This window comes from Phyllobates terribilis, unplaced genomic scaffold (genome assembly GCF_046119375.1).
Source record: "Phyllobates terribilis strain yellow unplaced genomic scaffold, ASM4611937v1 Scaffold_11__3_contigs__length_659146591, whole genome shotgun sequence".
Classification (NCBI taxonomy): domain Eukaryota; kingdom Metazoa; phylum Chordata; class Amphibia; order Anura; family Dendrobatidae; genus Phyllobates; species Phyllobates terribilis.
The window spans coordinates 153,627,419-153,699,507 of NW_027362771.1; the positions used below are offsets into that span (position 1 = coordinate 153,627,419).

A 72,089-nucleotide genomic window follows, 5' to 3' on the forward strand; every position below is an offset into this window, starting at 1 on the left:
AGGGAAGACGGGCAGGTAGTCACAGCAAGTGACAGGGACAGTCTCTGGGAAAACGGGCAGGTGGTCACGGCAAGTGACCGGGACAGTCTCTGGGTAAACGGGCAGGTGGTCACGGCAAGTGACCGGGACAGTCTCTGGGTAAACGGGCAGGTGGTCACGGCAAGTGACCGGGACAGTCTCTGGGTAAACGGGCAGGTGGTCACGGCAAGTGACCGGGACAGTCTCTTGACAGGCGGGTGGTCACGGCAAGTGACGGCAGAGCCTCCAGGTAGGCAAGCAGGCTGGTAGCAGGTGGACGCTCCCAGGTGAGCGGGCAAGAGTCTCTGGACAGGCAGGTGGTCACAGCACGTGACGGCGGAGCCTCCAGGTAGGCTAGCAGACAGGTAGAAGGTGAGCGCTCCCAGGTGAGCGGGCAAGAGTCTCTGGACAGGCTGGTGGTCACAGCACGTGATGGCGGAGCCTCCAGGTAGGCTAGCAGGCAGGTAGCAGATGTGCGCTCCCAGGTGAGCGGGCAGACGGATCCATAGACAGACTGGCAGGGCTGGTAGGCAGACTGTCGGACCGCAGGAATAGTAGCAGGTTGACACGAGACAGGCAGGTATCAGACAGGAAACTGGCAGGAAACTGGCAGGTAACTGGCAGGTAACTGGAAACGGGACCTGAGGGCTGAAGCAGAGTGATGAACTGTGCTACAACATTGCTCGGGCACCTCCATTTTGGAGGAGGTGCCTTATATATGGTGAAGTCCTCCGGCCATTGGCCGGGGACTCCTTAGGACGGCGCGCGCGGCCCCTTTAAGAGAGGGGGAGCGCGCGCGCCCTAAGCACCGTGGCCGGGAAGGAGCGCGCGCTGCTAGCAGAGCAGGAGGAAGACGCCGGGCACGGAGCGGAGAGGTGAGGGGAACAGCGTCCCTGCCTAGCAGGAGGCAGGGACGCCGACGCTACATCCGGCATGAAAATCATGTTTTTCTTGAACGATACCCACTTCTTCCTGTACCACTGCTTGAAGAAGTTGTCTTCCAGAAACTGGCAGTAGGTCTGGGAGTTGAGCTTCACTCCATCCTCAACCTGAAAAGGTCCCACAAGTTCATCTTTGATGATACCAGTCCATACCAGTACCCCACCTCCACCTTGCTGGCGTCTGAGTCAGAGTGGAGCTCTCTGCCCTGAACAGATCCAGCCTCTGGCCCATCCATCTGGCCCATCAAGAGTCACTCTCATTTTATCAGTCTATAAAACCTTTGCAAAATCAGTCTTAAGATATTTCTTGGACCATTCTTGACATTTTATCTTATGTTTCTTGTTCAAAGGTGGTCGTTTTTTCAGCCTTCCTTACCTTGGCCATGTCCCTGAGTATCGCACACCTTGTGCTTTTTGATACTCCAGTAATGTTGCAGCTCTGACATATAGCAAAACTGGTGGCGAATGGCATCTTGGCAGCTCCACGCTTGATTTTCCTCAATTCATGGGCAGTTATTTTGCGCCTTTTTTGGCCAACATGCTTCTTGCGACCCTGTTGGCTATTTGCCATGAAACGCTTGATTGTTCGGTGATCACGCTTCAAAAGTTTGGAAATTTCAAGACTGTTGCATCCCTCTGCAAGACATCTCACAATTTTGGACTTTTCAGAGCCCGTCAAATCTCTCTTCTGACCCATTTTGCCAAAGGAAAGTAAGTTGCCAAATAATTAAGCACACCTTATATATGGTGTTGATGTCATTAGTCAACACCCCTCCTCATTACAGAATGCACATCCCCAGATTTACTTAATTGGTAGTTGGCTCTCAAGCCTATGCAGCTTGGAGTAGGACAACATGTATAAAAAATATCATGTGATCAAAATACTAATTTGCCTAATAATTCGGCACACAGTGTATGATTCTATGAAGATAAGATGCTTCGGAATTGTTATTTCATGGGCAATACAAGTACTTACTAAACAGACTTGCCAAGACAACTGAAAGGTCTCCAAGATAAGAGCTTACACAGGAGACTGGAGTTCAGAGTTTCCCTTTAATTACTGAGATCTCTGACAACTGCTTATGATGTTCAGAGTGTTGTACCTTGCTCTCAGGCTGCTGTGGTGGGAATGGTGTATATTCTTTCTTGATCCTTTTTTTCTTCTGCTCTTTCCTCTTGCTCATATTCCTGTTCTTGAACTTAGGCAGAAACCAATCCCAGCCTTTAGTTCTCAATTCTGAGTCTTTAGCTAACTTTCATTTGATCATTAAAGCCTGAAGACATGACATAAGGTGAATTATCTTCGCTGAAGAATACCAGCAAATTGTTTTTGTGTTAAAGAGGTTGTCCCATCTCAAATATTATTAACCCAAAGGCTCAGAGTCGTATAAAATAAACTAAGTTTTTATTTACCCTTCCTGAGTCCAGCACTGCCCTTAGCTACTGATCCATTCTTTGCTGACAGGCTGAAGCAGTGAAGTTACATTGACAGCGCTGCAGCCAATCACTAAGCACAGTGATGGTAGGTGGAAAGACCTGTCAAGTTCATCAATTGGCTGCAGATGTGGCATCACCACTGCCGTCTGCCATCACTGAGCTCAGCGCTGTCGACATGACGTCACTACGTCCACCTAACAAACAATGGTCGAAGCAGCAGCTGAGAGGCATCGCTGGTCCTGGAAAGAATGAGTAAAGGCACAGTTTATTTTATGTCTGAAACAATGTGCTAATAATAATTGAAATAGGACAATCCCTTTAACTGATACATAGCAAGACCTAGTTCAATGTGACCAAGCATACCACACAAAATTGCAACAGAAGTAACTGCTAATTTATCAGAGGGCTCATGTCGCACATTTAGTATAGAGAACAGCTGTTTTCATTATTTCAACCATATTAAACGGAAACCTGTCACCAGAATCATGCGGCCTGAACCAAAGTTAGCATTAATCTGACACTAGCTGTGCTATTGCAGCCATGTATGTTTTACTCTGAAAAGCTGCAGAGTTTCAGAGCAAAACCACCAAAAGCCAGCTAAAACTATGTGTATTGGCTGACTAGTCAGAGGCAAGTACCTGGCTGACTTCTCCCTTCTCCAATCCCTTTGAGTGACAGGTTTCTACCTATGTAAACAGATAGGGAGAGAGCTGTCAGTCAACTGGACAGGGGTCCGGAGACCCCATCCGGAATCAGTCTGGATGTGATTCCTCCTGCCCTTGGTTCCAGCAGCATGAATTTGATGACAAGTTCCGATTAAATAGGACACAATCATGAGAGTCACATTTCCATTTGCAATGTAGTGGAATACAATCTTCTGCTCCGGTTATCAGCCACTTCAATAAGGGAACAGGCTGACAGTACTGTTATCTACAAGGATTAATGACAACATGAAAAGGACAATGCAAACCAGAAATGACAAAATCAATTCAATCCAATTTGTGTACAAATTTTAAGAATTAGCAAATTTTAACAATTTGTGATTCAGTTTGTGAGAATCACCAAAAACGGTTGCCGCTATTTTTAAAAATTGCATCACCAGGAAGGCTCATGTGACCTCAGTAGTGGCTGGGCTAGTTTCCCCATAATGTCCGTTAGCCATCACATCAAATGGCATAGTGTAGCCAATTAAGAGAGATGATCATAGCCTGCATAAAGCAGACGCAGTGACTACAGCAGCCATTTTGGGGTTAATTTGGATAGTGAGAGGACATCACAGCTTAGCAATAGACATATAGAAAAAGCCATAAAACTGAAGAAACATTACAGAGAGTGAGTATGACGGCACACCACTGAAAAACCAATACCATCCATTTAAGCCTAGCCATTAGTGATGAGTGAGCGTGCTCGTCACCGCTCGATACTCAATCGAGCATTGGGGGTGTTCGGGCACACTCGGTACTCGATTGAGTTTCCTGGGTGCTCGAACACATGCTCGAGTCCCCGTTCTGCATGTTTCGCAGCTGTTTTTCAGCCACTAAACATGCGGGGATAGCGTGCCAACCACGGTAATGCCGTAGTCATGTTGGCTACTGGCATTACTGTGATTGGCCGGCCGCATCACGTCACCAGGTCTATATAAGACCCAGTGACTCGATGCTCGCCACACTGTACCCCGAAAACAGAGCAGGGAGAGTTGCTAGAGAAGGGAAAATTTGCATTACAGGTCTATAGTCAGGGTTTATAGCCTCACAGTCCTTACTGCTGAAACCTATAACCAAAAGTCATTTTCAGGGCTGAATCTATTCTATTCAATAAAACTATCGCTGTTAGCTATATTTAGTGTAGGGATAGCTACTGGAGAAGGGATAGTGGTACATTACAGGCCTATTGTCAGGGTTTATAGCCTTAAAGTCCTTGCTGCAGAAACCTAAAACCAACAGTCTTTATCAGGCCTACATTTATTCTATTCTAGTCCCTGTTAATACCACTCTTAGCTGCATACCTAATTTAACATGCGCAAGGCGTGCGTTAAGGGACGAGGAAGTGCTGATGGTACACATAGAGGCCATGGCCCAGGTGAAACTGTGCCTGCTGAGGGAACACAACAAACACGCTCATCCACGAGACCTAGCTTCCTGTACCACTATGCAGGGGGGCACAAGACACCACTCTTGAAGCTAGAACAGTGTGAACAGGTGGTCGGTTGAATAGCAAATAATGCTTCCAGTATGTTTCTCAGTACTACCCTAATTTCCACATGGTCCAGTCTCACTAGCCAAGAGCATGGCACACATAATCCTCACCATGATCCTCCTTCCTCCCACCATGGCGACCCGCAGGAGACATGTGATACCACACGTGAATACTCTGAGAAGCTCTTAAAATTTACATTTATTGTTTCTGGCCTCTCGCCCTGCACGTTTCAAAAGGGACACGAGGAGCTTGTGAGTAGTGATGCCCAAATATTTGAGCAGCCACAATCAGTACAAGATGACGGGGGAAATGGCATCTAGTGTCTCAAAAAATTAAATGATGAGACAAAGTTGCCAACTAGTGATGTTGTTAAGTCAACAAGTCAGGAGGACCAAAGTGTGGAAGTGGAATACGAGGTGGTGGACGATTAAGTCACCGACCCAGCCAAATGCCTGGGTCCACAATCATTGTCTGCGGGTAACACCACAGCCTCATCCGCTGTGCTATGTGCTTTCCAATCCCCTGTCCAGGTCACAGGCGCTGATGCCTCCTGCCCTGCACCTGTCATTGGACATTCGCAAGCACCATCAGCAACCACATCCTCTTCCTCGTCCCAGTGCAATGTTCAGCTGTCCCTACCCCAGGCCCCCAGGCCTTGAAACACAAGCGGATATACACAGCCACCCACTCACAGGCCAAAAACACTAGATGGCCACATTTCTAGACTGCTTGCCCTGGAAATTTTGCAGTTTAGGCTTGTGGACACGGAGGCTTTCCGCAACCACATGGCAACAGCTGTCCCTCAGTACTTGGTCTCCAGACACCACTATTTCTCCCGTTGTGCCGTTCCCACCTTACACAAGCACGTGTCCCATAACATCTCCTGTACCCTTACCAACGCAGTTACTGGGAAGGTACACTTAACCAGGACACGTGGACAATTGCTGGTGGCCATGGATGCTACAATTCCCTCAAAGCACACTGGGTGAACCTTGTGGAGGCCTGGACCAAGTCAGACCCTGGGACGGCACATGTGCTACCAACGCCTAGAATTGTGGGACCTAGTTCTATCAGGGTTTCCCCCACCTCCATCACCAGTTCCTGTACCCCCTCCTCCTCATTCTCCATCTCCGAATTGCCGTCCATATCAGTCACAAGCACTGCAGCACTGCATCAGTGAAGCGGCAACAGGCTCTGCTGAATCTTATTTTTTTAGGTGACAAACAGCACACCGCCGCAGAGTTGTTGAAAGGTCTAACATCAGACCGATCTGTGTCTCTCTCCGCTGAACCTACAACCAGTCATGGTCATGTGTGGTAATGAGTAATGACCTTAGCCTGGTGGCAGCTCTTAAGCTTGGCAAGCTTGCACACGTACCATGCCTGGCCCACGTACTCAACTTAGTAGTTCAGCGCTTTCTGAAAACCTACCCAGATTTGCCTGAGTTACATAATTTTTACAGGATGCGTATGAGACCTATCTCTTCTCTTACATATATATACACAAGTGCTTCTCACAAAATTAGAATATCATCAGAAAGTTAATTTATTTCAGTTCTTCAATATAAAAAGTGAAACTCGTATATTAAAGTCATTACAAACAGAGTGATCTATTTCAAGTATTTATTTCTGTTAATGTTGATGATTATGGCTTACAGCTAATGAAGACACAAAAGTCATTATCTCAGTAAATTAGAATACTTTATAACAGCTTGAAAAATGTTTTTAAAATCCAAAATGTTGGCCTACTGAGATGTATGTTCAGTAAATGCACTCAATACTTGGTGGGGGCTCCTTTTGCATCAATTACTCCATCAATGCGGCGTGGCATGGAGGAGATCAGCCTGTGGCACTGCTGAGGCGTTATGGAAGCCCAGGTTGCTTTGATAGCAGTCTTCAACTCGTCTGCATTGTTGGGTCTGGTGTCTCTCATCTTCCTCTTGACAATACCAGGTCAGGCGAGTTTTCTGGCCAATCAAGCACAGTGATACTGCTCTTTTTAAATCAGGTATTGGTACTTTTGGCAGCGTGGACAGGTGCCAAGTCCTGCTGGAGAATGAAATTTCCATCTCCAAAAAGCTTGTTAGCAGAGGGAAGCTTGAAGTGCTCTAACATTTTCTGGTAGATGGCTGCACTGACTTTGGTCTTGATAAAACACAGTGGACCTACACCAGCAGATGACATGGCTCCCCAAACCATCACTGATTGTGGAAACTTCACACTAGACCTCAAGCAGCTTGGATTGTATGCCTCTCCACTCTTCCTCCAGACTTTGGGACCTTGATTTCCAAATGAAATGAAAAATTCACTTTCAGCTGAAAACAACACCTTGGACCACTAAGCAACAGTCCAGGTCTTTTCTCCTTGGCCCAGGTAAGACGCTTCTAGCTTTGTCTATTGGTCATGAGTGGCATGACAGAAGGAATGCGACACTTGTAGCCCATGTCCTGGATACGTCTGTGTGTGGTGGCTCTTGAAGCAATGACTCCAGCAGCAGACCACTCCTTGTGAATCTCCCACAAATTTTGAATAGTCTTTTCTTAAAGGGAATCTGTCATCCCCCTGGGCGATATCAGACCTGTACTATGGCCATACAGGTGATAGAAAAGTAAATCTATACTTACCTGTATGGCCCATACCAGAAGTTTGATTGCAGAGAAATCTGGTTTTATAAAGTCTGTTTTCCAGAGGTTTGGCGTCCGGGGGACGCCAAGCAAACCCCTCCTATCTACTTACTATTCCTCTAAATCGCTGACTCTGTGCTAAATTACAATATCCCCCCCCCCCTCCCCTGCATGTCACAGGGCCCTGTGACGTGCCCTGCTCTGCCTCCCCTCCCGCACATGCGCAAAGCACCACTCCCATGGAGCGCGCTTTGTTTCCCTCCACCCCCGTTTGGCTGCGTACTGCCAGCTGAGCGGAAGTCTCAGTGACTCACCGTCGCATGCGCAATACAAGACTGTGGCACAGTATGCAGCCAAACGGGGCTGGAGGGAAACAAAGCGAGCTCCATGGGAGCGGTGCTTTGCGCATGCGTGGGAGGGGAGGCAGAGCAGGACACGTCACAGGGCTCTGTGACATGCAGGGGAGGGGGGGAATATGGTAATTTAGCACAGAGGCGGCGATTTAGGGGAATAGTAAGCAGATAGGAGGGAAACTGACGTTATAAAACCAGACATCTCTGCAATCAGACCTCTGCTATGGGCCATACAGGTAAGTATAGATTTACTTTTCAATCACCTGTATGCCCATAGTAGAGGTCTGATATCGCCCAGGGGGGTGACAGATTCCATTTAACAATCCTTTCAAGGCTGGGGTTATCCCGGTTGCTTGTGCACCTTTTTCTACCACATTTTTTCTTCCACTCAACCTTCCATTAATATGCTGGGATACTACACTCTGTGAACAGCCAGCTTCTTTAGTAATGACCTTTTGTGGCTTAACCTCCTTGTGGAGTGTGTCAATGACTGCCTTCTGGACATCTGTCAAGTCAGCTGTCTTCCCGATGATTGTGGAGCCTACTGAAACAGACTAAGGGACCTTTTTAAATGCTTTGGAAGCCTTTGCGGGTGTTTTTTGGTAATTATTTTAATTTACTGAGCTAATGACTTTTATGTTTTCATTGGCTGTAAGCCATAATTATCAACATTAACAGAAATAAACGCTTGAAATAGATCACTCTGTTTGTAATGACTATAATATATGAGTTTCACTTTTTGTATTGAAGAACTGAAATAAATTAACTTTTTGATGATATTCTAATTTTGTGAGAAGCACTTGTATGTATATCCCCCAGGGGTAAATGCACTTAGTGCATAGGCTTTACTAATCTAGGAGTCCCACGCCTTCTAAATGGTAAAAAAAATGTTTTCTGAGTCCCTCCTGTATGTGTCTTCTAGGGTTCATTGGAGTGCCTCCTTCTAATTTTTGGCAGCCCTTGCACTTAGGCTTCATGGAGTATAGGAGTCCCACTACCTAACAATTTTAATAGAATGTGTATGAGGCCCTCCTTTATGTCTAATACAGGTGTATAGGAGTCCCTCTTTCTTATAATTTTTGGTAGTTCTTAATAGGGAAAATAACTTTTCTTTTTAGGTTGCAGCAGCAGTAGACCTTTTGAAGGACTTTAAGACAATCAATCCTGTCTATATGCCTCTAATTCTAAACTACCCCTCCTAGATTAAGTCTCCCTATTGTTACACACACGCCGCTAGGTTCAGAGAGGGGTGAGACAGGTTACATGAATTCTTTGGAATCCTGGGGGAACCGTTATGTAGCACCCTGAGGATTCGGCTGCTACAGGGGTATTGCACCTCAACCCAGAGGTGTGATATTCCACTCCCGGGTAAGGATGGAGTGTGGAACTGAGCTCAGTTAGCTGCATGCACTACACACATCCCATTTCTGGGGAACAGACCGATGGTACTCCCACTAGAGAAATGTGCAGGTACGACAGTGTCTGTTCCTGGCTGGAGTGGGAGGGGGGTGGAACATCCCAGTAGTGTAGGGGCAGATAGGGGGAGCAGCCTGGGTAAAGCTAGGAGCTCATTGGGTGCTGGTCACCTGAGCTCACACATAGAGGGAGTATTTAAGGTGGGCACCATCTTAGATCAGGGTCAGTCTGTGAGACGTCAGTCAGTCAGCCACAGTCAGTCAGTCAGACAGTCTGTCTGAGAGCCTGAGAAGCAGAGCAGAGGAGAAGAGAGAGAGACCCAGAGGCGCAGAGGGGACCCCAAGAGCCCATAAGAGAGCTAATAGGGTGAAGGGTCGGCAATAGGGTACCGGATCCCAAGCTGGCAGAGGCTACAGCACACCTTAGCCAGGAACCGGAGGTCGTGGGCAGGATCTGCCACGATCACCCACTAAATCCACCCGGAAGGCAGACCAAGAATAGGGTCAGGGAGCCCAGAGGAGGCTTGACCAACAAGAGGCCCGAGGGAGCCGGACTTAGGTGGATCCCTGGTGGGAACGGCCAGAAGAAGGGAGAGACAGAAAGGAGCTCAGGACCACACTCCGGAGTTGCCTGGGAGTTGACCGAGTCCAGGATCTGGTGGACGCAGCACGGCTTGGGTGGTCACTGCTGTACACAGTGACCCGAGCAACACCAGTAAGTAAAACCCTGGAACTGCATTTTATGCCTCTGAGTCTCCTTGCTGCACCTTCACAACCACCATCCTCCACGGCTGACCCCCTGAGGCTATACCCCTCCCGTTGGGGGTTATACTACCTAAGCTGCACTCACATCATCAGCCTCAGTGGATCCTGCTGCAGCGGCGGCCGTATTGACCGCAAATCAACGGGTGGCGTAGTCGACACAAAAGAACATCTAGTAACATCATAAGGACTGCCACACACTGAGCTTGACACCCTGGGAACGGACCGGGTCACAGCCACTCGGAGACTACAACCCCCATCTGATCCGGCTCCGGGTATCCCCCAAACAACACTGGCCCAGGGGGCGCGTCAACTTTGGCGTAGTCGGCAGGATTACGTGCCCGCAACAACCGGGTACTGCGTGCCTGAAGAAAAGTACACCGTTACCTCAAAAAGAAGTCTCCTGCCGGTTCCGGAGGGTCCCCGCCATCGGACCCCATCACAGGTCGTTTCCCGCCGGTTGTCCGCCATTTGCAGCTTTTTCCCGCCATCCATGGAGTTTCCCGCCACTGGGAGACGATTCCCGCCATTTCTGAAGATTTCCCGCCTTGGAAGAGCGGACGCCATTATGGGCGTGCCAGAGGGTGGCAAGAGGCCACCTCCCATCGTGGGCCAGGTCGAAGAATGGCGCCAAAAGCGGAAACCGCGCCCACCAACAGAGACTGTGATGCTGGAAGTGTCCATCAGCGTAAGAGAACTGCCCCTGGAACTGACAATCACAAAGTTGCCCCGGGACCACCCTCAATGTGGGCGGAGACAGAAGAAGAGAACAAAGATGGGTGTCGCCTGGAGCAGTCTGGAGAGAGCGCACCCGGAGACAAGACGTCTGGAAGAGAGTCCAGAGAGAGCCTACCCGGAGATGGAGGGAGAGTCAGGCAGCACCGACCCAGTGGTCAGGAGCCTGTTGCAGGTCGCCACTCCAGAAGGCCTGCTGGAGATCCTAGCACAGCTCCCCCGAGACCGGGAGTGTGCACAGACCGCGCTGGAGGGCCTCGCACGGAGGATGGCCCGGGTGCAGCGGGAGACGTTGGCGGAGTGGAGCCGAGAGATGGCCCAGCAGACCGGCACCCGTCAGCGGAGCACGCCACCTGAGACGAGGAGACAGACCGCCTCTGAGGATGGCGCAGGAGGAATGAAGGCAGGAGACGGCGCAGAGAAGGGAGCTGAACGGACGGAGGCAGGTAAAGGGGACGTCTCTACCCCGAGCCGGGAAACCGCGTGCCTGCCCCAGCTCCCCGTCGCAGAGCCCGAAGTTCCCCCTGCCGTGCCCGTCGCTGCATCGTCACCGCCGCCGACTAGGCCTCAACCGGAAACCGCGGCCGCGACCCCTGTGACGTCACACGCCTCGACCTCGAGCGTGGCCAAGCAGGAGATACCACCGGCCTGGTCGCAAGGCCTAGTACCTCCGGGCGCCGCAATACCAACAGCGCCCCCTACCTCCGCGGAGCCACCGGCCTGGCCGCAGGGCCGAGTAACCACGGGCGCCGCCGTTCTTACGGTGCCCTTTGCCTTTAGGGTGCCCCAAGCCTGGTCGCAAGGCCTGGTCGACCCGGGCGCAGCTACCATCAACGTGCCCTCAACATCTAGAGTGCCGCACCTGGGTGAAGACCTGTTCGCCCAGCATACGTGCCCGGATGGGCAGCCCTTTATATGGCCCCAGGAGTATATTCAGCTGGAACTCCAGAGAGCAAGGCCCATGTGCGAACCCCTGATTCCGGCTCCGAAGCCAGTAAAGAGGACCTCGCCCCCGCTGGAGGAGGCACAGTTTGAGTGGGACCCCACCGGAGAAGACCTCATGGGGTTCACTCAGGAGACTCGGGCGGCCGCAGCAGAGCGTGCAGAGTGCTGCCGGCAGCAGCTCGAGGTCTTCGAGAGGGAGCGGAGAGAGAGGCGGGTCCGGGAACAGCAGATGCAGATAAGGAGCGCGGAGCAGAAGAGCCGGACCAGGAGGAAACCCCGTGCAGCTCATGGTCCCCGTGCCACCGGGACTGTGATAAAATTCAATATGCAGCACGGATGGGGCTCTATTAGAGACCATCAGACCCCCGGCGACGTCTTTGTAACCCGCAGAGACGTAGAGAGCCATCTGCCGGAGGGACACAGAGGTCGTGACCTGTATGTAGGGGACGAGGTCACCTTCACCCGGCACAAGTGTGCCAAAGGACCCTACGCCCTCCATGTGCATCGCCTGACGGAGGAGGAGCTGCGGTGTGAGGAGGAGCAAGAGGACCCGGACGGGTCTGAAGAATCTAAAGAAGGAGCAGGAGGACGCCGTTGTTAAAGTACGGTAAAGAGACTGTACATAGTTACCCGTCAGGGTATAAGAACTGTTCTAGTTAAAATATAGTCCCCGTTGGGACCAGCAAATTGAACTGAATCCCGTGTGTCCCTATTCCCACTGACCGAGGACTGAGAGCGGCCATATTTCCCTTGTATATAGTTGCACTTCCTAAAGCGCCCCCTACCGGTTTTATAGGAAACTGTTTTTACTACAAGAGACTGTCGCACTTTACCCGGTCACAAGTTGCACCGTGACCGGAGGAACCAGAAACAAGAATGTTATTCATATGAAAAGTTTATTGCTGATATATATATATGATGTTTTCTATGTTTATGTTTATGAAAAAAAAAAATTTTGTATGTTTTGGATGTTTATATTTTACAGCCCGAGGACGTGCTGTGATTTACCAGGGGGGAATGTAGCACCCTGAGGATTCGGCTGCTACAGGGGTATTGCACCTCAACCCAGAGGTGTGATATTCCACTCCCGGGTAAGGATGGAGTGTGGAACTGAGCTCAGTTAGCTGCATGCACTACACACATCCCATTTCCGGGGAACAGACCGATGGTACTCCCACTAGAGAAATGTGCAGGTACGACAGTGTATGTTCCTGGCTGGAGTGGGAGGGGGGTGGAACATCCCAGTAGTGTAGGGGCAGATAGGGGGAGCAGCCTGGGTAAAGCTAGGAGCTCATTGGGTGCTGGTCACCTGAGCTCACACATAGAGGGAGTATTTAAGGTGGGCACCATCTTAGATCAGGGTCAGTCTGTGAGACGTCAGTCAGTCAGCCACAGTCAGTCAGTCAGACAGTCTGTCTGAGAGCCTGAGAAGCAGAGCAGAGGAGAAGAGAGAGAGACCCAGAGGCGCAGAGGGGACCCCAAGAGCCCATAAGAGAGCTAATAGGGTGAAGTGTCGGCAACAGGGTACCGGATCCCAAGCTGGCAGAGGCTACAGCACACCTTAGCCAGGAACCGGAGGTCGTGGGCAGGATCTGCCACGATCACCCACTAAATCCACCCGGAAGGCAGACCAAGAATAGGGTCAGGGAGCCCAGAGGAGGCTTGACCAACAAGAGGCCCGAGGGAGCCGGACTTAGGTGGATCCCTGGTGGGAACGGCCAGAAGAAGGGAGAGACAGAAAGGAGCTCAGGACCACACTCCGGAGTTGCCTGGGAGTTGACCGAGTCCAGGACCTGGTGGACGCAGCACGGCTTGGGTGGTCACTGCTGTACACAGTGACCCGAGCAACACCAGTAAGTAAAACCCTGGAACTGCATTTTATGCCTCTGAGTCTCCTTGCTGCACCTTCACAACCACCATCCTCCACGGCTGACCCCCTGAGGCTATACCCCTCCCGTTGGGGGTTATACTACCTAAGCTGCACTCACATCATCAGCCTCAGTGGATCCTGCTGCAGCGGCGGCCGTATTGACCGCAAATCAACGGGTGGCGTAGTCGACACAAAAGAACATCTAGTAACATCATAAGGACTGCCACACACTGAGCTTGACACCCTGGGCACGGACCGGGTCACAGCCACTCGGAGACTACAACCCCCATCTGATCCGGCTCCGGGTATCCCCCAAACAACACTGGCCCAGGGGGCGCGTCAGTTACTCAGGGCGACCATAGACCATATGCTGCAGCTTCTCTCAGGCACACAGGGGTATTGACCCTCAGACACAGACACGTAGGTTGTTTTACTTACTGACCAGACATGCTTGACAAGAGTCCTCATAAACGGTAGAACAGTAGCATTTAATAAGAAGCCGCACAGCCAGTGCAAGTTAAGTCTTATGAGCAACAGGCTCCAGTGACAAACAGTACAGTTTCCTTAGCAGCACAGTCTTCCCAGTAGTACAGGACAGCACAGTTCTAATGCAAAGGCACATTAAGGAACACAGCATTCTTCACAGCACAGTGAGATGGAGGAGGGGGGGGGAGTTTGCTGAGGGAGATGATCCCTGTAACACCATTTCTTCCAGTCTTATATTTCTGCCTGACAATACTCTGCACTGTTAGAGCTTCACTCCTGACTTGAATCCTTTTCACTTGCAGGGGCGCTTCTGTGAGATACAGAACACACACACCACCTTTCTTGTGGGCTCCAGCCAGACAGTAAACAACTTCCTCATAATCCTCCTGGGGCTCTGCTAAAACACTCCCCTTCTCCTGTGACTGTGTTAACCCCTCTAGTTGCTGGATGCTTCTGGAGCACAACACTTCCTGTCTCATGTGCTTGTATTACTTCTAATAGTTGCTGAATGCTTTTAAAGCAACAGCACTACTTCTGCATGTCACATTATACTGAATGCAGGTAACAGCCGTACTCTGGTAGGAAAGGTGCAGTCTGCCCAATCTCAGCTCGTTAAGAGTGCCGCTCATATACAAGACATTCGGTGCCCGTTCACTGGCCTATTTATATAGGTTGAAGAGTACTGATGGGAACAGAATGATCTTATGGTTCTGTCCCTGTCCCACAACATATTATTTGCAGCACACCCTCTGTTTAGATGGGTGGTGTACGGCCGATAAGAAAGAGTTCTATGTCGATATAAATGATCACCTAACAAATTTGAATTTTGTTATTTTAAGGGGTTGTCCGGTCTAAGAAGCAAAGTCTGCATTCAATCTATGTGACTGCGGATTGAAAATTTTGACAGTGTGTGATGTGCACACTGTCACTGTTCCCCTGTATTCTCCATGCGAGTGGGGGAACACGTGACCACATGTATGCAATTTGTATACTTGCAGTCACGTGTCGACTGGTCTTCTGCACATCTCAATTCGCTTCTATTGCGAGAAGCAAGATGAGACCAATCAGCAAGTGACTGCAAGTATACAAATAGTATACATCTGGTCACGGGACCACCCACACGAAAGATATAGGGGAATAATGACAGCGTGCGCATCGCACACGGTCACAACTTGGAAGGCCACAGTCACATAGATTGACTGCTGACTTTGCGTCTTAGACTGGACAACCCCTTTAAATATCCAGTTAGCCATATATTAAATATCTGCCAGCACAGAATCACTGTTCAAACCGAGTTCAAGCGTTCAGTGCTTCACAGTGGGGCCAAACATTTATATACACTTTCCCACCTGCTTATTTTCCCTCTATCTCCACCCCCTCTTCTTTGATTGACAGCTGTGGCTTCATAGGGCCAGAAAAGGGGGAGATAGCAGGAAACCAAGCAGATGGGAAGGTGTATTTATTTGTTTGCCCACCCAATGATGCACCGAGCGCATGTGCTTGGTTTGAACAGTCATTCTGTGCTGACAGAGTCTCTTTAAATTGGACACTAGTGTTGAGCATTCCGATACTGAAATATCGGGTATCGGCCGATATTCACTGTATCGGAATTCCGATACTTAATTCCGATACTTTTATAATATCGAATACCGGAATCGGAAGTTCCCATAATGCCTGCGCTCTGCAGTGTCTGTGAAGGATGACAAGCTGGATGGCAGCGCTCAGCTGCGATCCAGCTTGTCATCAGAATGCCATCCCAGCGTGGGAGAATTCTCCTGATTGTTTAAAAGCCGGCGCGCGGTAAAAAGCCGCCGGCTTTTAAACAATCACACAGCCCCATACTGCTTCCCCGCAGCCTCCCACCCCGATCCTCCGCTCCCCTCGCCACCTCCAATCCCAATCGTAAATTAGGACCGGGCGGGGAGCGCAGCACCAAGGAGCGGGGAGCGAAGGACCCGGGCGGGGAAGCCGGCAGTGAAAAGACTTCACCGCGGGCTTTCCCATTCTGTGCTGCGCTTTCCCGCCGGTTATTTCAAATGAACAGCTGAGGTATCAGGTGATGCCGATCAGCTGTTCATTTGAAGTAGCCGCGGTGCCCTCAGAGGGTTCATGTGAGTTCATGCTTGACTGCATGAACTCACATCAACTTTCCCACGGCCGCACAGGTCAGCCTCACCTCCCAGACCCGTCATGATTAGTGTGTGCGGGGTGTGTGTGCGGGGTGTGTGTGTGTGCGGGGTGTGTGTGTGTGCGGGTGTGTGTGCGGGGTGTGTGTGTGCGGGGTGTGTGTGTGCGGGTGTGTGTGCGGGGTGTCTGTGCGTGCAGGCAGACATAGGCCGATGTGACACTACTACTCCCATCGGCCTATGTCTGTCCCCCGTCCACTCGTGCCAGCAGGATCAGCTCGATGGGAGCAGTAGTTCCCATCAGCCTGATCCTGCTATTTAAATTGCCCTACTGTGTCCCCAATAAATGTTAAATACATGTCATTGGTGGCCAGTGGTTGCCTACAATAAATTAGTTCATACATTACCTGTCCCCGCCGATCGCCACCTAAAATAAAGTAAAAAATAAAAAACTACACCTATACTCACCTAGACACCTAATTCCCCGAAGCCATCGATCTCCTGTAATAAAATATAAAATAATAAACCACAACCTTATCCTTACCCCTCCGTAGCAGTCCACGAGTGTCCCACGAAGATCTCCAGTTCAGAGCAGCCACATAGAATGTGACCGCTCTGAACCGCTGCCGCCGCTAGAATGACGGGGCCGTAAGGGTTCACCGGAGTTCAGGCAGCGCTGCTCCGGTTAGCTCCTTTACGGCACTGCTGTATCGTGAGAAATTCCCACGGTACAGCACTGCCGTAAAGGAAGTCTCCGGAGCTGCGCTGCCTGAATGCACTCCGGTGACCTCAGTCAGTGGCTCCCGCTGCCGGCAGCGGACGTGTTCCCGGCAGCGTGAGCTTACAGCAGCCATGCACAGCTGTCACCATCTCCAGATGTGACAGCTGTGCATGGGAGATCAGCGCAGGAACGTGGACAGGTAACTATTTTTTTTTTAGTAAACTAAGAATTAAATAAAATGGTGTTTTATTTCAAATAAATTATTTTTTTCTGGGTGTAGTGTGTTTTTTCTTTTTAACACTTTGTAGGTTAGTAATGGGGGTGTCATATAGACGGCCATCATTACTAACCTGGGCTTCATGGCAGCTGGCGCTGACATGAACCCCACCACTATTACCCCCTGCCACCGCACCAGGGCAGCGTGGAAGAGCGAGGCTAAGTGCCAGAATTGGCGCATCCTATGGATGCGCCATTTCTGGGGCGGCTGACGGCTGGTGTTTCTAGCCTGGGAGGGGGCCAATATTTATGGCACCCTTCCTGAGCTATTAATATCAGCCCCCAGCTGTCTGCCTAGCCTTTGCTAGCTATTAAAATAGGGGGGACCCCACGTCATTTTTTTTGGGGGGGTCCCCCATTTTAATAGCTAGTAAAGGCTAGGTATTCAGCTGGGGGCTGATATTAGTAGCCTGGGAAGCTCCGTGGGTTTTACCCCCTTCCCAGGCTTCAAACATCTGCCCCAGCCGTCTGCTTAACCTCCGCTAGAGACTAAAATTATGGGGGATCCCACGCATTTTTTTTTTAAATAAATCCTTTATTTTAACACTAAATGACATTTGAGGACTTAATAAAGATGCAGTCCCTAAATTATTATTTATTTTTTAATAAATTTTTCCCAAAACTTTTGACGTGGGCTTCGCCATATTTTTGTATGCCAGCCAGGTACAGCATCCAGCTTCTATGAACGCGCCATTTTCCGGGGCGGCCGCGGACTGCAATTTTCAGCGGGGGGGGGGGGGGGCAGAAAGCTTGGGCCTCCCTGCGCTGCAGATTCCATCCCCCAGCTGCCTAGTTGTACCTGGCTGGACACAAAAATAGGGAGAAGCTCCACGTTTTTTTTTTTTTAATTATTTCATGAAATTCATGGAATAATTAAGAAAAAAAGGGCTTCCCTACATTGTTGTGTCTGGCCAGGTACAAATAGGCAGCTGGTGGTTGGGGGCAGCCCGTTCCTGCCTGCTGTACCTGGCTGGACACAAATATAGTGCGAAGCCCCACGTCAATTTTTTTTTAATTATTTCAGGAAATTCATGAAAAAAAATGCGTGGGGCTTCGCCCTATTTTTGTGCCCAGCCAGATACAACTAGGCAGCTGGGGGCTGGAATCCGCAGCGCAGGGAGACCCAAGCTTTCTGGGCCACCCCCGCTGCAAATTGCAGTCCGCAGCCGCCCCAGAAAATGGCGCGTTCATAGAAGCGCCATCTTCTGGCGCTGTACCCAACTCATCCAGGGCCCTGGTGCGGTGGCTCACTGGGTAATAAAGGGGTTAAGGCCAGCTTGGCATTATCAGCTGGCCCTAAGCCCAAAATTCATGGGGTCACGCCAATATTAGACATGACCACCATGAATTTCTAGTAAAGTATTTAAAAAAACACAACACCCAGAAAAAAGTCCTTTAATTGAAATAAACACACAATTCTTTATTGTTCTAAATTAAACCATACTTACCACCACGCCCATTCCAGCTGAAGCCAACGATCTCCTGCAATAAAAGTAAAATAATAAAGCAACATCATCCTTACCTTTCCATGGCTCCCACGACAGCTTCAGCTCTGCTACATCGAGATGACAGGCTGCACCGCAGCAGAACGCTGCCATCCAGCCTGTCATCTCGCAGACACTGAGAAGCGCAGGCATACTTCCACTCCTCAGTGTCTGGCTGTGACGGCATCCAGATGAGCCGAGGTCATGTCCAATGAACTCAGCTCACCTCATGTACGTCACTGACAGCGTGGGAAAATTCTCCTGCACTCAGCACTTCAGCGTGAGAATTTTCCCACGCTGTCAGTGACGTGCATGAGGTGAGCTGAGTTCATTGGACATGACCTCACCTCATGTATGTCACTGACAGCGTGGGAGAATTCTCACGCTGAAGCGCTGAGTGCAGGAGAATTTTCCCACGCTGTCAGTGACGTGCATGAGGTGAGCTGAGTTCATTGGACATGAACTCGGCTCATCTGGATGACGTCACAGAGAGACACTGAGGAGCGCAAGCATGCCTGCGCTTCTCAGTGTCTGCGGGATGACAGGCTGGATGGCAGCGTTCTGCTGCGGTCCAGCCTGTCATCTCGATGTAGCAGAGCTGGAGCTGTCCTGGGAACCATCGAAAGGTAAGGATGAGGTTGCTTTATTATTTTTCTTTTATTGCAGGAGATCGTTGGCTTCAGCTGGAATGGGCGTGATGGTAAGTATGGTTTAATTTAGAACAATAAAGAATTGTGTCTTTATTTCAATTAAAGGACTTTACTCTGGGTGTTTGTGTTTTCTTTTAACTTTGACTATGGGGTTAGTAATGGGGGTGTCTTATAGACGCCTCTCCATTACTAACCTGGGCTTGATGTCAGCTGGCATTATAAGCTGACATCAACCCCAACCCTATTACCCCCTGCCACCGCACCAGGGCAGCGTGGAAGAGCGAGGCTAAGTGCCAGAATTGGCGCATCCTATGGATGCGCCATTTCTGGGGCGGCTGACGGCTGGTGTTTCTAGCCTGGGAGGGGGCCAATATTCATGGCACCCTTCCTGGGCTATTAATATCAGCCCCCAGCTGTCTGCCTAGCCTGTGCTAGCTATTAAATTAGGGGGGACCCCACGTTATTTTTTTGGGGGGGTTCCCCCATTTTAATATCTAGTAAAGGCTAGGTATTCAGCTGGGGGCTGATATTAGTAGCCTGGGAAGCTCCGTGGGTATTACCCCCTTCCCAGGCTTCAAACATTTGCCCCAGCTGTCTGCTTAACCTCCGCTAGAGCCTAAAATTAAGGGGAACCCCACGCCAATTTTTTTTTAAATAAATCCTTTATTTTAACACTAAATGACAAGTACAGTAATCAACACTGTCACTGTACTTCATATATATGTGACTGACATGTTTCTATCTATCTAATCTATGTGTGATTCTCTATTCCTTCTATTCTAAATTGTCGGGTACAGATGCTGAATTGCCGGCCGGCTTTCTTAAAGAGACGGTGCATGAAAACACTATTATTTTTTTAAATAAATCCTTTACACCAAATGACAAGTACAGTAAGCAACACTGTCACTGTACTTCATATATATGTGACTGACATGTTTCTATCTATCTAATCTATGTGTGAAGCTCTATTCTGTCTGTTATAAATTGTCGGGTACCGCTGCTGAATTGCCGGCCGGCTTTTTTAAAGAGACGGTGCACGAAAACACTAATATTTTTTTTAATAAATCCTTTACACTAAATGACAAGTACAGTAAGCAACACTGTCACTGTACTTCATATATATGTGACTGACATGTTTCTATCTATCTAATCTATGTGTGATTCTCTATTCTGTCTGTTATAAATTGTCGGGTACCGCTGCTGAATTGCCGGCCGGCTTTTTTAAAGAGACGGTGCACGAAAACACTAATATTTTTTTTAATAAATCCTTTACACTAAATGACAAGTACAGTAAGCAACACTGTCACTGTACTTCATATATATGTGACTGACATGTTTCTATCTATCTAATCTATGTGTGATTCTCTATTCTGTCTGTTATAAATTGTCGGGTACAGATGCTGAATTGCCGGCCGGCTTTTTTAAAGAGACGGTGCACGAAAACACTAATATTTTTTTTAATAAATCCTTTACACTAAATGACAAGTTCTGTAAGCAACACTGTCACTGTACTTCTTATATATGTGACTGACATGTTTCTATCTATCTAATCTATGTGTGAAGCTCTATTCTGTCTGTTATAAATTGTCGGGTACCGCTGCTGAATTGCCGGCCGGCTTTTTTAAAGAGACGGTGCACGAAAACACTAATATTTTTTTTAATAAATCCTTTACACTAAATGACAAGTACAGTAAGCAACACTGTCACTGTACTTCATATATATGTGACTGACATGTTTCTATCTATCTAATCTATGTGTGAAGCTCTATTCTTTCTGTTGTAAATTGTCGGGTACCGGTGAATGCCGCTGATGAATTGCCGGCTTTTCATGTCATTCTACATTATTCTTAGTTGTTTTACTTCATGTAGAATTAACCTACAAGGAAAGAAAGGGTTTATTTTCATTCCGATATTTGTGTCCCATTGACTTGCATTGGTTTCCGGTATCGGAATCGGCGATATCCGATACTTTTTGGGTATCGGCCCGATCCAATCCGATACGATATTTCCTGATATCGGAAGGTATCGCTCAACACTATTGGACACTGATGATTTGTTCTTTTGCTCCTTAGACTTGACAGCCCTTCTAAAGATGATCACGTGCTCCTCACAGGAGCCTGGCTGTGGTTGACATTTTGACACCTGCTGTGTTGTGGAACTGAAGGAGGATTAACAAAAGCAGCCTCAGAATTGAGGTCACCAAGACAGACACTTTTACCCTGACAGCCCCGGGACTAAGTAGGTGGTCCCTTAATAATATCTGCAAGGAGATGATTATGCATTTCACATGCAGTAATGTATGGTAATGTACAGCTAAAAACAAAAAAATCAAGCGCTAAAGCCTCCTTGTAGGCAGTGACGTAACTATAAACTTCGGGGCCCCGGGGCAAAACATCATAGTGGGGCCCCTCAACATTTCAATCACTAGAGGTTGTGCGGAACGTGGTGAAGCCTGCTACGCATTGTTGTATACACAGGCTTCACCACGTTCCGCAAGACCTTTAATAGATTTTGTTGTTTATGATGCAAGTTTTAGAAGTTAAATATTCAGTGAATATGTTTGGAAAATTAATAAGGTGAATAATTCCAAATATTGCACAAATTTCAAATAACTGTATATGTTTATTAAATAGCAGGGCTTCTCACAGTTTGTCACAGAGATATTTGTGTCTGCTGAGACTGTCTCCTCTCAATGATGCTGAGAGTTTGTTACAGTCAGTGTGCACTTTGCCGGCCTTGCCAACTCTCTGTGATCTCCAGACTAACATATTGTTACAAATCTTGTGCTATGGGACTCTCCAGGCCAGTGCAGGTTTCCATTCATTGACAGCTGGCAGAGCTCCTGGAAATTATTGAAATGATAGTCTCTCCTGTCCTCCGGGTGACATTGTCTGACAGGAATGTAGGAGCTGGGTATTTTATGAGAAATTAAAGTATTAAAATACAATTTTTTACCATCAGTTTGGGGCCCCTTGTGTGGTTGGGGCCCCGGGGCAGTGCCCCGGCTGCTCCGGTTGTAGTTACGGCACTGCTTGTAGGGCTATGTTCACACTTGAGTTTGTCTGTTCCACTTAGAGGAACAAACAGAACGTATGTGCAAAATGGATCCGTCGTCGTGTTACTGACACACACAGAAGCAGAGTGACCACTGATTATTTTGGATCCGTTTTTATAAAAAAGTTCTGCATGCTGCCCTTTTTCATAGGTTCTAAAAACGGATACAAAAAGGAATCCAGCTGGAGCCCATAATAATCCATAGCCCCTGTGCTCCTGACTGTATCTGCTATGTAACGGATTCATACATTGTACAGGAACTTGTGTCTGTTCCTCTGGCCTAAATAAGAGGCACAATGGAGGACACATAGGTGAAGAGAGTCAGACGTGAAGAATGCAAAAAAATACCTTGTACTTATATATTTGCTCCAAAAATCACTAAAAACAAACAATATTCCCCTGGAGAAACCCAGGATAATCCATAGGACGCAGTGCTGCCCACTGATCACATGCCCACATAACTCCTGTGCCCACTGATCACATGCCCACACCACTCCTGTGCCCACTGATCACATGGCCGCATCACTTCTGTGCCCACTGATCACATGCCCACACCACTCCTGTGCCCACTGATCACATGCCCACACCACTCCTGTGCCCACTGATCACATGCCCACATCACTCCTGTGCCCACTGATCACATGCTCGCATCACTCCTGTGCCCACTGATCACAAGCCCGCATCACTCCTGTGCCCACTGATCACAAGCCCGCATCACTCCTGTGCCCACTGATCACAAGCCCGCATCACTCCTGTGCCCACTGATCACATGGCCGCATCACTCCTGTGCCCACTGATCACATGCCCACACCACTCCTGTGCCCACTGATCACATGCCCACACCACTCCTGTGCCCACTGATCACATGCCCACATCACTCCTGTGCCCACTGATCACATGCTCGCATCACTCCTGTGCCCACTGATCACAAGCCCGCATCACTCCTGTACCCACTGATCACAAGCCCGCATCACTCCTGTGCCCACTGATCACATGCCCACATCACTCCTGTGCCCACTGATCACATGCCCACATCACTCCTGTGCCCACTGATCACATGCCCACACCACTCCTGTGCCCACTGATCACATGCTCTCATCACTCCTGTGCCCACTGATCACATGCCCACATCACTCCTGTGCCCACTGATCACATGCCCGCATCACTCCTGTGCCCACTGATCACATGCCCACATCACTCCTGTGCCCACTGATCACATGGCCGCATCACTCCTGTGCCCACTGATCACATGCCCACATCACTCCTGTGCCCACTGATCACATGTCCACTGATCACATGCCCACATCACTCCTGTGCCCACTGATCACATGCTCACATCACTCCTGTGCCCACTGATCACAAGCCCGCATCACTCCTGTGCCCACTGATCACATGCCCACATCACTCCTGTGCCCACTGATCACATGCCCGCATCACTCCTGTGCCCACTGATCACATGCCCACATCACTCCTGTGCCCACTGATCACATGGCCGCATCACTCCTGTGCCCACTGATCACATGCCCGCATCACTCCTGTGCCCACTGATCACATGCTCGCATCACTCCTGTGCCCACTGATCACATGCCCACATCACTCCTGTGCCCACTGATCACATGCTCACATCACTCCTGTGCCCACTGATCACATGCCCACTGATCACATGCCCACATCACTCCTGTGCCCACTGATCACATGCTCACATCACTCCTGTGCCCACTGATCACATGCTCACTTCACTCCTGTGCCCACTGATCATATGCCCACTGATCACATGCCCACATCACTCCTGTGCCCACTGATCACATGCTCACATCACTCCTGTGCCCACTGATCACATGCTCACTTCACTCCTGTGCCCACTGATCATATGCCCACTGATCACATGCCCACATCACTCCTGTGCCCACTGATCACATGCTCACATCACTCCTGTGCCCACTGATCACATGCTCACATCACTCCTGTGCCCACTGCTGCTTTACAGAATTAGCAACAACAAAAAGTTACTGATTGTCTTGGAAAATACAGTGATCTTATTGAATTGGGAGGCTTGTGGGCTGTTCGTATTGTTTTACGTGGTGCCATCATAATCTCCGCAGTACACAGTGTGCCACACATTACACCTCACCTGCGCCTCATCAGAACGATCGTAATGGGTGACAGCTGCGCCGGCCATTCACACTGCACGCAGGCTGCAGTTATAAGAAAAGCGCGCAGAGGGCAGCAGAGAGCAGCGCTCGCAGACATTGATCACGTGAGTGGATTCCTGGAAAGTTCCTGGAAAGCAGCCTTTACATTTACCAGATATGGGGAGGGAGAGACAGCGGAGGGGATCACAGACGGGGGAGGGAGGCGGCTCCGCACATCCACACACTGGGAATGGGGAGGTGAAATCACTACGCGCACACAAACAAAGCCACGTTACTGCTGCAAGGAGCCATGGAGCCCGGGCACTGAGCGAGGAGGCGCTGTGTACGTGTGAGCCCGCCGCTGTGCGCCGGCTGTGCTGGAGGGCAGGGGTTGTGTGAGGACGGCCGCCGCCGCCGGTACGCAGGCTGCATGCGGAGGAGTGCCGCCTGTTCCTAGACAGCCGGGGATGCTGCTCAGTCCTGCCAGCTGCTAGGTGGCCGCGGCAGTACACGGGCTGTGGACTGGGCTAGGAGCCGTGTATGTGAGCCCTGCAGACGCTGCATATAACGATGCGATCGGCCGCTCGTCTGTGACCTGCGATATCATTGCATGTGAAGTCGCAAGACCCTTATGGAGATCGGCTGTTCTGTGATATTAGTCATGGGAGGCAGGCAGGGATTGTACCGATGCGATCGGTTGCTTGTCTGTGATATGCGATATTAATCATTGTTCCATATGGGAGGCATGCAGTAATTTGTATGTTTTATATGATCGTCTGTGGCATGCGATGTCACTATTCAATATCATTACATATGGGAAGTCGCAGGAACTGCATATACCCATGCGATATCGCTATCTTGTATATGAGAAGTCGCATGCATGAGCTATACTGATGGGATCGGCTCCTCGTCGATCTCCTAGAATAACACTATGAAGTCGCATGCAGGAGTTGCAGATGTGCTGCGGCTTCACACGCACCTGTCCGGCCGTACAGTGTGTAATCGGGGCTGCCGATATCGGAAGCGATTGCCAGTGATGGGGCTGTGATCGGCAGCATAGATCACCACTAGGAATGTGGATATTATGTCGGGGACTGATCGCAGCTGATCTGCTTTCCAGGAAGGAACCTGCCGCAGACCCCGAGCTTCCAGCCGCCGCAGACCCGGGATGAGGATGCTGTGACGGGACCCGCAGAGCTGTAGCCCCTGGAAGTGCCGATGACCCTGAGATCGCCCGACACTGCTGACAGCACCGGGACCATAGACAGCGGAGCCGGGCACCGTGGCACCCCGCCGGGGGACACTCAGGGGAGCGCAGACAAGGACGAGCGTGTCGCGATGTCCCTGGGAGAGCTGCGCAGGTCAGGTAGGTCCCAGTATAACGCTCGGTGTGACCGAGGATGTGAGTGCAGCAGTGAGGAGCTGCTCACAAGCCTCCTCGGGCCCTGCTATTACTGGTGCTGGCAGCGGCGCCCACAACACTGAGCGCCCCGCTCCGCCGCCGCCTGTACAATGGCGCTTCTAGTGTGCGGCCCGTGCTGGCTCCAGTGCCGCCGACTATAAACGCTTGGTATGAACACGCCGCCTTCCTAACTCTTAGCTCAGCATTATTGATTAATTAAATATTTATTTATTGTTTGTATGAGGTGTTTAACTCTTTATAGTCACAGCCAATTTAAAGTAACTTATTTACTGGTATTTTATTCTTCCAAGAGCCATAACCTGACATGCCATCACATGAGGGCTGGGTTTTTGGGGAGATGAGTTGTAATTTTTGACAGATAAAATAATTTTACAAGAAGTTGCATATGGGGAAAACAGGGGTGGGGGGGACAATTATTTCTATCTATATATTTTTTTTGTTTTAGACACTGTTATACACCAAAAAAATTGTTACAATTTTCTGAAACGCAACCTTTTTTTTTAGTTCTCCACTCAGTGGCGCTGAGGGCTTGGGTTTTGTGTGGTGGGCTGGTGTTTTTTATACCATTTTGGGACTTAAGTTTTTCTCATTGGATATGTGGGTTTTTTCCTTTTTGGTTATACCACTAGTTTCTCGCGGAGAAATCGTTACATTAGGATTGTGTGCGTCTGTTAGAAATTGCCATTTGACCTCTTTACTTCAGATGTTTATTGTACTAACATGCCCCTATATACAGTGTCCTTATGACAGACCGCAGGGTTTGTGTTGGACCCCCCCTCCCCACAGGAGTACTGAAATTTGCATGAAAACCATCCACAAACTGACTTGTGTTGAAATTGCTCAGTATACGGCTATGTGCACAGTGTTTTGCTGCAAATTTTCCGCTGCATCTGGCAGTACCAGCAAAGTCCGAGAAACCAGAATCCACTGTTCCCACACGTTGCTCTTTTGTTTGCTGCATATCTTCTGCCTTGCTTGCATCTTTGGAAAATGGAGCTTGTCACTTTCAGTGTTTTTTCACCCATAGGAAGTAATGGGTGGTGAAAAACGCACCTGCATTTGTGATGGCAAAATAGAATGTTTTGTTTTTTTCAGAACTTTATGTACATGCCTAAATAGACAAAGGCAGCAAAAAAAAAAACGCTGAAAATGCGCATCACAAAAAACACAAGAAAACATGCATTTTTGACACAGCTGTTTTCCTCCTGGAGAAAAGTTGTCAGCAGATTTAGCTGCAGAAAAAAACACATGTGAACATGGCCTAAAGCTATATACATAAAAGTAAAAACGCTGTTTTTTTTTTTTTTTGTTTTTTTTGTGGGTTACATGTTCAGTAGTATTCAGCAAAAAAAGCTGAATTCACATGCTGCAGATTTGTGGTGACCACTGTAGCGCTGGGGTCCTGGGTTCAAATCCCACCAAGGACAACATCTGCAAGAAGTTTGTATGTTCTCCCTGTGTTTGCGTGGGTTTCCTCCCACACTCCAAAGACCTACTGATAGAGAATGCAGAATATGAGCCCCAATGGGGACAGTGCCCATAATGTCTGTAAAGCGCTGTGGAATTAATGGTGTTATATAAGGGAGTAAAATAAAAAGTTACAGTTCTCAAATTCAGTCAGGTAAGAGTGGGGGGAGAGGGAGTGTGCTTGAGATTTCAGAAATCTTGGGCCACGTGCACAGTTTGAGTATTTGAAGAGGGGTTGTTTTTTTTTGTTTTGTTTTTTACATCAGTATTTGTAAGCCAAAACCAGGAGTGGGTGGTAAATACAGAAGTGGTTACGAGTTTGTTATACAGGTGCATCTCACTAAATTAGAGTATCAAAGTTAATTTATTTCATTTCGTCAATGCAAACAGTGAAACTCACATATTGTATAGTCATTACAAACAGACTGATCTATTTCAAGTGTTTATTTCTGTTGATGTTGATTATGACTTACAGCCAATGGAAACACAAAGTCATTATCTCAGTAAACTAGAATACTTTATAACAGCTTGAAAAATTGTTGTTAAATGCTGTGTGGGAACATGGACTACTGCTTCCAATCACCCAACAAATGAGAAAAACACTCGTTGAGTGAAATGACTTGGGCCACGTTCAGTATTGGTCAGTAATAGTATTTTACATCCGTATTTGTTCCACTCCTGGTTTTGGCTTACAATCAGAGAAAAAGTATAGAATCATATCACCACTGGTCTCTGCAGCACACTGTCCTGTTTAGAACAAGGACTCTATGAACACAGAATGATCTATTGTCAATCTGTCCAAAAAAATGCGATTGACAACCTGTAGCTGGCCGCAGGTCATGCAGTGTAAACATGCTCTTAACGCTGTGTGCCCACAATGCGTTTTTTTTTAAGCGTTTCTGCAGTGGCAAAAACGCTGCAGAAACCCTTAAAAGCATGGTAGAAGGCCTGCCATGTTCCCCAATGATGACCCACATGTGCTGTGCACATGCTGCGGATTATCATTGCAAAAAACCGCAGCACTACCAATTATTTTGCGGAAGTGCTGTTTTCGCCGCCATTGACTTGCATTAGAATGCATGGATTACGCATCACTGTATATGTAGATGCGTAATCCAAGCGTTCTAATGTGCGGATGGTACCCAGGTCTAGAGAAGAAGAGATTCTCTTCCTGACCCGGGTACCATAGAAAACTAAACAGAAAAAAAAAAGTAAAATAAATATATACTTACCTTCTGGCGGCCCCCTATGCGCTCCTCCTCTCATGCCGACAGTTCGCAATGGACTGAAGGACCTGCGCTGACGTCAATCATGTGACGGGTCACGCGACGCTGACGTCGGCAGGTTCTTCAGTGTACCACGATCTGCCGGCAGCCGGGACGGTGAAGCAAGACACCGGGGGCCATCGGAAGGTAAGTATAGATTTATTTTTTGACATTCTCTCGGGTCACACTATATAAATCCATGCCGGTTGCATGGATTTATAGTGTGACCAAGTTGACAAGCACTTTCCAAGTGATGCTAAAATCGCTTGGAAAGCGCTTGACAACCCGCATGTGAAGAACTCTTCACATCCGCATGTCCCTGGCAGGAAAACGCATGTATTTTTTTCTGCCAGGGGAGATGCAGAAACGCTCAGGAAAAATCCAGAGCATTTCTGCATCATGGGCACATGGCCTTAAGCTGGCCCTTCACATGAGGGGGGAGCACCACACCACCCAAAAGAAATGGGATTCTGGAGTGTAAGTTGAGCATGTACATCACCTCTCCATTCAGTCTGTGGCATTGCCAGTAATGGCCAGCTATCTCTGGTGGTCCTATAAACTATGAATGGGATGGTTGCTCTCGTGCTCCATTCAGACTAGGCAGTGCAGAGCCCCGCTCCACACAACTTGAGCAGGTTGGCTGTAGGAAAGAATATCAACCTTCATCCCAAATTTAACTTGCCAAGGGTCTGATCTTGCCATGATGCCACAATCCTGAGCTTGTTGGCGGCTGGAGCCGTCCCAGCAGTGACAGGCGGAATGTGCCCCAACCTTCATCCCACAATATGAAGCTTAACTGCACTAGTGGCTCTCTACATTGATGTCATAACTGGCTTCTAGGTCCTGTGGATGGATCCCCAACGTCATCTTGTAGTACAATGTAGTTTTTACTAATTGTTTTTTGTATTTAAATGTAAAATTACATTATACCTTGTATATAGGAGGGTTCTTGCCTGTATAAATTGGTCACTAGCCTCTTTGTAGGTTCTTTAAATAATGGTTCCATTTCTCAGTTGGAACCCATGAGAAGTGAGATTGACATGTGACTGCAAATCACTTAAAGGGGTTGTGCCACCATAAAGAATGGGGGGGGGGGGGGGGGGACCTCTTGTGATAGGAACTGCGCAAACGTAACCAGCTGATCGGCCACTGGGAGGACTGAATGGAATAGCGCCAGGGATCATACGTCAGAAGATAAAAGCTTGGGATATATATTTTATATTACTAAACCATTTTACTGCTTGGTTAAATGTATTCTTTATGGTGGCACAACCCCTTTACAGAGTAATCTTAGTTTTAAACTTCATAAATCAATAGTATACATGAAAATAAGATGTCAAAGTTGATTATTGGAGAAATCTGCTTCTTTCTCTGCGATAATCAGTCATTATCAAAATTCTCAATTCTGAGGTAAAATCTGTGTTCAGTGGAAACGCTTTCCCATTATAGAGATGAGATTTTATGTAGGTAGAAGGGAGGAGGCGCTCTAGATCCTCCCTCCATCTACAAGGTGTGTCTGTAGCAACTGCCATGTCCTATCTCTGCAATGGGAAAGTGTTATTGTACCCGCTTCATCTGGTCTGACACTTATTCAATATGTATACAGTTTGTATTGAGATCTGATGATGGATATAGTTTGTTATAACAGTTAGCTGCCAGAGCAGAAGGGGTAAAGTCATATTACCTTCTCACTAAAGGACTAATTTCAACTGATAATGTGGCAAAAGAATCACATTTTTTATTTCGTATAGATCTACTGGTATCCGTCTTCTAAAGCAATGATTCTTGTGCTTGACCACACATCATTGTAGACTCCTCAAAACAGATATACAGGGACATATTTCTTGTGAGATCTCACAAGAAATCTTTTATGGCCTCTTTCATCACAATTGCCAATGATGAAATGGGTATGGGATTTTTTTCTTCTATAAATTTAGAGGCCCAATGGGTCAAGAAATGCTAGCAAGTAGGGCACAGGAAAAAAAGGTATTGGCTTTGTTCACACAACTTTTATTTTTTGCTTCAGGCAGGAAAAAAATAAGCCTATACCTGTGATGTCTGAAATCTCATTGCTTTTGCTGGTACTGTAAAAAGCAGTTTTTATTTTGCATAAAATGCTGCTGCATGTGAACATGGCCTTGTGGTATGTTCCTACAATCAGTAATACTAGCGTTCTAGACACAGTGTGTTGCTGCTTTCAAAAAGCTACATTGTACAATACCAGCAGTGGATGGGATTAATAGGCCACAGCATGTCAATTTCTCTAGCAGGAACGCTCAGTCCTCTGTGTGGCATTTCCCCATAAACTTGCATTCAATGTGGGAAATCTGAACTTGCAATACATGTGCTTTTTCTTTTGTGTGTTTAGCCTGGTATAAGTGATTTAAAAAATTTACGTGGGGTCCTCCTTACATTTTGATAAGCAGACTGCTGCAGGCTTATGTTATCAGACTAGTAAGGTCCCAGATTATTGGGCCCTTCCCAGTCTAAAAAGACCAGCACGCAGTCGCCCCAGAATTGGTGCATCAAATGAATTGCCCAACTCTTCCCGATTTGCTGGATCTGGTACAGTGGTAATAGTAGTTGGGGTTGATGTCAGCTGTGATTTGTCAAAAATCACAGTTGGCATCAAGCCCAGGTGTTAGACCCCTCTCCATTACTGTCAGACACCCACATTAATAATCCAGTAATAAAGGAAAACTTTATTCAAATAAAAAAAAAATAAAAAAAATCCCCCACACATCCCTTGTTCACCAATTTATTGAAGAAAAAATAAAAAATCACAAGCAGATCCGCAGTAATCTAACAAATCTGACGTAGTGCAGAAATGCCTGAAAGACAGAAATAAACACTAGTCCCTTGTTCACCAATTTATTTGCAAAAATTTTCCCACAAAGTTCTGCTGTAGTCCACATTCCCTGAATCTGTGACTGCTATTCATAGGCGCCAGGTACTGATGTCAACACATCATAGTTGTTGGGTCTCTGAAATTTGTTAACTTCCTTCAGATCAGGGGCACTTGTTGGGATATCTGTTTGCTAATTTTTTTTTTATTTTTTTTTTTTTCCCACCATTGACACCTATAGCATTCTTACTCGGCGTACTTGAAGCTGTTTTTTCATGTAGATCTTGGAGTGAAATCAAATCTACTCTAATAATTCTTCCAGTAATTCACAGGTATTATTATATATAATATATTACCCATGAATTGAGTATTTTGAGTGATCAGTCTAGGAGGTGGAAGAAGCAGATTTCTCGAACATATCCCAAAGTTTTATATAGAGAGATAGATATATCTATGTGTAATAATTTGATTAAGAAATTAAAGTTTAAACATTTGTTATATTAAATTGACTGCACATATGTATGACATATGCAATTTGAGTATACAAAATGTTCTTTAGAAATGTTACAGCAGGAGAAAGTGTTGTAGTATTGCCGGAGTTCTAGGTGACCTGTAGGACGTCCTATTGCTCTAACATGGGATTGCAGTAATAAGCCGTCTCTCTAGCACTTGAAAATGAAAGTAAAATGTCTGCAGATTCCTAGAGCGTGCAAGTATGACAACTGGTGACAGGATGAGACGTGTGAGTGTTAAACACTGGTTGTATTTCTTTTTGGATCACATCAGGGATACAGATGTATTTCCATTCCGGTTAAGAAGGTTGCTTCCCCCAGTGTTCTGCAAAATTTAGCATTAAAGATTTGTTCACACACTACAGGGACCACTTTTATCATTTATGGTCTTTGTTTAAGAAATGTTGTATAATCCTTGTTATACTTTGGTTTGGTCAGTAACTATATTGCCATATCAGATTGTCTTCTGTGTGTTCCACTTTATGCTACAAATATTACTTCCTTTATGTAGCTCATTACCGTAAAGACTTGGTTATAGTGGCAGCTGCCGATCTCACAATCCAGCTGAAACAATGGCTGTCACAGTACTTTTCCTGGGAGTGGTGCATAACATTACATCGTAAAGTAATTACTGTCAGCTTTAATGCACTTTGAGAGGTCATGTCTGCCCTTAGGAGAATTAAATGCGTGGAATTGGCTCAAAATACTTAGTACTGAAAGAACATTTTCCTTCAGGTGATCTCTTCCAGTTTCCTTGTAATGCTTTCTTAGTACAGAGCCTTAGAGCCACTTCTTGGAAGTCTAATGCATCTGTATTGAATGATTCTCGTCTCCTCTTTTATAGACAGTGTGTTGCATGTTGCTGAATAGAAGTGCAGCAGTCGCATCACAAAAGTACACATTACTATAGGGCAAGCTGCATTATATAAACACGCAGCTCAGACTTCTCACAATTCTCATTCTTTCACATTAATTAAAAATGTTATATTAAACTTCTGTTTACGCTGGCAAAATGTAAAAGTAGTTGGGACTGATTCACTGTCATGAGACATGCAGATGTTTGGTCACAAGTTGACGGTTACTACATGCTCCTAGGTGGCACTGAAGGGATGTTCAAGTTATACTTAAACTGAATATTTAGTACAGTTATGCTAGCTGGAGATGGAGGGGGGTGTGTGAAGGTGTGGGGTTCCCCTCAGTTTGTCAAATTTGTGTTTGGGCTACAGAGGTTCTAAATTCTATTTTTATATTTTTTCACAACTTTTTGTTAAAGTTTGCGATCATTCTTGCTCTGCATTTGCGAAGGGGCATACAAATGTAATATATATGATATATAGATATATATGATGGCTATGATACATGGAGATAGATATATCTATCTCTTACACTTTAACTCAAACGCTATCATAAATGTATCTCCATATGCCGTGGAAGCTGGCTATAATATGCTGCTGGCTTCACATGCCAAAAGCTGGGATTAAGGAACTCCGAGGGCTTGTGTGGACAGTGTTTTCAGCAGCGCTGTGGAGTCAGAATCTGAGTCAGTATAAAATGGACAGACTCCTAAAATATATAATAAATTGGGTACAGTAGTTCAATGCAGTTTGTGGGGAATATTTTTCATAAGAATTTGGGAAAGTTATGAAATGTCCTATTCCTGATCTAAGAGTCTAGACTTTTAGCTGAGATGAATCTGTGCTACAGTAAATTTATCACTTAAACATGAGCCATGTATGAGGGAGTCAGAGGTTTGGCTTACCAACTCCACAGCATTGGTTTTCAGTCCAACAAAACATTGGATTGCACACTGGCCAATGTTTTATGGCTCATGTACATGTCCATTCCCCATCAGAAGAGAGAAAATATGGCAGCATGCAAGTCAATGGGTCCATCAAAAAAAATAGATTTTTTTTTTTTTTTTTTTTTTGTTTTTCCACATCCAAGGAATGAAAGAAAATACAGTAGTGACCCTAGCCAAATACTATATAGAGGAATAAGAAACTATTAAATACTAACACAGCTTGGAAGGACCGTTTTACTCATAGGTAAATAGTGAGTATTTGGCTAACTGCTGCCGTCAATAACTGCTTCTAAGCAATTGAAAGGAACAGCTCTAACCTTATGTGGTCCCCTCTCCTGCAATATGATGGGGCAGGAGGGGGAGTGAGCTGACAATATACTGCAATACAGGAGTATTGCAACTACCACACAAGTCATAAAAAGGTTAGCTTTTGTTTTTAAGATCCCTAATTTGCAGTGGGAGTTTTAATCTTGTGATTAAAATGATACATTTCAGTATCAGTTGGTTAGGTCTTTGGGATGAGACGGCTGGATACCCTCAAAGGGCAATGAGTGGTTTCACTGCTTCTGACTTGTTACAGACCACATAATACTTAATGAGCGATATATACTGAATTGTAGTATTGGTAATGCTACACTTTTTAGGTTTTTTTTTTTTTTTTTTTTTTTTTTTTCCCTATATTTGAAAATTATTAAAACCCTTTTTTAAAAGGCTGATATTTACTTTTCAGATTGCTACTTCCAGTAGGTGGCACTAGGGTCCCAATCCTTTCTATGAAGAGGCTATTTGCATATTTAAATTTCCAGAGAAGCATTAAATGTCTATAAGTCTTCTTGCATGAACTTGTCACTCACAAGGAGAAACATTACCCCCTTAGACTATATGAACCAAGCTTCAGGGATACATTTTAGATTGAGCTAGTCATCAGTTTTAACCATTGTATATTCAGAACAGGCCCTCCACTGGTCTCTACTAGCAGGGAAGTGATTGGCTGCAGCGGTCAAGTGACTAAAATGGGATTTCATTCAAGGCATATGGCTCTCAGAATTTGGTGATACAAAGCAATTATTAACTTTATAAAATATAGCAAACTAGGACTCCTAACCTATAAAGTTTGTTTTAAGTCATACTGACAGCATACGTGTCATTTTTACCATAGAATAAATATTGTAAAAATGAAACCCAAAAAAAGCAACAAATTGCTTTTTCTCTCCATACTTCAATACACTATATGGGATATTAAATGGTGCCATTTTAACTTTTTTTTTTTTTTTTTTTTTTTTTTTTTTTGTACTGAAATTTGTAAATCTGCTTTGTTTGCCTCCCATCTGAATAAGTGTATGATTAACCTGCCTCTAAACTTGGCTCAATGATAAACCTGCATGTTGGTGACCTTTTACCTTTCAGAACAAGATCTGAGATGTAATTGAGGGATTATTAGTCATGACACTGATGTATGACAATCAAAGTATCATACTCCAGGCTTGTATAGCAGTGCCTCATTGTAGTCAGTGAGCTGGCCCACTTCTGCACTTGAGCATCTAAATCCTCGATACCCAGGTACCATAGAATAGGCTGTGTAAGATACTACAAAAGCCAGATAAGGACAGGAAATGTGATTGGCTGTAACAATGATCTGTTCAATTCTACAGCGGAGGATTTAATTAGATGAGTAACGTGTTATACCATAAAATAACAATGTAGTGGCTGGGATTCACCTGTGTATTAATGGCATTACTCTAGAAAAGACAAACATTTAAAAATGATAGTTTCATATGCCAAGTACTGGCACTAGAGGGTGCAACCCGTATGATCAACATAACCAATACAGCCATGTGAATATATTGTATAACTGAAATGGGTATATGTGAGCAGACACAGTAATGTACACAGCTCTGGATGCTTCATGCATCAGGAGAATGGGGTCTTTTAACCTTTCAGATAGTATTCAAGTTAAACAGGTGACCTTCATACCTGTGGCTCCAACATTCCGCGACCTATTGTAAAAAGCCATGTGCATGCATGACTTTTTTTTTTTTTTTTTTTTTTTTTTTGGGGTGTGGGGGGGAGCATATTAACACTTCCCCTCTCCTCCCCACTTAAGTTTCAGACTGATTTAAAGTATATTTTTATGTATCTTATTTGTACCGATGGTGGTTGTTCCCTTGCAGCCTTACACTTTACAGGATAATGGGGGAAGGAAACGGTAGAATAGGGATTGCGCCACTTCCGGTGTTGAGGTGGCAGGTATGTCATTGCAGGCTGTAAGCTGTCATGAAGAGATGGTTTTTGAAGTTTGGTCTTAAAATTCCAAATTTGGTGGGCGTGTTGGGGCACGAAATTCCAGAGGATAGGGGAGGGGGTGATTGGCTAAGGAGCTTGTGTGGAGGGCAGAAGGAGGTCTTTATAGGATCAGAGTTTACATGTTGGAAAATATCAGGAGATTAGTTTGGAGATATGCAGATGAGACAGGCTTGGAGGATGGCTTTGCAGGTCAATGTTGCTAGTTCAAACTGGATATATTGGGGAATTGGGAGCCAGTGAAGGGATTTTCAGAAGAATGCCAAGGAGAGAGGTGGATTAGTCAGGCAGCAGATTTAAAGTGGTATTCCAATCTCCAAGATCCTATCCCAATATGTAGTAGTACTAGCAAATGCCTCCAATTAGAAATGTAGTATAGTTTTTCTGATTCGCTATGTCTTTCATCATGTGTGGGACCTTGGGTATCCCTGGTTACGACCACTGATTGTGACTAAGGTCCAACACATGGGGAAAGACATAGTGAATCAAACTATACTAAATTTCTAATTGGGGGCACTTGTTACACCTACTACGTGTTGAGATGGGAATACCCCTTTAAGACTGACTGGAGAGGTGCTAGAGTGTTAGCTGGGAGGCCACAGGACGATTAAGAGCCCATGCAGATCATTACAGGAGATGGCTTCCTAAGGTGCCCAAACAGCAGAAAAACCGCAAGCAATCTTATTTTGCAAACTTATCCCTAGTGATAAAATGGGGGAACATTGAGGGGTGTACTTGGTTTCCATTACGTGACCCATTGTTTTAACTTTGGGTTAACCAAGAAATATGTTGGACTGTCAACTTCTCTTGTACATGGCCACAAACTTGATATTCATAGGTTAATTTTGGGGAAAAGTTCTGTGTAGTCTAACTCTACATTATTACTATTTATAGAATTACTAAAACATGTGTTTTTTTTTTTTTTTTGTTTTTTTTGACAGGCTGGTATTGGGGCCACATGACTGTCAACGAGGCCAAGGAGAAATTGCAAGATGCTTCTGAAGGCACTTTTCTGGTCCGCGACAGTTCACATACAGATTACCTCTTGACTATCTCTGTGAAGACCTCAGCAGGACCAACAAATCTGCGCATTGAGTATAGGGAGGGGAAGTTCAGGTTGGACTCTGTTGTATGTATACGCTCCAGACTAAAGCAATTTGATAGCGTCGTCCATCTTATTGAGTATTATGTTCTTCTATCCAAAAACAAGAAAATGGATACCGAGACTCTTCCCAACAGAACAGTGCACCTTTGGCTAGTAAAGCCACTTTACACATCTACCCCATCCTTGCAGCACCTTTGTAGAATGGCTGTTAACAAATGTACAAACCAAATCCATGAACTCCCATTACCCACCAGATTGAAGGAATACATAACAGAATACCGCTATCACGTGTAAACTATTTTGTGAAGTCATGCCTGCGGCATGGCAATTAATAATATTGTAACACTTCCAAGTCCAGTTAAATCAGTGGCCAATTCCAAGAAGTTTATCACGTCACTTCATTTCAAACTAATTATTATGACTATCAAGGTCTTAAATCACTTTGGCTGTACCTGCTTCCTCCATACCTTACCTTTAGTGATATATCGTGGAATAACAATGTGATTCCCGATAATGCAGAATGTGCTTTTGTCTAAGTGTCACTTTTTTTTTTTTTTTTTTTTTCTTCTTAGATGAGGACTAACTACTTTTAAGAGTAACTTTTCACTTTAATTTAAATCAATAGTACACATGAAAATAAGCAACTTTAGAGAAATCCTGTTTCACCTCCTGGATTGATCTTTGACATTTATTTCATGGTTAAAATCTGTAGTCAGTGAAGACAGATCTTCCAATAACTGAGTTTGGCAAGTTGGTGCTTATTGATTTCTAAGGGAAGAAGCTAGAGGCAGACACAGGCATTCTGCTGCAAGTTCTCCTCAAACCACAGTTGCGGTTCTTTATAGAACTTTACAAGCACCAACTGTTCTCCCAGGAATTGGAAAATTTATATTCACTAAAGACAGTTTACCTTTCAATTCTGAATTTTCAGAATGAATGGCCAGCCCAGGAGAAAGAAGCAGATTTCTCTAATAAAATGTGTTTGTTTGTTTTTTCTACTTTTTCACAAGTACTACTGATTTATGAAAAAAAAAATTAAAATGGCAGTAACTATTCCAGCCTTCTTTCCTGTTCTGTGGTATGTGTTCTGAGTGTTAAGATCTAATTACTCATAGACAGATGTCTTTGCTGGAGACAAACTGACGATCCTGTTAAAAACTGAGGATGTTAGTGTGCATGTCTAGAAACAAACCTGTCAGACATGAATCAACTTACCCTCTTCTCAAAGCTGACAGCTGGGAAAGGGATGAGTGTGATGGTGGTCAAGCTATACTCCATCACAACGCTCAGTATAAATCTGAACTTCTGAACATTTAGTTGCTTAAAGGGAATCTGTCAGCAGTGTTGTGGTTTTTTTTTTTTTTTGTTTTTTTTGTTTGTTTTTTTTGCTATTTTAATTTGAAAGCAGCGTAATGTAGAGCAAGTGAGCCATATTACTTGGGCTGTGTTTGTAGTTTCAATGCGATCAGTGTTTTATCAGCAGATTAACCACACCTTGTCCTCTAATGATAGTCTGCATAAGACCAGCTCTCTCCACTGATTGACAGCAAGCTGACAATGAGAGGTGTGGGTGGAGTTATACAAAGCTCTGCCTTGTGACCACAGCTTCATGGACAGCAGATAAAACAGGGATTCTATCAAAACTTCACTAATCAGTCCAGTAAGTGATACATTGCTGGAATCTGGCTCTTGCCTTACATTATGCGGCTGTAAGGTTACATAGCAGAAGCCTGCTGATCTTCTCTTTAAGCAAGTACTAAACAGTGACTTTACCCTTGCAGAACTCAATGGTATGTGTTCATTAGTTTTCTTTGGCAATGAAGTCTGTGGTCCTGGCCTACATATACAGGATCTCTACTGGCTAACCACTGGTGTCAGATTATTTCTGCATGCTATAATGCAACTGGAATCTCTTCTACAGAAATAGAATAGTTAAATTACAGACATTATTAAAATGAAGTTATATTGGTAGCAGGTGATTGGCACTCTCCAGATTATATATTTGGCTGGATTTTTTTTTCTTTTAAAGCCTTCCCAGTGTTAAATGTACATGTAGTATGTGAAGAGCATATATAATTTGTTCTGCACAGTGTAACTCTTTTGCAGACTAGAAGATTATCTCAGATTAGGCAAACTATATAGGGTTCCTTCTCTTCAAAAAGGATGCTGGAAGACTTCAGCCATTGCATTTAAATACAGGCGCACTGTCTTGTAAACTGGAAACCAGCAATTTCCATATTGAATCTCTGCTGCCCAATATGAGAATAGTGTCTTGTGTGTAAGGAAGCCATTTGTAACAAATTAACAAGAAAAAAGATGCTCCAACTTCAATGATGTATTGATCTTTGGAAACATTGCTTATCTAGAATAAGACCTTTCTAAATGATTAACCTTTAAAGTATATATGATCTGGTTTGTTTCCTGTGGGGGAAGCTATTATATTAAAAGCACAGGTTATAAGGTTCCTTGTATCCCCAGCTATACAGTAACTCCCAATGCACAAATTCCTACCATGTTGTAAATGTGGCCAAATGAACAGTGAAAAGCAAATCCTTGTAAGTATACTGGAATCTATAACCTGGCCAAAGTTGGTGTGCCAAAGACTGCAAAGCTCCTATCTTGGAATAATTTGAGATTATGGGATCAAATTGTGCCAGGGATTGAGATGAGATGTTTTCAGCGCCTACTGCTCATGTAGCACAGGGGAAAAGAAAACCATTGCATTGAGTGAACAGCAACGACTACGAAATGGAAACCTAAATGCTCTTACACACTGGGATATCCACTAGGATATGTTAGATTTGTATATTTCCTGGTTTTCTTTCTCTTATGGAATATGGTTCTGTGTAGATCGCTGTAGAGCAGTGTAAGGAAAGGGGGTAATTGGTGCACCCTTATGTGCATTAGCTGGACAGGCCAAAGGTCTAGCTACATGCACAGGCCGTCATACTGCATCACCATGGTTCTGAACTGTCTGGGGGAAAAATATTGCTGTGTGTGGGTGAATTACCTTTCCATAACTTTAAAGCCTGACTATAGGAGTAGATGCACTTTCTCATGGCAAAAAAACATAAATAAATTACAATTTCATGCGGTGGTCTTATATCAAGCAATTTTGACTTCAATATGGAAAAATTTACATGCTGTTTTTTTTTTTTGCACATTAAAAAAAAACCTCCATGTGTGACTAAACCCAAATGACTGATTTTATAGCTTTAAGTCAAAACTGCTAATCTGATGCCTAATGCTCAAAACCAATGTGTGACCATATTCTAATCTGTAGTGACTGAGTCATTTATGTAAAATATGGGAGCCTTTTGTTTTGGGTTTTGGACCATATTCGTTTCTTCTTTTTTGAGAAAAGCAAAATCCCAAATATTCAAAGAAATAAGGCAGCAAATATTGATAACACTGGCAGTCTTCTCAGTCATGTGGAGGAGAAGCCATAGTGACTTGAAAGAAATGGGATGGTAACCGAACTGGTACCAAAACAGTCAACTTTATCTGCACCCCAGTAATGCCTTTGTGGTTTATGCTAATACTGAAATCACAGGATTTGTACCAATATGTGTATGTAATATACACAAAATAGATGTACTACACATGGTATTTTGGCTCCAAGGTGTAATGTGCAAAATGGTCAGTAAACTGCATCTGCTGCTGTACAATGCAATTTGGTTGAGTCTAAACTTTTGTATAGTATGTAAGGCAGACTTTACACCTCCTTGGCTATCTTTTTACTAATGCTCTGAATAATAAAGTGCCACCAACATTAGACACTGGAAGTTTACATGCAAGACATCTATGAGCAGTTAGTGGCCAGGGCCCCACTGATTGGGGAAGGGCCGGTGACGGGCTGCACTCCTGAATCACGTTTTCAAGGTGGAGAATAGCAACCTCTATGTCTGGAAGTAGTGTCTGTTATGCCTGCTGCTCTTACTAACTTTCATGGATGCCTTTATTTCTGACAGTCACACTAGAAATTTATTTTTTTTTGTAATGGGTAGCTTCTCTTCATTCTTCGTGTACAGTAAAATTCAGTTCTACTTGTTGGGTCTCCAGTAAATGGCACTTATCCTCTACACCATATTATGCAATTTATAGTACCGTATTTGGGTTGTAATAACCTAAATTCCCTTACAACACCGGTTGAGACTTGTGGGGGCCATGGTGCAATCTCTGCGTAGGTTAAGCTCCAGCCTTCCATCAATCCCATTAATCAATGGCATGGCTCAGATGGGACTTGCCATCCTACAATGACCTTTTATATAGCCGTACTCTCCTATTACACAGTCCTAAGTGCCAGTGCCCTTATCTGAGTTTTATCTCTAGATGTCTTCTAACTTGTATTCAAAATTCTGACATCTTTTTCTTATCTGTATTTATTCTGTAATAGTCTACTAACGCTATAAATTGGGGACTTGTATTTTGGCCTGTATGCAGGGTAAGCAGCCAGAGGAACCCTGATATTTAGCTCAGACAGAATTGCCTATGAGCTCTGACCCCCCCCCCCCTCCACCTCCCCCTTAAATCCATAATCCCTTGAATAGAATGACTTTACAAAAATCTGTCATATGCTCACTAGGTATTTTTCTCATTGTGCAAGTTGTAGACTTTTGGTAATAACCAAAGTTGTATGGTGGATCAATATGTTGTAAAGTAATTATTACTCTCCCTGGGCTCCATTGACACTGACATTAACTTATTCCATCAGTTGCCTTTGTTCATCCTGGCTTGTGTTTTTAGGTGGGCAGTAAAGAATAATCTGCTACACTATTTAACCTATTCTAAAGAACGGAAAACTCATGGAACCCACTACCATCAATGAGATCTAATTTAGATCTGCTTATTCTTCCATAGCTTAGAAACCGTTTCCTCATACAGATTTTGGTGCAGAATTATTCCTTATCCATCCGTGTAACTGACCCAATAGAGGTACTATTTACACTATAGTATAGCCCCCATGCACCATCTACTGTATCATTTACCATTGTGGATCTGAAGGATGTGTTTTACTGCATCTGAAAATTTTCTATGTTCTGTTTATCTGCTGGGATTAGCAGCAGTTACATTTACTGTCTACAATGTAGGACATCTTTTTATATATATATATATATATCAGGTTATTTAACAAGTGTGTACTATGTAATGTAACAATACAATGGCAATTTAAATAAAAAAAAAATATATATTTTTTTTTTTCCTCCCCTCAAAGTGAGCCTAGTTTTGGAGGCTATTTTACAGATGAATAATAGAATGTTAATACACTACATCGTAATATGTTTGCAGGGCTTTATAGCCATTTCATGCTAAAGGAATGTTTTCTATAGAAGCACACCACTAGTCTTCCTCCCGGCTTCTTGTTTGCTTGGGGGTAGAGCATTCCTAAAGACTGAGAATTCAGACCAGGGGGACTAAAGCTGTCTAGATCCAGTGATCAGAGCCGTACTTGCAGGATTTAAACGAAAGGTCCTGCAAGCAGCCCAAGCTCCTTGCCTGGGTAACTGGCCAGTAGATAAAAGTGGTTGTGAACTCTAGCAACTAGCTGTACTCTACAGCATTTAAAATCCCTCTATTCTTATTAAATACTCTTTTCAAGAGGTAAGTTGCTTATTTAAAAATCTCTTAAATGATTATCATTGCAGACCACCCCTTGTCCCAAGTTCTCAATCAGAGGAGTACTGCTCCCTACCCTCCCAACTTGCTGGGGGATGGTGTGCCGAATTGTGCTGCTTGCCAAAACTGTACTCCCCCCCCCCCCCAAAAAAAAATATTATCATAAGAGGCAAATTTGCCTTTGCAACATCAAAGGACTGCAGTGGCTATGAAGATAACAGGGTGCAATAATCTAGTGTGCTCCAGCCAGGATCTTCTGCGCTGGCAACCACCACATTGTACTGTCAACATGACGCCGATACAGCGCAATCCCATGATAGACCAATGAGGCACTAGCTTACCCACATCCATAATATCGTCATTGCATTGTGCCGCTAAGACAGGTCCGCTGTAGATGTTGGAAGAGGAGATGGAGGCAGCGGGGACTAGGATTCTATATTATTATTACATATATTGAGCTGTAGGGCCATCATTCACTATGTATCTAGATGTGTGTGTATATACAGTACAGACCAAAAGTTTGGACACCTTCTCATTTAAAGATTTTTCTGTATTTTCATGACTTTGAAAATTGTACATTCACACTGAAGGCATCAAAACTATGAATTAACACATGTGGAATTATATACTTTACAAAAAAGTGTGAAACAACTGAAAATATGTCTTATATTCTAGGTTCTTCAAAGTAGCCACCTTTTGCTCTGATGACTGCTTTGCACACTCTTGGCATTCTCTTGATGAGCTTCAAGAGGTAGTAACCGGAAATGGTCTTCCAACAATCTTGAAGGAGTTCCCAGAGATGCTTAGCACTTGGCCCTTTTGCCTTCACTCTGCGGTCCAGCTCACCCTAAACCATCTCGATTGGGTTCAGGTCTGGTGACTGGAGGCCAGGTCATCTGGCGTAGCACCCCAGCACTCTCCTTCTTTGTCAAATAGCCCTTACACAGTCTGGAGGTGTGTTTGGGGTCATTGTCCTGTTGAAAAATAAATGATGGTCCAAGTAAACGCAAACCGGATGGATTAGCATGCCGCTGCAAGATGCTGTGGTAGCCATGCTGGTTCAGTATGCCTTCAATTTTGAATAAATCCCCAACAGTGTCACCAGCAAAACTCCATCACACCACCTCCATGCTTCAAGGTGGGAACCAGGCATGTAGAGTCCATCCGTTCACCTTTTCTGCATCGCATAATGACACGGCGGTTGGAACCAAAGATCTCAAATTTGGACTCATCAGACCAAAGCACAGATTTCCACTGGTCTAATGTCCATTCCTTGTGTTCTTTAGCCCAAACAAGTCTCTTCTGCTTGTTGCCTGTCCTTAGCAGTGGTTTCCAAGCAGGTATTTTACCATGAAGGCCTGCTGCACAAAGTCTCCTCTTAACAGTTGTTGTAGAGAGGTCTCTGCTGCTAGAACTCTGTGTGGCATTGACCTGGTCTCTAATCTGAGCTGCTGTTAACCTGCGATTTCTGAGGCTGATGACTCGGATAAACTTATCCTCAGAAGCAGAGGTGACTCTTGGTCTTCCTTTCCTGGGGCGGTCCTCATGTGAGCCAGTTTCTTTGTAGCGCTTGATGGTTTTTGCAACTGCACTTGGGGACACTTTCAAAGTTTTCGCAATTTTTCGCACTGACTGACCTTCATTTCTTGAAGTAATGATGGCCACTCGTTTTTCTTTACTTAGCTGCTTTCTTCTTGCCATAATACAAATTCTAAGAGTCTATTCAGTAGGACTATCCGCTGTGTATCCACCAGACTTCTGCACCACACAACTGATGGTCTTAACCCCATTTATAAGGCAAGAAATCCCACTTATTAAACCTGACAGGGCACACCTGTGATGTGAAAACCATTTCCGGTGACTACCTCTTGAAGCTCATCAAGAGAATGCCAAGAGTGTGCAAAGCAGTCATCAAAGCTAAATGTGGCTACTTTGAAGAACCTAGAATATAAGACATATTTTCAGTTGTTTCACACTTTTTTAAGTATATAATTCCCACATGTGTTAATTCATAGTTTTGGTACCTTCAGTGTGAATGTACAATTTTCATAGTCATGAAAATACAGAAAAATCTTTAAATGAGGTGTGTCCAAACTTTTGGTCTGTACTGTGTGTGTGTGTGTGTGTGTGTGTGTGTGTGTGTGTGTGTGTGTGTGTGTGTGTGTGTATATATATATATATATATATATATATTATATGTTCACATACACACACACACACACACACACACGTACACATGTCTGTGGGAGCATTGTTACATATATGAGGCCATCTTATAGGGGACTGTGGCTATCATCATCGGGGGACTGTGAGGACATCCTATAAGTGGATATTTATATATATAAGACTGGGGATATCATACAAAATGTATGTATATAATGTAGCTGTGAGGCTATATATATATATATATAATATATATATATATATATATATATATATATATATATTACAGTGGGTACGGAAAGTATTCAGACCCATTTAAATTTTTCACTCTGTTACATTGCAGCCATTTGCTAAATTCTTTTTTTTTTCTAAAGTTTTTTTTCTTTTTCTCCAATTAAAGTACACTCTGCACCCCATATTGACTGAAAAACAACAGAAAATAGAAATTTTTGCTAATTTATTAAAAAAGAAAAACTGAACCATCACTCGGTCATAAGTATTCAGACCCTTTGCTCAGACACTCATATTTAAGTGACGCTGTCCATTTCCTTGTGATCCTCCTTGATATGGTTCTACTCCTTCATTGGAGTCCAGCTGTGTTTAATTAAACTGATAGGACTTGAGTTGGAAAGGCACACACCTGTCTATATAAGACCTGACAGCTCACAGTGCATGTCAGACCAAATGAGACTCATGAGCTGAAAGGAACTGCCCAAGGAGCTCAGAGACAGAATTGTGGCAAGGCACAGATCTGGCCAAGGTTACAAACGAATTTCTGCATTACTCAAGGTTCCTAAGAGCACAGTGGCCTCCATAATCCTTAAATGGAAGAAGTTTGGGACCACCAGAAGTCTTCCTAGACCTGGCCGTCCAGCCAAACTGAGCAATCGTGGGAGAAGAGCCTTGGTGAGAGAGGTAAAGAAGAACCCAAGATCACTGTGGCTGAGCTCCAGAGATGCAGTAGGGAGATGGGAGAAAGTTCCACAAAGTCAACTATCACTGCAGCTCTACACCAGTCGGGCCTTTATGGCACAGTGGCCCGACGGAAGCCTCTCCTCAGTGCAAGACATATGAAAGCCCGAATAGAGTTTGCTCAAAAATACATGAAGGACTCCCAGACTATGAGAAATAAGATTCTCTGGTCTGATGAGATGAAGATAGAACTTTTTGGTGATAATTCTAAGCGGTATGTGTGGAGAAAAACAGGCACTGCTCATCACCTGCCCAATACTATCCCAACAGTGAAACGTGGTGGCAGCATCATGCTATGGGTGTGTTTTACTGCTGCAGGGACAGGACGACCGGTTGCAATCGAAGGAAACATGAATTCGGCCAAGTACAGAGATACCCTGGATGAAAACCTCTTCCAGAGTGCTCTGGACCTCAGACTTGGCCAAAGGTTCACCACCCAACAAGACAATGACCCTAAGCACACAGCTAAAATAACAAAGGAGTGGCTTCAGAACAACTCTGTGACCATTCTTAACTGGCCCAGCCAGAGCCCTGACCTAAACCCAATTGAGCATCTCTGGAGAGACCTGAAAATGGCTGTCCACCAACATTCACCGTCCAACCTGACTGAACTGGAGAGGATCTGCAAGGAATAATGGCAGAGGATCCCCAAATCCAGGTGTGAAAAACCTGTTGCATCATTCCCAAGAAGACTCATGGCTGTACTAGCTCAAAAGGGTGCTTCTACTCAATACTGAGCAAAGAGTCTGAATACTTATGACCATGTGATATTTCAGTTTTTCTTTTTTAATAAATTGGCAAAAATGTCTACATTTCTGTTGTTTTTTCAGTCAAGATGGGGTGCAGAGTGTACTTTAATGAGAAAAAAATGAACTTTTTAGAATTTACCAAATGGCTGCAATGAAACGAGTGAAAAATTTAAAGGGGTCTGAATACTTTCCGTACCCACTGTATGTATGTATGTATGTATGTATATATAATAAATGAGCTGTGTGGACCATCATGTTGCAGATATGTGGTTATGCTATATATGGGGGCTTCATATTGTATACAAGCAGCTTGTGAGGGGTCTCAATGTATATAGAGAGTTGTGGGGACATATTAATGTGTATAGTGTGTCTATGTATGTGTGTGTATATATATATATATATATATATATATATATATATATATATATATATATATATAAAAACAGAAGAGAAAATTTCCATCATACCCGCACTTTATGAAACACGTGTCTTTATTTTCCGGAGTGGCATTCCAATGTTGCTGACTGGCCGACCAGAAATTTCCAATACAAAGAGGTGGACAGGCACATCCAATAATAAAAAAAGACACGTCTCTGGCGCCTACTGCGCCCTTAGTCCTAGAGCATGAATACTGAGGTGTTACGAGGGTCAGTCAATAAGTAATGCCTCCTATTTTTTTTCTCCTTAAATAAGGTAGTTATGTTAAATATTCAAATTTGGCACAATTCCTCAAACCTTCTTCTCCAATCCACAGCAATTGCAACTTCCTGCACCAACAGGTGGCAGGACTGTATCCGTTTGCAGAATGGCTGACATCGATGTTCGTATTAGACAACGTTCTGTGATTGAATTCTTGCATGCAGAAGGTGAAACGCCCATTCGAATTCATGAGAGACTGAAAAATGTGTCCGGTGATGCAACAGTGGATGTCAGTACTGTTAGACGATGGGTTCGTCGCTGTAACACAGCTGAAGGGCCATCACCGTTGGCTGACAAAATGCGGAGTGGCAGGCCAGTAACCGCAGTGACTCCAAGCAACATTCAGCGAGTCGATGACATCATTCGTGGTGACCACCGGGTGACTGCAGATGAAGTGTGTGGCATTATCTGCCTCAGTAAAGGCAGTGTGATGAAAATTATTGGACAACTGGGATACAGAAAAGTTTGTGCACGGTGGGTCCCAAGAATGCTTTTTACCATGCTGGAATACATGCCCTTGTTAAACGGTGGACCAAGACTGTGGGAATGGATGGAGATTATATTGAAAAGTGACAAATTTATCGTTAATGTTGTGGTTTTCAACCTATGTAATTGCATTTGAATTTCTTGCCAATTAAAAGGAGAAAAAAAAATAGGAGGCATTACTTATTGACTGACCCTCGTACAACCACATTAAAAACCCTAAACCACATCTTGTCATGTGCTAACTAATTAATCAAAATCATGTGTAGCAAACATGAGGGAACAACCCCCACAGTCAGAGTAGGAAAAGAAGAGAAAAGAAAAAAAAAACAAAACCCCAGATAACATATATCTCGATGAAGTGTATCAATGCTCTATGACTAAGGACGCAGTAGGCGCCAGAAACGCATCAGAGCGGTTCCTGTACCACATCATCCATACTGTATATAGGTGATTGTGGGGGCATTATACTGCATATAGGTGGCTGTGGGTTACACAGGGGACATTATTTGTTAGAGCTCTCTCCATATGTGGTAGATGTTAGTTATATTATGTTTGGGGCACCAGTATCTAACAGCAGCATAAAGAACGGAGCTCCCATGACTGCTGTTAACCATTTTAATGCTGCTTGCATTCTGATTTTGGAGTATAAATGGAGTGGTTACTGTTGCTTGTCTTCAACGGCTTCTATCAGCCCCCTGCGACGCACTGATGGGTTACCATGGCAGCCTTAGGCCTACTGAAGGCCTCTGTCACTGCCATGTTGGTACCCCTGTGAAGCTTTGCCACTGAGCATCATAGTAGACTTGGGTTTTTCACTACATAAAGCAATGCTATAGAAATACAGTATATAATACTAGTATTCACAGGTTGAAGTCCCTGAAAGGGAGTAAAGAATGAAGTACCGTATTTTCCGGACCATAAGACGCACCTAGGTTTTAGAGGCATAAAATAGAAAAAAATGTAAGCCAAAAATGTGGTCATGATGCCCTGTTAAGGGGGAGGGGGTCTGCTGCTGACACTGTTATAGGGGTAATGTCCCCCAATTCTGTTAATATCCCCCATCCTGGTATATATGGCCCCCTCCTTCCTGTTTTACGTGGCCCTCATCCCCATCCTGATACAGTGGTGACCAAAAGTATTGGCACCCCTGCAATTCTGTCAGATAATACTCAGTTTCTTCCTGAAAATGATTGCAATCACAATTTCTTTGGTATTATTATCTTCATTTAATTTGCTTGCAAGGAAAAAACACAAAAGAGAATGAAGCAAAAATCAAATCATTGATCATTTCACACAAAACTCCAAAAATGGGCCAGACAAAAGTATTGGCACCCTCAGCCTAATACTTGGTTGCACAACCTTTAGCCAAAATAACTGCGAACAACCGCTTCCGGTAACCATCAATGAGTTTCTTACAATGCTCTGCTGGAATTGTAGACCATTCTTCTTTGGCAAACTGCTCCAGATCCCTGATATTTGAAGGGTGCCTTCTCCAAACTGCCATTTTGAGATCTCTCCACACTTGTTCTCTGGGATTCAGGTCTGGACTCATTGCTGGCCACCTTAAAAGTCTCCAGTGCTTTCTCTCAAACCATTTTATAGTGCTTTTGGAAGTGTGTTTTGGGTCATTGTCCTGCTGGAAGACCCATGACCTCTGAGGGAGACCCAGCTTTCTCACACTGGGCCCTACATTATGCTGCAAAATTTGTTGGTAGTCTTCAGACTTCATAATGCCATGCACACTTTCAAGCAGTCCAGTGCCAGAGGCAGCAAAGCAACCCCAAAACATCAGGGAACCTCCGCCATGTTTGACTGTAGGGACCGTGTTCTTTTCTTTGAATGCCTCTTTTTTTTTTCCTGTACACTCTACGTTGATGCTTTTTCCCAAAAAGCTCTACTTTTGTCTCCTCTGACCAGAGAACATTCTTCCAAAATGTTTTAGGCTTTCTCAGGTAAGTTTTGGCAAACTCCAGCCTGGCTTTTTTATGTCTCGGGGTAAGAAGTGGGGTCTTCCTGGGTATCCTACCATACAGTCCCTTTTCATTCAGACGCCGACGGATAGTACGGGTTGACACTGTTGTACCCTCGGACTGCAGGGCAGCTTGAACTTGTTTGGATGTTAGTCGAGGCTCTTTATCCACTATCCGCACAATCTTGCGTTGAAATCTCTCATCAATTTTTCTTTTCCGTCCACATCTAGGGAGGTTAGCCACAGTGCCATGGGCTTTAAACTTCTTGATGACACTGCGCACGGAAGACACAGGAACATTCAGGTCTTTGGAGAAGGACTTGTAGCCTTGAGATTGCTCATGCTTCCTCACAATTTGGTTTCTCAAGTCCTCAGACAGTTCTTTAGTCTTCTTTCTTTTCTCCATGCTCAATGTGGTACACACAAGGATACAGGACAGAGGTTGATACAACTTTAATCCATGTTAACTGGCTGCAAGTGTGATTTAGTTATTGCCAACACCTGTTGGATGCCACAGGTAAGTTACAGGTGCTGTTAATTACATGAATTAGAGAAGCATCACATGATTTTTCAAACAGTGCCAATACTTTTGTCCACCCCCTTTTTTAGGTTTGGTGTGGAATTGTATCCAATTTGTCTTTAGGACAATTATTTTTGTGTTTTTTCATTGAAGACAAATTAAATGAAGATAATAATACCAAAAAATTTGTGATTGCAATCATTTTCAGGAAGAAACTGAGTATTATCTGACAGAATTGCAGGGGTGCCAATACTTTTGGCCACCACTGTATGCATGGCACCCCAATTCCCCATTATGGTATGCATGGCCCCCTCAGCCCTCTTCCATGGCACCCTTCATCCTGTTATGTATGGCCCCCCTCACACCGATCCTGGTATGTATGGCACCTTTATCACTCTTCCTGGTATGTATGGTACCTTCATTCCTTTTCCTGGTATGTATGGCACTCTTCATCCCTGTATGTATCGCTCCCCTCATCCTGGTATGTATGACCCCCTTCATCACTGTATGCATAGCCCCCCTCATCCTTCATCCCTGTATATATGGCCCCCTTCATCCCTGTATGTATAGCCCCTTCATCCCTGTATGTATGGCCCCCTTCATCCCTGTATGTATGACCCCCCTCATGCTTCATTCCTGTATGTATGGCCCCACTCATGCCTCATCCCTGTATGTATGACCCCCCTCATCCTTGTATGCATGGCCCCCTTCATCCCTGTATGTATGGCCCCCCCTGATCCCCGTCACGCTGCACAGAAAAAAATAAACAATCATACTCACTCTTGAGTGGTAGAGAAAGGTGAGCCTTCAGAACCAAATCCTCTGGTGGGCCCAATGTTTTTCAATCTGAAACAGCTTCTCTGTGGGAGTTGTATTTCACCACAGCCATATTCTTTAGCTCAGTCAAAGGACTGGCATAGAGGGAAACCGTATCTACTCCGGCTGTCATTTCTCCGTCACTAGGTTTCGCCCATTGTCACACACGACCATGCATGGCTGTATGTTCAGCGGTAAGAGCCACAGATCAGGCTGCTGTGTTACAACTGCAGCGCTGGGCGGTTTGTCACCTAAGCATTAAGCATGTTATCTTCAGCACAGCCTGTTGCCGCTTGGCCAAGGCAGTGCTGCAGTGCTTTCAGCTTGTGACTGATGTGGTCAATTCAAAGATGGAGGCTGAAGAGGACGGGGAGGTTGAGGAGGATGAGGTTCAGGAGCTGTAGACTGTGGGGGCAACCCTGATTGACCTAGGTCCTGCGATCCTTGGCGTCGGGAGAACGTGTTCCGTTCCAAGGTCCGACTGGGTCCCAGCTTCCACTATGTTAATCCAGTGTGCTGTCAGCGAGATGTACCGTCCCTGCCCACAAGCACTTGTCTATGTGTCCGTGGTTAGGTGGACTTTCCCGGTAACTGCGTTGTTGAGGGCACGGCTAATGTTTTGGGACACGTGCTTGTGTAATGCGGGGACGGCACACCGGGAGAAATAGTGATGGGGACCGAGTGCCGAGGAACGGCCGCCGCCATCAGATTGCGGAATGCTTCCATCTCCACGAGCCTAAAAGGCAACATTTCTAGTGAAAGCAGTCACGAAATGTGGGAATTTAGTACTGTGGCCTGTGGGGCGTTGGCTGTGTATTTGCGCTTGCGTTCCAAGGACTGGGGTATGGACAACTGAATGCTGCGCTGGAACAAGGACGTGGACGTGCTTCCTGATGCTGCTACTTGAGAGTGTGCAATGACAGGTGCAGGGCAGGAGGCATCTTCTCATGCACCATGGACAGGGGATTGGCTTGCATGCACAACAGCGTAAGAAGCAGTGGTGCCACCCGCAGACACTGTTCCTGGACCCTGGGGTTCAGTCCACAAAGTCAGGTGCTTTGCTGCCATGTGGTGGTGGTAAGGCTGGTCGTTTTGCCACCCCTGCTGATGCTGGCCTGGCTAGTGGTGCAAATGGCCTTCTTGGGGTTATCGGCAGAGTCTTTAAAAAACAACCAGACTCGGGAAGACCTAACAGTTGTACTGGCAACTTCCTTCATGTTTGTGTTACGGGGAATGATTGCCTGCCTTCTTTCTGCGGCCACCACACTGCTTCTTCCTGCCAGTTGGGGTCCTCTGCCTCCCTCCCCCTGTGTGCTGCTCTCCTCGCTCTGCATATCCTCCTGCCAGGTTGGGTCAGTTACTATATCATCCACCACCTCGTCTTCTACTTCCGCACTCTGGTCCTCCTCCTGACTTTCTGGCAATTGTGTCTCATCATCGTCCACCTCTTGTGACACTTAACCACCATAGCCTTCGTGTTACCGTAGCTGCTCAATTATTTGGGCATCGCTACATGCGATCTCCTCTTGCCACGCTTAAAGTGGACCAGACGAGAGGCCCGAATCTATAAATGGAAAAGTGAACAGCTCTTCGGAGTGTCCAAGTGTGGGATCAGTTGTCTCCGGGCACTCGACATAGTGGGAGGAAGGAGGTTCAGGGTGAGGAATATGCAGTCCAGACTCAAAGCTACTGAGACTTGACCGTGTGGTAGACAAGGTGGTGGTGGTGGCTAAGTGACTGGAAGCATTATCTGCTATCCAACCAATAACCTTTTCACACTGCTCTGTGTTCAATAGTGGTGTTCTGGGGTCCCCTATTAATTGGGACAGGAAGGTTGAGCAAGAAGATGTGGGTGTTTGTTGTGGCACAATTTCAGCTTGCCCACAGCCTCGGCCTCTGCATTCACCATCACCATCACGTCCAGTTCCCCGTCTCTTGCTACGTGCCTTGCCCATTTTAAATGGAGGACAATATCTTCCATGCTCACTACAAATGACTGAATTTGGAGCGAACTTATATGTGATCCATGTGATGGACAAACGACAGTTTTAAATACCTGGCCTGTAGGTAACTATTTTGAACAGCAAACTGATGTCAATTGCTTCACTGACACACTGAAAAAAAAATTTAATGGAGGCCAGAAATGGCAGTATTTTCTGAAAACGTATATGTGATCCGTGTGACGGAGAAAACACAGTTTTAAATACCTGGCCTGTAGGTAACTATTTTGAACAGCAAACTGGTGTCAATTGCTTCACTGACACACTGAAACAAATTTTTAATGGATGCCAGAAATGGCAGTATTTTCAGCGCAATTATATGTGATCCGTGTGACGGACAAACCACAGTTTTAAATAGCTGGATTTTTAGCGCTGTAATATGGAAAGGACCTGGCTGTATTCTGCAGTGCCAGTAAGCAAATGGCGCAGAACAAGGGTGTTCTCTGGATTGATTTTTAAGCAAATAATGAGGATTAAGATCCAAAAAAAATTATTCCTGGCCCCTGAGATCTGGACCTATTTCTAGAAATATCTAACAGAAGCAGAAGGCAGAACTGGAATGGAGCCTCTTGTGCTATGTGTACTGCAGTCTGCTATATACCCTGCCTGTCTATATACACTGCCTGCCTGATATCTCTGCAGATGGATTAGTCCTCAGAAGGACTGTTTGTTGAGATGGATATGTGTCTCTAATATAGTTTGGTACACCTACACTAACTAGAAACAAGCAAATCTCTCCCTAGCTCAGCAGCACCTCTCCCTACACTGATTGATTCAGGAGTGACTGTGACGAGCATGGCGGTGCCAGGTCTGAAATAGACCTGATGACGCTGTGCGGCCAGCCAATTACTGTAATGCCACAACCAACATGGCTACGGCATTACAGTGAGTGGCAGGCAATCCCTGCATGTTCATTGGCACTCTAAAGAGCGCCAAACATGCAGGGAGGGAGACCCGAGCTCCCACCGAGCAACCCCGGAAATACTCGGCAAGTGCCGAGCATCTCGAGCAGTGAGATGCTCGGGCGAACAGCGAGCAGTAGCGAGTATGCTCGCTCATAACTATTCAAAACCAGCTCTTCCTACCCCCAAAAAACACACAAGCCCTAATCTAGCCATGTCGATGGAAAAATAAGTCCTTTAAGGTGATAATGATTCACTGAAAAACAAAATTGGTTTTGAAAAAAAAAAAAAGCAAGTTGCTGATGTGTATTACATGGGTCTGCACTCAGTGAGATACAGCATGTGTGTAAGGCCTTATTCTGACTGCCGTCAGTCACATGCGTGTTCTGTGGTTTTCCCAGACAGAACATGTAGCCATTATAGTTTATGGAGCTGTTCACATGTCTGTGGGGTTTTTTTGTGCACTGAGTGATCTGCACAACAATCAGAACATCATGATTTAAGTCTGAGTCATAGATCAAATTACCCATACACTTCAATGGGTCTGTGAAAATCACTGACAACACACAGATGGCATCAGTGAGTGAACTGTGCTGTCTGTGATTAACATTGCAATGAACAGGAGAGGCTTTGTAATGTACTTACATATGTTTTAAGCAGTGAAGATCATTCATAAAACCTTACACACTGACTAAACTCTGATGAACAACTGTCCAAGTTTTTCTGTATGATAAAAATGAGACATGTTCAAGGCCTAATAAAGAGCACAGCTGCAAGAACACAACTAGCAAGGAGTAAGGCTATGTTCACATGTTGCATTTTTGCTGGGTTTGTTGTACCAAATTTTAAGCAGCGTTTTACAGTACCAACAAAGTCAATAAGATTTAAGAAATCTCATGCACACACATTGTTTTTTTTTACTGACTGATTTGGAAAACTGCTGCGTTTTTGCAAACTGCAGCATATCACTTCGTTCTTCGTTTTTGCAGCGTTTTTCCACCCATAGAAAGCAATTGGTAAGTGCGAAAACTCTGTAAAAAACGCAGGTATCAGGTTTTGCTACATTTTTAATGAAAAAAAGCCAGTGCAGCAGTATGTGAAACTCATTTATTTTTGTGATTTTCCAAAGTTGAAACTATAATGTCTTTGTGTTCATGGCAGTTGAGAATGGCAGTTAGGATTAGCACAGTTTAATTAAATTAGTGGTGTGTGCAAAGTAAACATTGGCAACCAAGGTGTGAAATTGAACAATGCCTGTGGCTGACCAAAGTGTGAAAGTAAACAGTGTCCTACAAGCTCAATTCTCAGTTAATGTTTTAGGGAAACTATTCCTGACCAATTCACCTTCCCCCCCACTGTTACTTCTATAATCGTGTATTTTTTCATTAACTTTTTTGTTCAGAATAGTCACTATTATTTCAGACATCTTTTTCCATTAAATAATTTGATCAAATTGCCCTTTTTCCAAAAATGGTTTTATGGTTTCACATATGTCTTGCATTGGTGACCTGTCTATCTGGCCACTTACAATATTAGGGAAATCAATCTGAAAACTTCCTTGAACTAATTCTAGTACGTGATTCTAGTGGCTTTTTTTAACATGTATAAATTGTTATTTATGCAATAATTATTTTTTGAACCTTCATTGAGAAACCTTTACTGATAAAAAATGTAATTGTCTTTAACCCTCTGTCAGGAACAACTGATCTGACAGGTGCAGCTCTTTTAGTTTCATTTCTCCCTCCTCACCAGATTGTCAGGAAATCCAACATCCCCAATACCTCAGGAGAGCAGATATAACTGTGCTGGCTTCTCAGACACATTGTTCCCGAACACGTCACAATATATAAGGTTGGTATTTTCTGTTTTTAGCCATCACAATTGTTAATTTAACTTGTTTTATGAATGGATAGTGCAAAGTTTGTGGATATTTCATTGAAATAAGTATGGTTTTCTTACAAATGAAAGTGTGCTTCTCAGGCACATTGTTTCCAAACACATATTCTCTTTCTTGCTTCAGATTATCTGCTGAAATTGAGAGGAAAATGTAGGATTTGTCAAAACCTCTTTATGTTGATGAAGTGAAGATGCTGTTAGATGATGCAGACCCCACACTGCATGAGGATTTAGGAGAAGAAAGTGAGATTCATTCTCATGATGAGGTGGAAGAATGTGAAATTGATTCTGAAACAGAGCAAGATGGTGAGAGTGATGAGGATGAAGAAGATATAGAAACATATTATATGGGAAAAGATAAAAAACCAAATGGAGCAATAAGCCACCCATGTAAACGAAACATAGGGAACATCAAAACATTCTCACTCACCTTCCTGCAGTCAAAGGAACAGCAGGGAATGCTAAAACTGCAGCGAAATGCTGGAATAGTTTATTCACAGATGACATTCTTGACTCTTATCACATACACAAATCAATATGTAGACATTATAAAGGACAAGTTCATCTGCAACAGAATCATCAAGCCCACAGATGAAATAGAACTGAGGGCTTTTTTTGGATTGTTATACCTTGCAGGAGCTTATAGGGCAAATCACCAAAGTTTGGAGGAACTTTGGGGTATAGATGGTGATGGAATAGAAAAATTTGGCCTTATGTGTTTAAAAAGATTCAAGATTCTAATTCGTTGACTTTGGTTTGACAACAGAACTACCCGAACCCAACGTAAAACATATGACCGGCTTGCTCCGATTTGCGATTTATTCCAAAAATTTGTTGAAAATTGTAAGAAAAGCTATTGCCCTGGGGAGAACGGCACTATTGACGAAATGCTCCCTGGTTTTCGTGGCAGATGTGTATTTCGTCAACACATTCCATCAAAGCCTAGCAAATACGGAATTAAAATGTATGCCCTTGTTGATGCCAGGAAGACCTACACATACAACCTTGAAATTTATGCAGGAAAATAGCCAGAAGATCCATACCTTGTCAGCAAAAAACCCAGTGATGTTGTGAAAAGAATGGCTGAGCCCTTATTTGGATCGGGTCACAATATAACAGATGACAATTGGTTTTCAAATTGTGATCTGATTGATTATCTGAAAATGCAGAATCTTTCATATGTAGATACTGTAAGAAAAAATAAAAAAGAATTGCTGCCACAGTTTGTAAATGTGAAAGGGAGAAAACACTCCAGCAGTATGTTTGCATTCAGTAATGGCAAGGTTTTGGTTTCCTATGTGCCGCGCAAAAAGAAAAATGTAAATCTTGTCTCAACGCTTCATGATGATGATGCCATCAATCTTGGGTCTGAAGCACAAAAAAAGTGGAAATAATTACATTTTATAATGCAACCAAAGGGGGTGTTGATACAGCTGATCAGATGTGCTCAACTTTTAGCATCAGCAGAAACTCCAGGCACTGGCCAATGGTCATATTTTTCACTATGTTGAATTTCGGTGGTATAAATTCACAAGTGATTTACCTTGAAAACCAGCTTGAACCACTCGGTAGAAGAGCTTATCTGAAAAAATTGGCCCATGAACTAGTGCTTGGAGAGCTACGCAGGAGAAGTATGAAAACTATCGGTATCCCCTCTAGCTTTCAAGGTCGGCTCAAAAGATTCCGCCAAGAAGATGATAGTGAAAATTCACCACCTCTACCTCCTCCCAAAAGAAGGAGATGCACCACCTGCACCACGGAAAGCGGAATCAGAAGGATTTCTAATTATCAATGTCACAAATGTCATAATGCAATCTGCCTGACACATGCAAAAATGATGTGTAATTCTTGCTCTTTGCTCTGCAAATGTGTTTTTTTCTGGTGAACCTTTAACATCTAATTCTGAATAACTATGTGTCTAATACTATTTTAGTAGCTTTTTGTAGGGGAAGCTTTTTCCCCTACATTTACTTTTTAATAAGAGTTATGCGTTGAAAACTGGGGGCTATTTGGCGGGAGTTGGGAAATGTGTGTACTTTTAGAATTATTACTTTTATGGTAAGTAAATGAGGGTTTTTTTGCACCTGATTATGTGTACTGTCTTTTATTACATCCTTATGAAGGTCACTGATCACTTTTAGAGCACGGAAATTGAGAAAATTAGATATTATAGGCATTTTTCTAGGCTGCGCCTAACAGGCGCATTGTACCTGAACTCGTTAGTGAAGGCATTGTTCCTGACGGAGGGGAAATGCCAAATGAAAATTCCATCAGTGCCAGTTTTTACCTTCAGTGTTTCATCATTAATTTTCAAGCATGAACTGAATAATTAAATAAATTACAAAGCTTCTTCTTTCTATTATGATGCTAAAGGGAACCTTACAACTGATACATGCTGCCCAGTCCATGGGCAGCAGGTATCAGTCACTGTCTGTATGAACACATCCAGTTATGTTTGACTATGAAACGCTGAGGCGTTTCGGAGAAAAACATACTTTTAAAAGCCACCAGGGAGCAAGACTGTGCTATAGACTACTCAAACAGGCTGGTCCCCAGTGGCTCCTCCCTGCCCGCTGCCTTGGATTGAAAGGTCTCTGTGCACGTGCAAAGCTGCTGGGGACCCTCCTGTCTGACTAGTCTACAGCGCGAATCAGTGAATATGAATAGCGGTACCAGAGCACCAATAACAGGGCAAAAATATTAAAAGGACTGATTTATTAATACACAACTTCACAAGGTTAGTAGCAATCCCCACACCCCTCTAACAATTTCAATACTGAGTCACCCATTGCGCCTTGTTCTCTCCTCTCTTTACATATGTAGTCTACAGCGCGGTCTCGGTCCCCGAAGGCTATTAAAGTATGTTTCAGAATCAAACATAACTTGTCTGTGTTCATATAGCCAGTGACTGATACATGCTGCCAACGGATTGAGCAGCATGTATTGGGTGTGAGGTTCACTTTAAACCTAATGTTCTGTTTGGGTCTGTTGACCCGAAAAAAAGTTTGTAAAGCTGCAGATTATTTATTATGAGGATCTGCAAATCGTGGTTAGGCAAGTTTGTTTATGGGTAGGTGTTGTTATGAGTGTTGTTGTTGTTGTTTTTTAACTCTGTATGAAATAATAATTGTTACATACGTACTGTTTGGGTCAATGTGACCCAATAGTATTTTATACAGATCTCCTGCCATATTTTCAGTAACATAAATGATTTATAGTATCATTATGGATTATTTATTGCATCTACTATAGTTTATCAATTTTTCCAGTTCCTGCCAGTCTGTGCGCTTGATACATTTGCAAAGTTTCTGCAGATGGATTGGCTGTGAGTACTGGTCTGTGCAGGTCTGTTTCACTGTAGTATATAAGCTCTTATTGTTGCTACACTGGTTAGTGTTTGTTGCAATTTTATTATTATTATTATTATTATTATTGTTGTTTATTCATATAGTGCTATTTTATTCCACAACGCTGATTTAACCCCGTGAAAGTCATGTGTCCATTATTTGGATGGCTGGATAAAAATGTGGCGAAGACGTCCATTGAGTGAAGCTGAATTGTAAAAGCTTGCCAACGCCTCCGATTCTGAAGAAGATATCCAACTGGAGAAAGTGTCCGAAGATAAGGACCACATAAGTGGCAGGGAAAGTGATTACGAGAATTCTGATTCTAAAGTTGAACCTGATGAGGCACGATACCCAGACAACTAGTCCAATGCAAGCAATTCAGACTAAAAACAAAAATGTAATTTGGAACTTGCAGCCTTCTGCCCAGGCAGAAAAATTGTCCTCTGCTAACATCAGATAATTCTCTAATAACTAGCCGCTATTAGAGAAGTGTGGGATAAATGGATAGAGATTCTTCCAAAATTATACAATACTGGTAAAAATATCACTGTGGATGAACAACTTGTGGCCTTCTGAGGTAGGTGCCCATTCAAACAGTATATACCGAGTCAGTCGGCAAAGTACGGCATCAAGATATAGACACTTTATGACAACTAGACTAGACAAATACACTTGATCAACTAATAGCTCCGTATAGCTACTAATAGCTACGTACACAAGCAAATGGAAAACCAATCGGTGGCTAATAGTTTTATTTTATAACATTCTTGATGTATCTGCCTACAATGCATTTGTTTTATGGCGTGAAATAAACCCTGATCGGAACCCCAAAAACTGCATAAACGAAGACTCTTTTTCGAAGAATTAGGAAAGTCACTTGTTATGCCTTCTATTTTAGGAAGAAAAGTAAAACCTCAAAGTGAAGGAGCAGCAGCCATAGTAAACCGCATCCAGCAGCATGCTCAACAAAGCACTATGAAAAGCCTAAAGAGGAAAAGATGCAGCATTTGTCAATCTTCGTGTGATAAAACAAGTATTACATGTTCTAGTTGTAGTAAATATCTATGTTAAGCACATGTGAGTTATTTCTGTGCAGAATGTAAGAATGCCTGAATATAGCAATACGGGAACCTGTACAACCCTTTGCTTTATTTTCTTTAGAAAACAGAAGTTTTGATTTTCATTTTTCATTTGTTTTTGACCAATCATGTTCACATACAGTTAAATAATGCAACTGGTATTCAAATAATCCGCTTAGAGTAGCTAAATGTCAAAAATAACAGACTTTAATACTCCGGGTCATATTGACCCGAACAGTACAAGTGTATAGCAAATACGAACAGAACAGGGTTAAATACGAACAGCACATACAGTGGTGACAAAAAGTTTTGCTTTTTTTTTAAAGTTTGCTTACTTCTGTCTGGTTGTTGTGATGCCATTTTCCTGGTGATTTTAGTTAACCAGAAGCAAATGGTTGTCAGCTATAAGGAGTCAGGACGAAAATTGTGTTTGACATTGTTTTATCCCTTTATGTGTTAGTTTTCAACATTTGCTGGGCCAAACGTTTTGTATATTTTGTCATGGGTAGTCGAATTTTACCAATTTTTTTTTTTTTATGTACCATGTTTTTAGGTTAAAACATGGCAAAGACAAAGACAAATTTATCACCAGATGTCAGGAAGCTTATTATTCTGAGAGTGAAGTCAGGCAAAAGCCAAAAAGAGGTAGTTATGGAATTCAACTGTTCTCAGAGTCAAGTGTCATGTACACTGTGTGCAGAATTATTAGGCAAGTTGTATTTTAGAGGATTATTTTTATTATTGATCAACAACTATGTTCTCAATCAACCTAAAAGACTCATAAATATCCAAGCTTAATATTTTTGGAAGTTGGAGTGTTTTTTTTTTTTAGATTTAGCTATCTTAGGAGGATATCTGTTTGTGCAGGTAACTATTACTGTGCAGAATTATTAGGCAACTTAATAAAAACCAAATATAATCCCATCTCACTTGTTTATTTTCACCAGGTAAACCAATATCAGTGCACAAAATTTAGAAATAAACATTTCTGACATGCAAAAACAAAAACCCCAAAAATTAGTGATTAATATAGCCACCTTTCTTTATGATGACACTCAACAGCCTTCCATCCATAGATTCTGTCAGTTGCTTGATCTGTTTTCGATCAACATTGCGTTCAGCGGCCACCACAGCCTCCCAGACACTCCGAGAGGTGTACTGTTTTCCCTCCCTGTAGATCTCACATTTTATGATGGACCACAGGTTCTCTATGGGGTTCAGATCAGGTGAACAAGGGGGCCATGTCATTATTTTTTCTTCTTTTAGACCTTTACTGGCCAGCCACGCTGTGGAGTAGTTGGATGTATGTGATGGAGCATTGTCCTGCATGAAAATCATGTTTTTCTTGAACGATATCGACTTCTTCCTGTACCACTGCTTGAAGAAGTTGTCTTCCAGTAACTGGCAGTAGGTCTGGGAGTTGAGCTTCACTCCATCCTCAACCCGAAAAGGTCCCACAAGTTCATCTTTGATGATACCAGCCCATTTCATCAGTCCATAAAACCTTTGAAAAATCAGTCTTAAGATATTTCTTGGCCCATTCTTGACGTTTTATCTTATGTTTCTTGTTCAAAGGTGGTCGTTTTTCAGCCTTCCTTACCTTGGCCATGTCCCTGAGTATCGCACACCTTGTGCTTTTTGATACTCCAGTAACATTGCAGCTCTGAAATATGGTAAAACTGGTGGCGAATGGCATCTTGGCAGCTTCACGCTTGATTTTCCTCAATTCATGGGCAGTTATTTTGCGCCTTTTTTGGCCAACACGCTTCTTGCGACCCTGTTGGCTATTTGCCATGAAACGCTTGATTGTTCGGTGATCACGCTTCAAAAGTTTGGAAATTTCAAGACTGCTGCATCTCTCTGCAAGACATCTCACAATTTTGGAGTTTTCAGAGCCCGTCAAATCTCTCTTCTGACCCATTTTGCCAAAGGAGAGGAAGTTGCCTAATAATTAAGCACACCTTATATAGGGTGTTGATGTCATTAGACAACACCCCTCCTCATTACAGAGATGCACTTCACCAGATTTACTTAATTGGTAGTTGGCTCTCAAGCCTATGCAGCTTGGAGTAGGACAACATGTATAAAAAGTATCAAAGTGATCAAAATACGCATTTGCCTAATAATTTTGCACGCGGTGTATATTAAAGAAAGAAAAAGAAGGTTATGGAACAGCTGACAAACCTAGAAGTGGACGACCACGGAAAACTTCCTCCAGAGTTGATCACATTATTAAGAAAAAGTCAGTATCTGATGTCCATAAAAGTGCTGTACAGATTTCACACGAAATGAAAGAAGAATATGAGGTCAAAGTGAGTCGCCAAACTGTAATGCGATGGCTAAAAGCAGTAGGGTTGTATTCAAGGGTTCCAGTCCAGAAGACTTTCATCTCTGCAAAGAACCGGAAGGTCCGACTTGAGTTTGTCAAAGAACACAGTCAATGGAAAGCGACAGATTGGTCTAAGGTTTTGTGGTCGGATGAATGCAAGTTCAATCTGTTTGGTAGTGATGGCAAGCACTATATGCACCACCCAGTTTGAAAACGTAATGGTGTAAGGTACCAAACACCTACAGTGAAACATGGTGGTGGCAATATCATAGTTTGGGGCCGCTTTTCTGCATCTGCCATTGGCCCTCTGCATAGAATTGATGGAAATATGAATGCTACCATGTACAAGGATATACTGGAGAATGTTATGCTACCACATGGTAAAGCCAAAGTAGGCAGGGGATGGAAATTCCAGCAAGACAATGATCCTAAACACACATGCAATTTAGTCAAAAATTTGTTAGCAAAGAAAAATGTTCACCTGTTGTAATGGAGAAGCCAATCACCTGATTTAAACCCTATAGAGAGCACCTTTGGGATGAGTTAGGGCGATGAGTTGGGGCCCATACCCATAGCAATAAAGATGAATTGTTTGCAGATTTGCAAATGGAATGGAGCAAGATCCCTCAAGATATCTTGAATATCCTAGTGGCTTTGATGCGCCCCCTGGGCCATGTGAGTGTGGAGATACCCGGAACCGGACCCGTTGTGGATGCTGGGGGTTGTAGTCCTTGCGTGGCGGGGACCCGGTCCCGTGGCTCAGGGTGGTCAAACCGAATGGCAGTCTGTTTGTTGTATTTTAAATGTCCGACTACGCCACTCGTGGATTGCGGTCAGGATGAACCGCCGCTACAGGGCAGACCGCTGAGGTTGGGGTTGTGGTTGCAGCAGAGGATAGTATAACTCCCCACGGGAGGAGTATAGCCTCAGGGCAGTAAATAGGGACGTTGGTGGTGATGGTGCTCGGGAGCAGCAGTAACCACACAGAGTCTGTCATGCAATTCAGGGTCTTTACTGTTGGTGGTATTAAGGGACCCGTCCGGAATACCGGTTAACAATCGAGGCCTGGTCAGTCTGAGAGCAACTGGGAAATCCCGCTGGTCAGGGGGAGTTTGTAGGCCTACCGTGCTGACTTCACTCTTTCTTGGCTATCCTGCTGTAGTGTAGTGGTAGCCCACGTCTCTGAGTGTACCGTGTTGTTCTCACCCGTATGACTGGCGACTCGGGCCTTCCGTACTTCTCACCCCTCCGGGGCAGTAGTGGTCCCTCTCGTGTGGCTGAGCCTCCGGGCATCCTTGGGCCAGAGGACTTGAAGTCCCCTGCGTGGTGGTTTTCTGCTGCTGGGCTTATAACCCTCACAGCCTCGGACTCCAGTGTCCGGCTTTCTAAGTCTCTAGCCAGGACGAACTCTGCTAGCTCCCCTCCTGGCCTCGTGTTCCTCCTCTGCCTACAGGGACTCCTCAGCCTGCTGCTGACCTGTCCCTGTCTTGTCTCTAACTGGTCTCCCTAACCCCGCCCCAGATCCAGTTTATAAAGGGCAGGTTTCTCCTCTCCCTGGACTGAGGCAGGAGGTGCTGGATGCTAATTGTCCCCAACCAGGGAACCTCCCACCTGCTCTCAGACATGACATTGCTGCCACTGTGGCGACCAGACCTGGGGTGCCACATTCCCCCCTAGTGAAATTTAGTACTCCGGGACTAAACACATTTTGCAAATACACAACAGGTAACAACAATGCAGTAACATATATACAAGAAGTTTAGTCTTTTTAGGTCACGGCGCTCCCGTAACCATGTGTCCTTGTCACCCCAGAAGTATTTTGAGGGACCCGTCCTAAACCCTCCACGTAGGCCCTGGGGTGGCTACAGGGCGTTGATGATCCGGAGTTGGACCACGTCTTCAGCCACCTCCACGGGTTTTGTGCTCTGTGGTCGTCTTCAAAAGAGGGCACCTTACCAGGTGCAACTATGTACAAGGTACAGTTCCGGTTATTCACTGTTCATAACCTGTTAGTCCATGAACCCTGTCGGGTAACTAGAAAAACATAATTAGTAACCAAGCAACAAACATTAAACATTTGCAATATACAGGTAGATATATACTTGCCATTTAGATTCTCCAGCGAGCAGGCATTTGACCTCTAGTGCTCCTGGTGGACCTACGTAACCCACTGTCTGGTGGTACTCTATTTGGGTCCCCTGTTTCCACCCCCTGTGTACTGGGTGTGCTCGTGTCTGCACTATAGGTGTTTGCAGATGTTACGGGTAGGTTGGGCAGCTTTCTGCGTACTCTTTGGCTCACCACGGGCATGGCAGGTTCACTACTAGCAGAGGGTTGATTCTCCTGGGCTGCTGGTATGGACTTTTCTGCCTCCGGGGCCACTTGCTCCTCCAACACTACTTGCTCTTCTGCAGGCCCTTGAGGGGCTGGCTGGAGAAAGGTAAGGACGGGTACCACTATGGCATTGTTGATTTTTGTCCAGGACCGGGGAAATTCTCCAAGCACTGTACTGACCATTTCTTCCCTTTCCTCTGCGGGTTGAGGGCTATCTTGGTCTTCATAAGCACTTTGCAGCTGCTCGGGGCACCTCTTCAAGTCGTCTCTGGAGACAGTGGCTGTGGTCTCTCCTCCATCCTTACTGATAACACACACCTTTGGGTTTTCATGGCTTGACGGCAGTACGGTGTACGGGTCTATCTCCCACTGGTCATCCAACATGTGGAGCCATCTCTTCCTCTTCAAGACCCGCTCTCCAGGTGCCAGGGGAGCAGCAGGAGCATACTGGTTGTAATTCCTCTCTTGCCTCTCTCTTGCTTGAGATAGACTTCGCTCCACACAGTCCTGTACTTTCCGGTACTGCTGCTGTCGTTCTGTGTCCCAGTCTGCTTCTGGTGAGGTGTCCTTGGGTGTCAGGACTCCCATCTCCAGGTCAATTGGCAGCTTACCAGGTCTTGCTCTCATTAGGTAAGCCGGGGTGCAGTTGGTAGAACTCACTGGGATATGGTTATACAAGTCCACCAGATCCGGCAGTTTCTCAGGCCACAGGCTGCGTTCCTCCAGGGGCAACGTCTTGAGCAGGTCTATTACTACCTGGTTCATTTTCTCACACATCCCGTTGGTTTGGGGGTGGTAAGGCATTGTCCTTATCTTCTTGCAGCCATACAGGTTGCAGAATTCCTGGAAGTCTTCAGCATCAAACGCTGGACCTTGATCAGTCAACACTTGCTCCGGATACCCGTGTGGACGGCAGAAATGCTGCTGAAAGGCTCTGGCGGCCGTCAGATCTGTTAAGTCTTTGACAGGGACCACCACTAGGAACCGGGAGTAGTGATCTACGATTGTGAGGGCGTAGGCGTATCCCGATCTGCTTGGAGCCAGCTTTACATGGTCCAGGGCCACCAGCTCAAGGGGCTGCTTTGTGATGATGGGCCGCAGGGGAGTCTTCTGGCTGGCGCGGTCTTTCCTCCTTAGGTTGCACGGGCTGCAGTCTCTGCACCATCTCTCGATAGCCCCTCTCATGCCTACCCAGAAGAACCGCTCACGCAACAGGAACTCCAGCTTCTTCCATCCAAAGTGCCCTGCTCCGTCATGGTATGCTTCTAGGACCATAGCCGCATCCCGCCTTGGGACCGCTACCTGCCAGATCAGCTCATGTGTTCGAGAGTTGACGGTTCTGCGGCACAGCCTTCCCTCGTAGAGAAACAGCTTGCTCCTTTCCTTCCACAGCTGTTTGGTCTCTTCTGGAGCATCCGGATCAAGGTGGGCATCAGCCTGGGTCAGCATCTCTTTTACCAGGTGGACTGCGGGGTCACTATCTTGTGTCTCTGCCCAGCCGTGGTGAGGTAAGGGATTGAACGTAGCGGTGGCAGAGCACCTCTCCTTTATGCAGTGGGAACACTGGGTGACCCCATGACGGTGGAATGCAGGGAGTTCAATTTCTTCCAGTTCTTCTGGATCCTCTCCCCCGTCCTGCAAGTGAGGCATTCTGGACAATGCATCTGCGTTGGCATTTGCGCGCCCTGTCCGGTATTTGATGGTAAATTCATAATTGGACAGCCGGGCCATCCATCTCTGCTCTAGGGCACCAAGTCTTGCAGTGTCCAGGTGTGTCAGCGGGTTGTTGTCCGTGTACACAGTGAACTTAGAAGAAGCCAGGTAATGCTTGAAGCGTTCGGTGACTGCCCACACCACTGCCAGGAACTCTAGCTTGAAGGAGCTATAATTCTCAGGGTTTCTCTCTGTGGGTCTCAGCTTTCTGCTAGCATAAGCAATTACCCGTTCTCTGCCCTGCTGGATCTGGGACAGTACGGCTCCTAGCCCCATGTTACTGGCGTCGGTGTGGACGATAAAAGGCTGGCCATAATCAGGGTAGGCCAGGATCTCATCCCCCGTGAGGGCCATCTTCAGCTGGCGGAAAGACCCCTCCTCCAGCTTGTCCCACTTAAAGGGCGGCTTCTGACTTTTAGTCTTTGACCTAACAGGAGATCCTGCATAGGGGCTGCCATTTTGGTGAACCCTGAGATGAATCTTCGGTAGTAGCCTACCAACCCGAGGAACTGCCGCACTTCCTTTATGCTGGATGGTCTTGGCCAGTCCTTAATCACCGTGATCTTGTCAAGGTCTGGGGCTACTCCGTCAGCACTCACCACGTGTCCCAGGTACTGTACTTTTGGCTTCAGTAGATGACACTTGGAGGGTTTCACCTTTAGGCCGAAGCCTGCCAGGGCATCGAACACCTCTGCCTGGTGCTTTAAATGGTCCTCATAGGTCTTGGAATACACGATGACATCGTCCAGGTAGAGTAGGACCGTCTCGAAATTTCTGTGCCCCAGACAACACTCCATCAGCCTCTGGAAGGTCCCTGGTGCGTTGCAGAGTCCGAACGGCATACAGTTGAATTCACTGAGACCCATCGGGGTGGTGAAGGCGGTCTTCTCCTTGTCTGACTCTGATACAGGAACCTGCCAGTACCCGCTAGTGAGATCCAAAGTAGAGAAGAAGTTAGCAGATTTTAAGGCAGCCAAAGACTCCTCTATCCTAGGTAACGGGTACGCATCTTTGTGTGTTATTCTGTTGACCTTTCTATAATCTACACACATCCTCATCGTGCCATCTTTCTTTTTTACAAGAACTAAAGGAACTGCCCAGGGGTTACAGCTATCCCTGATCACCCCAGCCTCCTTCATTTCTCGCAACATACCCTTGGCATTCTGATAGTGTGCAGGGGATACAGGCCGGTATCTCTCTTTTATGGGTGGATGGTCTCCTGTGGGGATTTGGTGTTCTACCCCCTTTACTTGCCCAAAGTCTAGCGGGTGTTTACTAAAGACTCTTTCGTACTCCTGAACCACCCGGTAGACTCCCTGTTTTTGGTGTGAGGGAGTGGAGTCGGTGCCCACATGCAGTTTCTGACACCAGTCCTCCATTTGTTTCTTGGAGCCGTTACCCTCCTCTGGTTGAGATGGAGGCAAGGGTTCCACGGCCTTTACAGAGTTCTGGTTAACGGTGAACAATTTGGCCAGAGTGGCATACCAGGGCAAGTATACTTCTCTTTCCCCAATATTTAGGATGCGGACTGGTACCCTCCCATGGCGGACATCAACCACCCCCCGTGCTGTCAAAATGGTGGGCCTACTGTCTGAGTAAACGGGTTCTACCATAGCTTGGTAATCTCTACCTCTTAACCCGATTGCAGACCGGCACCAGATCATCATTTCACTTTTTGGGGGCATGGCGATAGGGAATGGGTCACTCATCCTAACGCTTCCAATCTCACCACCAGACAGTTCTACCTGTTGCCGCTTCATCAGGGCTCTGATCTCCTTTTGTAAGACACGCTGCTGGCTGGAACTGGCATTCATTGCAACCTGCTGTACTATAACAATTATCTCTGAAAGACAATTTTCAATTACGTTAGTGCCCAAGGTTATTTTAGGGTGACTTTCACGACGGTCAATGTCCACAATAATCAGTCCTTGCGCCGGCAGTTCAACTTTACCAATTTTGATGGTCACCTCCTTGAACCCCACCTGCAGCACGGGCTGACCATTGCTGGCGACGATGCTCAAGTCATTATCTGGGTAGCGGGTAATATCCGTGTCATCCCAGTACCACTTGAAAAGTACATAGGGGATGGTGGTTACCTGTGGCCCGGTGTCCAACAGTGCACTCATGGGAATGACATTCAGTACCACAGGCAAGACCGGTCGCCCCCCCACATACTTGTCACGCCAGTTTGACGAGCCTGATGATCTTACACCTGGGGGTTGGCCCTCCGCCCCAGGTTGGGCCCGTTTAAATTACAGTACCTCGCAATATGTCCTGGCTGGCTGCAGCGGCGGCAGATGGGTTGTCCATCCTGGTCGTAGCGGTCCGTTGGCTTCCCTCTGGACGGTGGTATCCTCTTCTGTCGGCGCCACGGGACGTCCTCCGGACTGGTAGCCAGCTGGATCTTTCCTGGAGAGGATACCTGCAACGACTGCACAGTCCTGGTTAGTGCGGCAACGCTTTTAGTCCGTTCTTGGACCTGATGATGCAGGTCTGTAGACGGGGTACTATAAATGGTCTGCGCGTTGGCTCCTGCAGATTCTGTAGACTGGGGCGCCGCTTCCTGGTGATAAGTGATAGCAGGGCGCCTGGAGGCCGCAACGCCACCGGGTGTGGGTTCTCAGAGTACCCGGATGGCTCTGTCCTTAAACTGTGCAAAGTCTAGCTCAGGGTTCTGCAGGGCCATCAGACGTAACTGAGTTCCATGGGCGTTGGACAGCAGACCCTCAATGAATTGTTCAGTCAGCAGTTTATCTGCATTCCTCACACTGTCAGGGTCTGCCTGCTTAATGGCTCTCAGGGCCTCTTGCAAATTCAAAGCATAGTCTCTTATACTGTCTTGGGCCCGCTGCTTGCACCCATAAAATCTCATTTTGATCTCTGCTGAGGTGCGGGTATCAAAAGTGTCCTTTAGACGGGCTAAAATCTCCTTCACGGTCCCCTTGTCCCTGATTGACCAGGACTTTACTTCTCGTTGGGCCGCGCCGGTTATCTGGCCTATCAGTATGGTCACTTTTTGTTCCTCCGTCAGGGGGTACACCTTGAATAGGCTATATAGTCTCTCTTTAAAGTCACTCAGGGTATGCGACTCCCCTGAGTACTGGGGCAAACAGGCCGCTCCGGGGATATAAGGCATCGTGAACGGCATTACTGCGGCAGCAGCCGCGCTGGCGGTGACAGTTCCCTCTGCTTCCGTCATCCTCTTCCCCCCTAGTCAACCGTGGCCTACCTTCCGTTGCTTTTCTTCTGTAGGCCGCGGCTCCACAGGCGACCGTCGGGGTTGAGGACCTTGCGTCGCGTCCTGGTGACGTCAGCGTCCGCTCGGCTCCTTTCAGGACCTTGCGCAGCGTCCGTGCGTAAGGCGGGGCTCTAGTTCTCGCACTCTTTCGTCATCCACGCCCCTCTTCTTCCCGCACGGCGTCCCAGAGATGGCGCCAGATGGCGGGAAAATGGCCGCGGATGGCGGGAAATGGCTGCGGATGGCGGGGAACTCCACCAAAGTAAGTTTTACTGTCTTTCTTCAGGCACGCAGTACCCGTTGGTGGCGGGCACGAAATCCTGCCGACTACGCCAAAAGTTGACACGCCCCCTGGGCCGTGTGGGGAACCCGGAATCGGACCTTTTGTGGATGCTGGGGGTCGTAGTCCTTGCGTGGCGGGGACCCGGTCCCGTGGCTCAGGGTGGTCAAACCAAATGGCAGTCTATGTGCTGAATGTCCGATTACGCCACCCGTGGATTGCAGTCAGAGTGAACCGCTGCTGCAGGGCTGACCGCTGAGGCTGGTGTTGTGGGTGCAGCAGAGGGAAGTATAACTCCCCACGGGAGGAGTATAGCCTCAGGGCAGTAAATAGGGATGTTGGTCGTGATGGTGCACGGGAGCAGCAGTAACCACACAGAGTCTGTCATGCAATTCATGGTCTTTACTGTTAGTGGTATTAAGGGACCCGTCCGGAATACCGGTTAACAATGGAGGCCTGGTCACTCTGAGAGCAACTGGGAAATACCGCTGGTCAGGGGGAGTTTGTAGGCCTACCGTGCTGACTTCACTCTTTCTTGGCTATCCTGCTGTAGTGTAGTGGTAGCCCACATCTCTGAGTGTACCGTGTTGTTCTCACCCGTATGACTGGGGACTCGGGCCTTCCGTACTTCTCACCCCTCCGGGGCAGTAGTGGTCCCTCTCGTGTGGCTGAGCCTCCGGGCTTCCTTGGGCCAGAGGACTTGAAGTCCCTTGCGTGGTGGTTTTCTGCTGCTGGGCTTATAACCCTCACAGCCTCGGACTCCAGTGTCCGGCTTTCTAAGTCTCTAGCCAGGACGAACTCTGCTAGCTCCCCTCCTGGCCTCATGTTCCTCCTCTGCCTACAGGGACTCCTCAGCCTGCTGCTGACCTGTCCCTGTCTTGTCTCTAACTGGTCTCCCTAACCCCGCCCCCAGATCCAGTTTATAAAGGGCAGGTTTCTCCCCTCCCTGGACTGAGGCAGGAGGTGCTGCATGCTAATTGTCCCCAACCAGGTAACCTCCCACCTGCTCTCAGACATGACATTGCTGCCACTGTGGCGACCAGACCTGGGGTGCCACAGCTTCAATGCCCCGTTTCTGTGGTGCACTAATTAAAGCAAGAGGTTATTCTACAAAATACTAAGCTATGTCATTGTAAACAATGAATTACTCTCTATGTTGTGATCAATAAATAGTATATGCAAAATTTTTGGCAGTCAGTTTTCTTTAATTAAATGATCATACCTATATTCAAAAGCATTTTGGTTAAAATTAACGTCTTGCATAACAACTTCATGCACTTTCAATTCATCACCAGGGAAATGGCATCACAACAACCAGACAGAAGTAATCACACTTTTAAAAAAAAATGCAAAACTTTTGGTCGCCACTGTAAATTGTACACTGATGCCCTCAGTGTGCTGTCCATGATTTTCATGGATTAATAGACTTGTAAAGAAAATTTTGATATGCGACTCTGATCAAAAACGAACTTGTCTCTGATTTCTTTGCACCTAAATTGACTTATTAAAAACAACAATGTTCATTGTAAATGAAACATATTCTGAAAAATAAAATTATAAGGAGTAAAAGAAAGAAGTCTTGTCCTAACATTTACAGATAAGCTTTCCTATAAATGGGTTGTCACTGTTCTGTCACAAGACCACTAAAGCCTCTAACTGGCTTCAGCAGTCAGGAGACTAGAACAGCGAATCACCAGGGAAACTTTAGTTGATAGCCTGTTTTTAGTCACCTGACTGCTGCAGTCAATCACAGGCCTCAGCAGTCCTATAACAGACTTTAGTGACCTCACCTGGATCCACGGGGTGACGAGAGATATATGTTATTTTCACCTCATGCATGCTGCCAGTACAGTATGCCTGGAAGGACAACCTCTTTAATAAGGTATAGAGACTCACGTGATCTACGTCTAGATGGTCAAGGGGGCTATGTTGGAGATGGTTCACAGTATGCTTAAATGGAAGATGGGGGGGGGGGGTCTTATAGATATGGTTGAAACCAGAAGTTTACATACACTATATAAAAAGACACATCTGCATG

The 72,089-nt window shown here is 45.3% G+C and overlaps 1 protein-coding gene across 7 annotated transcripts; it reads left to right on the forward strand.

Moving 5' to 3' along the window:
* Window positions 1-24,397: 24,397 nt before the first annotated feature.
* Window positions 24,398-60,016, forward strand: SOCS2 (suppressor of cytokine signaling 2). Of its 7 annotated transcripts, none has more exons than XM_073651697.1 (5): window positions 24,400-24,567; window positions 25,345-25,590; window positions 36,780-36,954; window positions 55,588-55,686; window positions 59,977-60,016. In XM_073651697.1, exons 2-5 carry the CDS (start codon window positions 25,443-25,445, stop codon window positions 59,999-60,001), a joined length of 447 nt encoding a protein of 148 aa, XP_073507798.1. In that variant the 5' UTR covers window positions 24,400-24,567; window positions 25,345-25,442; the 3' UTR covers window positions 60,002-60,016. The 7 variants fall into 7 exon arrangements, with proteins under 7 accessions (XP_073507795.1, XP_073507798.1, XP_073507796.1 ...); XM_073651695.1 differs by lacking the exon at window positions 59,977-60,016 and adding an exon at window positions 59,183-59,911; XM_073651696.1 differs by lacking the exon at window positions 59,977-60,016 and adding an exon at window positions 55,856-57,851.
* The last annotated feature ends 12,073 nt before the right edge of the window (window positions 60,017-72,089 follow it).

Coding starts and splice junctions, on each gene's coding strand:
- SOCS2 (XM_073651694.1), top strand. CDS start 25,443: ATGACCCTGAGATCGCCCGACACTGCTGACAGCACCGGGACCATAGAC. Junction 25,591..36,779: donor GGGAGAGCTGCGCAGGTCAG/GTAGGTCCCAGT, acceptor TTTTTTTGACAG/GCTGGTATTGGGGCCACATG.